A 72,089-nucleotide genomic window follows, 5' to 3' on the forward strand; every position below is an offset into this window, starting at 1 on the left:
ACTTAGGTTAGGATTTATTTTACAGGTAATTTTGTAATTATTTTAACTATTTTAGCTATTGTACCTGGTTAAAATAAATACAAAGTTACCTGTAAAATAAATATAAATCCTAAAATAGCTATAATATAAATATAATTTATATTGTAGCTATATTAGGATTTATTTTACAGGTAAGTATTTAGCTTTAAATAGGAATAATTTATTTAATAAGAGTTCATTTATTTTGTTAGATTTAAATTATATTTAATTTAGGGGGTTGTTAGTGTTAGGGTTAGACTTAGCTTTAGGGGTTAATACATTTATTAGAATAGCGGTGAGCTCCAGTCGGCAGATTAGGGGTTAATGTTTGAAGTTAGGTGTCGGCGATGTTAGGGAGGGCAGATTAGGGGTTAATACTATTTATTATAAGGTTAGTTAGGTGGGAGTGAGGCGGATTAGGGGTTAATAACTTTATTATAGTAGCGGTGCAGTCCGCTCGGCAGATTAGGGGTTAATAAGTGTAGGCAGGTGGAGGCGATGTTGAGGGGGGCAGATTAGGGGTTAATAAATATAATATAGGGGTCGGCGGTGTTAGGGGCAGCAGATTAGGGGTACATAAGTATAACGTAGGTGGCGGTCGGCAGATTAGGGGTTAATTATTGTAGGTAGCTGGCGGCGACATTGTGGGGGGCAGGTTAGGGGTTAATAAATATAATATAGGGGTCGGCGGTGTTAGGGGCAGCAGATTAGGGGTACATAAGTATAACGTAGGTGGTGGTCGGCAGATTAGGGGTTAAAAAAATTTAATCGAGTTGCGGCGATGTGGGGGGACCTCGGTTTAGGGGTACATAGGTAGTTTATGGGTGTTAGTGCACTTTAGAGCACAGTAGTTAAGAGCTTTATAAACCGGCGTTAGCTCAGAAAGCTCTTAACTACTGACTTTTTTCTGTGGCTGGAGTTTTGTCGTTAGATTTCTAACGCTCACTTCAGACACGACTCTAAATACCGGAGTTAGGAAGATCCCATTGAAAAGATAGGATACGCAATTGACGTAAGGGGATCTGCGGTATGGAAAAGTCGCGGCTGAAAAGTGAGCGTTAGACCCTTTCCTGACTGACTCCAAATACCGGCGGTAGCCTAAAACCAGCGTTAGGAGCCTCTAACGCTGGTTTTCACGGCTACCGCCAAACTCCAAATCTAGGCCTATGAATGTCTGGAACGCTCATTAATAGGATTAATTCTTAACTTCATTTTCTAGGAAGGTTTGGGCTTCTGCTGGTGAGTGACTTAAAAAACAAAAAAAATAGAACCAGACTTAATCCTCAACTTGGCCGGATATAAAAGGGAAAAAAAAAATCTATTTTCTGAAACCAGTTAGGACCATGTTTCCATGGAAAAATCTTAAAAAAGTAGAATCTTAGCCCCTTTAAACTGAAGTGGTTGCTGCTTTCCGAAGGCTTTTAAGCGTTTATTCTTTCCCTGGAAATTCAGGAGTTTTACAATTAATTGACGTGTTTTTTTAGATATTTGTGAGGCATCTGGTTCTCTTCCTAATCTGTGAACTCTTTATATGGTGAAAAGGTTATTATCCAAATGTATTCCTAATGAATCAGGAAGGATTTCTTCCATAAAGACTTTCAAATCTTGGAATCTAAGGTTTTCGAACGAGTAAATAGATAGGAGCGCCAAAAAATAGGCAGGGTCTTATGTGATTAATAATTGTAGTTTTGATGCTAGACCCTGGGTTAGGATAGCATATATTGGGTGTTTAGAAAAAATTCCTATGTGGAATCATGTGTTATAAGGATAGATTCAGAAATTAGGTATGATGTATTTAACAAAGAATATTTATTACAATTTGCACAAAATATCCAGGATAAAAGGGATCGATTCGACGAATACGAACCCCACACCCCAAGGGAAAGAAACAATGGATATGAACACAGACAACAAATCCATCACCAGCGGTGGAATACAGAAAAAAACAACCCCGTATACCATAATAGGGGTCAGTGGGTACAACATCGTCGCCCAAGAGGAACCAATTATAACAGAGACAATAGAAGTGAAAACTTCCATTACGACAGGGGGATGAACAACTACAACCCACACAACCAATACCAATATAAAGAGAACTATAACTCTCCAAGATGGAATACAAACGACAGATTCACTTATGGAAACAACCAATACCCACGATGGAGAAATAACGATAGAACCAACTATAGAAGAAACTATGCTCAACACAACGATAGGAGGGAACGGCATTTTGGGTATGAGGAAGAAACTTATACCCTGAATAGATTCAACAAACAACTGAATCAACAAAATCAGGAATATCACTCCTATAACTACTATGACAATAGGAGGGAATATCAGGAGTATAAGAACACACCAAGTACAAACAGAATGAGATCCACTGGCGAGACACAAAGTCGAGTGAACATACAATTAGACCCAAGACCGATGAACATAAGACCGGCCAATAAGACTTCTAATGGAAACACAAACGATGGTCAGAAAGCCTCCAATTCTGGACAATGTTTTTTAGAGGAACACCAATTAACAACCAAAGAGTTAGAAAGAACTTCCATGAAAAGGAAAAATTCCAACACAGAAGAGTTCCAGCACCCAATGGAAAAAAGAAAAACCATAAGGGAAAAAGAGGCGGAAGGAGAATAAATGGCAAACAAACACAGAACAAGAAAGAAACACCAAAGGAGGAAGCTACCTATAAAGGGATCTACAATCTCAGTAGCGTTACCCTAACGGACAAAGAGAATTTGATCCTTAATTATGGCCTTTCTTTCGCCCCCTCCAAGGGACTTAACAAATTTGACACGTTTGTCAAAGTTAAGCAATTTGTAAGGAAACTAACCTTAAAACGCCATTTTATGAAATCACCTATAGAATCCGACATGAGAATTCGGAGTACCAGACAGAGCACACAACAAAGTACGGATCCTTATCAACATTCTGACTTGAGACCCACTTCAACATTCTACCCTATAACAAGTAAAGGCAATGCTATAGAGACCTTCGAGACGATGGTGAGCAATGACCTGAGAAGCATCAATCAGAAACAACTAACAAGATATAAGCACAACCTATCGAAGACCCAGATGAAAACCATCAGAGAATTAGAAAACAATAGAGATATAGTAATAAAACCAGCAGATAAGGGAGGTGGAATTGTGGTTTTGAACAAAGAAGACTACAATATGGAATGTAAAAGAATTCTATCCGACAAAGAAACATACGAAGTTCTGAGAAATAACCCGGTAGGAGTATACAAGAAAGAATTAGACAGTATTTTAGGAGAGGCTCATAACAACAAGATTCTTAACCATAAGGAATATAGATATATGAGTATAGAACACCCAATCACTCTGGTCTTCTACTACCTCCCTAAAATACACAAGACACTCCATAACCCTCCGGGGAGACCCATCGTTTCCGGCATAGGATCATTATCCAGCAATCTGTCAGAGTACCTGGACAGAAACCTGCAAAAATACGTAACACGACTACCGTCCTATGTGAGAGACTCAACCCAGATCCTAAACATCCTGGATAACACAGACTGGAAGGAAGGCTACCTACTGGTCACATGTGACGTGACCTCCCTATATACCAGCATACCGCATGAGGGAGGTCGAGAGGCGGTTGAGTACTTCTTAAAGAAAGACCATACAGTGCCGGAGCTTCAGAAGGAATTCATTCTCGAAGGGATCAGTTACATCCTGACGCACAATTACTTTAACCACGATGGGAAATTCTACAGACAACTATGCGGAACAGCTATGGGTATCAGGTTCGCGCCGAGCTATGCCAACCTCTATATGGGCAGATGGGAACACATCTTCTGGGATTCCTGCCCAGCCGGCGCGGACCTGGTATCCTATCATAGGTATATAGATGACATCCTTATAATATGGAGAGGTTCTAAAGAGGATTTGGAACACACTCTAAGCGTCATGAATAAGAACATCAACAATCTCAGATTCACCTACGAGATTAGCAGTACCGAGATCACATTTCTGGACCTAAAGATAACGATCACCGATGGAAAAATCAAGACCTCCACACATTTTAAACCAGTGGACTGCAACAACTACATCCACAACGAGAGTTGTCATCACTCAAGATGGAAGGAGAATATACCGAAGGGACAGTTACTAAGATTAAAAAAGAACTGCTCAGATCAAGATCTATGGGAAACCCAGGCAGAAGTACTGAAAACACGATTCCTGGAAAGAGGATACGACGAAGAGAGACTGCCTAAAGATATAGAGGAGGTCAGAAGCAGAGACCGCAAAGAACTTCTAAAATATAAGGACAAGAGGGCGAAAATAGATGACAACACCAACCATATAGATGTCGCTTTCATCACTCAATACAGTGAAAATAGACGGGTAATAGAGAAAATCGTGCAGAAACATTGGCACCTGTTGAAGAATGACGACATCATAGGAGAAACCCTCATTGAGAAACCGAGATTCATCTATAGAAAATTGGACAACTTAAAGAACATACTATCCCCCAGCATCCCGCGTCTGGGAGAAACAAAGATAAAAGACATATCAGAAAAACACATCAAAGGATTCTACCCGTGCCCTAGCTGTAAAGCGTGCAAGAATGGGTTAAAGATCAAGAACTTCACCTCACACAATTCCAACATCGAGTACGAGATAAAAAGTCTGATAAGATGCAGCAACAAGGGGACGATCTACATAGTCCAATGTAGTTGTGGACTCCAATACGTTGGACAGACCTCAAGGTGCCTAAGGGACAGAATACGAGAGCATCTGCTACAGATTGAGCATGGCAACACCGATCCGGCCCTATACAGACATTTCGCCAATAAACATAGAGGAAACATCAAAGACCTCAGCTTCTATGGGATCCAAATAATAAAACCAAACTGGAGGGGAGGGAACTATGAAAAAAGGCTTCTAATTGCAGAGTCGAGATGGATCTTTGACCTTGATTGTCTCTATCCAAAAGGTCTAAACAACAAGGAAGACTTATCCCATCTCCTTAGCCTGAAGTGAACACATAACCATATCAAGGTGAAACAGACCACATGACAATAGAAAGAAAGAAGAAATCAGAAGAAGGACTCCCCCACCACAAAATATATAAGGGAATAAACGGAAGACAAAAACTCCACAAAATTCTGCATTTCAAAACAGACACAGAAGGATATAAAAATGTAGATACAAATACGAAGAACATGGACCCCAATATGGGTCACATAAAAGGATGAATACACACCCTTTCAGACAACTTTAGAATGTATTTGACACTAATCATAATTAACAGATCTCTTTAAAATGTAGAGATCGTACCTAACATGTAGATAGTGGGTACTGTCAAATTAACCACGTCTCCCTTCTAAGTTCTCCCTTCTAAATTCCGATTACCTTTCGTAATATCCCAGACCCCATCTGCCACATCACCATAAAGGAATGTATCCCATATGTTACATCCGAATACTCGTCAGCTGGCAGGTCTCCTCTTGCTCCAATGCCCTCACCTTTGGGTCACATAAACAAACTCCTCTACAAAATGTCCCGTATACCATTAGGACACCAATAAGGAGCGACCAATAACATCCCATTAATGGGAATCCTTTATTATTATTATTACTTTTATCATTATTTCTCATCCCTTATTTCTTTTTTAGTTTATCTACAATCCATCATCCCTTTGGGTTGTCCAAAGTACAAAAGACATATAATAATCCACCACACGGTCACCAATTGATTAAGCGTGGTTTGACTACTTTTTATTACTTTTTATTATATCTCAAAGATTGACAGATAAGTCTCTACTTCGTCCAAATAGCTTACACAATAGATCATGCAATACCTATAGAAATCAAGCAATACACACCGATAGTAAGACTCCCACTTAACCCAATTTTTTCTGCCTTTAACATAAAGCAGGTTAATATAGAGGAGTTCAAGAGAAATAATTCACCCCTTTTTTCTGGGGATGTACCGGTCCACGATATTGTAATTGGGGAAATGGAATACATTTAACTTTCTAAATGTTTTTGAAACTAAAGGAACATGTATTTATGTGTTATTTTCTATGTAAAATTAACAGGCACATATTGTAACAATTTAGAATGACACATACCGACTGACTGTGTACCAAACACAATCAAGTGGTATGTTTTGTATCTGACACATATAAGAACTATGGAATCATGTGTTATAGTCTTGACCAATTTATCTCTTACTACACTCACATGGGATAGATACCCAGGAGAAACCGAAATACGGCTCTCTATTTCCGGCCTTAGAAAAATGGACCGGAAGTGAATTGGCCCACAAATCTTCCATTTTTTATGTTTCTTTCGGAACTAAAATAGCCACCTCTGATAATTATAGAACATACCTAAGATAGATAACAAACATACAATGACAAAAACAAAGTGAGCAAAATGGATCATATCCATTTATTCGCTAAGCAAACATAATGCAATTATTACACGAACATTTAGAAGGAACCGGAAACTCTCTCCTCTCACACTTCCGGCCATAGAGAACCACACCGGAAGTCACATCGCTTTAAACACTTCCGGTTCTTAGAAACTACGGCATCAGACAAATATAGTGGAAGTAGAAATAGGGGATAAAGAAACACTAATGGGAGACATTGTGGAACAATCAATAATCACTGCCCCTAAATAATAAAAATGATACTAAACAAGATATAAAAAATCAATAAAAACGAAATAAACATTCGGTGAGATAAGTAATCACTTCCGGTTCACCACTTCCGGTTCGACGTTTTTTGGCGTGAAATTTTGGCGCCACCAACATAGAGTTGATTGGTCAAGTAAGGGTATATAAGTTCTAGCTCACCAACACCATTTATTAGTCTTGAGAAAGACCTCCTTGGCAGGCCGAAACGCGTTGACAGATATATGGTGAGTTTTATTCCTACTAATTCTGAAATACCTAAACAGTATTACACTATGTTAGTATTTTTTTATTTATAGGTCTTGAGAAATTTCCAGAGTATCCTTATCTTTTTTCACCATTTTTTACCATTTTTATTTTTTCTACACATCGATCACACTTTTACACATTTTGTATATTTTTATATTTTTACACCTTGGATCTTCAAACATTTTTTAGGACTTCTAATGCTTTTTTAGGATTACAAATAAAGGATCTCCAAAGGACCATTATACCAAACGGACTGAATTTCAGGAACCTCCACACCTCCAACAATGACTTTTTAATGACTTTCTAATCACAGCAACTAGTTTGATTACACACTTGTTGTTCACAAAAATTTTTTCAAAGTTTTTTTCATCATTTTTTCCAATATTCTTATGAAATAGCTTTTTTGCGATTTGTTTTGACATACACATATATGTTTTTGTAGATCACATCCTAATTTATTCACATGCTAACTATAACTGTTTTTGTAGATCTCATTTTTGGAGACTGTTTTTAAATACTTTTAAATACTTTTATATATATTTTTTGATCACAACGTTTACTTCTTCTCATTCAATTTTCTTGGTATACTGGCATTATTGCACTTTTTTCATCACAATTGTTGTGTTTACGATACTAGGGAGTTCACTCACCAGTACGACCTCACCATCATACTGTATATGTGAGACTCACAATACTTTATATTCAGACAGCCATATTCGTTTTTAAATCAGCTTTTAGGACACATTTATATGTAATAGGATTTTATTAACATGGATCCATGTACTTAATTGTTTTAACTATATAATATTCTGTAAATTGTACCCGGTTGTTTTAATTATACGATATTTTGTGCAAATTGTAATAAATATTCTTTGTTAAATACATCATACCTAATTTCTAAATCTATCCTTATAACACATGATTCCACATAGGAATTTTTTCTAAACACCCAATATATGCTATCCTAACCCAGGGTCTAGCATCAAAACTACAATTATTAATCACATAAGACCCTGCCTATTTTTTGGCGCTCCTATCTATTTACTCGTTCATATTCTATTAACTCTGTGGGCACTTGGGGGACCCACATTAGACAGGAGCAAGAGGTCACCAAACGCAGCGCTGTAGGATACCAATACTTCTAATCTAAGGTTTTCGGGCACACCAATTAGGCGAAGGTTATTACGCCTCGTTCTGTTTCCCATGTCCTCCATTTTGTTAGTTAGAATTACATTTTGTTTTAATAAAAATTCAACTTTAGACTGCATGAAAGTGTGAAGTTCTAATATCTTGGTAAATACATTTTACAGAAGTATTTTATGAAAGGATTTAAAGATTAGACAAATCTATAAGATCAGTCAAGCTGCTTAAAATTCCAAAGTATTAGTAAAAGCACCAGTCTTGACTGTTTTAATAAACAGCAATGTACAACCATACATCATGCATCATAGCTTAACAACACTGAAGATTTTCAATTACAGTTGACAAAAATCTTTATTTTACACAGTGGTAAATATACAGTATATACATCATGTTTGATGCCATGAGGTATAGGTCCTGTTGGAAAGTTTTTATTGCCAAGGATAATTTTTTGATGTCCAAATCCAAATTAGATTGTAATTATTGAGGATTAGCTTGTATTGCCTAAAGGCCCTCTCTGCCGCGGAGAGACACGTGAATCCCAGCTGTATCGGCTCAGCAGTACCTTGTGACTCGGGACCAGGAGGCATGGGAGGAGAGGGAGGCATGGGTGGGAATGAACACGTAGGAGACAACGGAACAGGAGGCTTCCGCAAGCTCTCCTTGAAAGAGGGCCTCTCTCTGAGTCTGATGTCAATTAGGATAAAAAAAGACACCAATGCCTCGAGATCCTCTGGTAAATCTTTAATCGCATCAGAGAGCTCATGAAAGAAGGCGGCAACAAGGGCTTCATTGTTCCAACCTACTTCTGCGGCAAGTGTACGGAACTCAATAGCATACTGAGCAACAGATCTTGTACCTTGCTGAATGGACATGAGTCATTTAGCAGCAGAGGAGGAGCGAGCTGGAACATCAAATACCCTTCGAAAGGAGGCCACAAATTCAGGGTAATTTGAAATCACAGGTTTATTAGTCTCCCACAAGGGATTAGCCCAGGCAAGAGCTGTGTCAGAGAGTAACGAGATGAGAAATCCCACCTTAGCTTTGTCAGAGGGAAACGCCTGAGTAATCTCAAAGTAAATGCCCACCTGGTTCAAAAACCCTCTGCACTGAATAGGATCACCTCCATATCACTGAGGTAGAGGTGCAGAACCGGACATGCTCCTGGTAGGCATAGGTGCAGCAGCGGAAACAGGATCAGCCATAACTTGCGGGACACTTTGGTCCAAATGTGCAGTGCCAGTCAGTAGGGTTTGCAGGGCTAGTGCAAATTGATCCAAGCGGTGATCCTGTTCATCCATCCTGGAAATGATGGCAGGTAAAGGTGGATTATTAGCACCATCAGGATTCATGGCCTTTGCATAATGTCAGGGTGCCAGGAATCAGACTGAGACGAGAAGTGCAAAAATAATCACACCTTTATTAATAGCAAAAAATAATAAAAAGTCCACAAGTCAAATAACAAGCCAGGAGTCAAAATCAGAGCTGGTAGTCCAACGAGCCGAGTCAGGAGCCAAAGCGAATAGTCAGACGAGGCGGAATCAGGAACAAGGAAAACAGCAGAGTCAGGAACAAGCCAGGGATCAGGAACCAGGAAGGACGTCAGGCAGCCAGGTAATACACAGGAACTCTCACAAACAGGTCTGAGACAACGCGAAGGCAAAGCATACTGAACAGAGGCCCTTTAAATAATAAGTGATGACATCACAATTCTGAGACTGGATCCTGTCTCACATGGATGATGCACACCAGTCTGGCCATAAAAGGAAGTGCAGGAAATGAGCAGCATCCCCCACAATGAACCATAGTCAGGAAGAGAGGTGAGTAAAATGGCTGCCAGCAGCACATGGCAAACACAACAAGGAAAAAACCCTGACACTCATTTACAGGCTAATTACTTCACATGCACCTTTTTCAATAGGCATAATATTGTCTAGCTCCTCTCAATAGGAACATTTAGGCTGTAAAAAACAGACACACAAACTTATATTCCTGCACCAAGTCAAGCAGTACCAACAGCAAACCACTCACGAACGTCCCATTATATCCCTACAGCACAGAAGCCCTGCTAAAAGGACTTGAGGAAGGGACTTAAAGTCCTTTGGGTACAATAACAAGACCTCTTTGCAACATAAACAAGATACCCCAGCTCAGGAGTTTATGGTAGAGCAGCAGGACAGCCTTTATTTCACGCTAAACATTTAATAAGGTACACAGCCTCATACTGCACTCCATTGAAGTACTGTTTATTTCATTATTGTATTTATAATTGGGACTACCAGTTAATTTGCTTACAGATTTGGCCAGACTCACTGCTTTACCACTGTTTTACTGAAATTTAAACCTGCTTGAGGGAGAAAACAATCCTGCAGTGCCCTCTAGTGGAGACCTACCTGTGCTACACCTGAACTCAACAATATTTCAGCAAGAGCCCAACAATTATATGAAGGTGGACAAATACTTTAAAGTTATACCCAGTACTCTGGAAGGTAAAATGACCTCTAGGGCCAAACAACAGAATAAGAAACACCTTGCAGAAGAGGTAAATGCTGTAAAACCATCCTCACCAATAAGAGTATAAACTGTGACTACAGACTCCTCTGCACTATTACAAGTTCTTAAAACCTTCTTCCTGCCCAAAATGGAGCTGCTGCAGGCTGGCATTTATACACTTACCAGTAAGGTGCGCCAATTCTCCACGAGGCTCACTCAAGCAGAGCAACGTATAGCAGACATTGAAGACAGAAAAACATCAGCCTCCACTTCAATCAGACAGCTCTTACGACAAAATCAAGCATTGCAAGATAAAGTGGACAACCTAGAAAACTGGAGCAGGCGCAACAATCTCCGTGTTATAGCGGCCCCTGAAGCAATCAAGAATAAATATTTATTCAAATTTACTGCACTTATGCTCCCAAGGTTGTTGAAAATGAATCCAGACAATCTTCCCTTGGATGTGGAGAGAGCCCACCGTACAGGACAAGATAAGGGACTTGAAACTACACAATCCAAACCACGGCAGGTTATTTTCAAATGCTTGAATTATCAAGAACAAATTGCTCTGTTACAGGCATATAGGGCCCACTCAGACAACCTTACTTTTGACGGGAAGAAACTCTTAATATTCCAGGACTTCTCGGCCGAAGTAACAAAACTGCGCAAGGACTTTGCTCCACTATCGCTCGGCTCTATGAAGAAGGAAGGCAAGCCGCATTGATATATCCTGCCAAACTCTCGGCTAGATTACGAGTTGTGCGTTAAGGTAAAAAAGCAGCGTTAAGAGGTCCTAACGCTGCTTTTTTACGCCCGCTGCTATTATGAGTCTTGCAGGTATAGGTGTACCGCACACTTCTTTGGCCTTACTGCAAAATCACTTACGTAAACTTCGTAAAGTCTTTTTTCTATGGGACTTCCATAGTGCCGGTATTACGAGTCTGTCCTGGGAGGCCAAAAAGTGAGCAGTACACCCTACCCTGTCAAGAGTCCTAAAGAATTTAAAAGTCAGTAGTTTAGAGATTTATGGTACAACGCCGTAACATAGAACTCATAACTAAAGTGCTAAAAAGTACACTAACACCCATAAACTACCTATTAACCCCTAAACCGAGGACCTCCCACATCGCAAACACTAAAATTAAATGTTTAACCCCTAATCTGCTGCTCCGGACACCGCCGCCACCTACATTATATTTATGAACCCCTAATCTGCTGCCCCCAACATCGCGCCACCTACATTATATTTATTAACCCCTAATCTTCCGCCCCCAATGTCGCTGCAACCTACCTACACTTATTAACCCTAATCTGCCACCCTCAACGTCGCCGCCACTATAAACATATTAACCCCTAAACCGCCGCACTCCTGCCTCTCAAACATTAGTTAAATATTATTAACCCCTAATCTGCCGCCCCCAACGTCGCCGCCACTATACTAAATGTATTAACCCCTAAACCTAAGTCTAACCCTAACACCCCCTAACTTAAATATAATTTAAATGAATCTAAATAAAATTACTATAATTAACTACATTATTCCTATTTAAAACTAAATACTTACCTATAAAATAAACCCTAAGCTAGCTACAATATAACTAATAGTTACATTGTAGCTAGCTTAGGGTTTATTTTTATTTTACAGGCAAGTTTGTATTTATTTTAACTAGGTAGAATAGTTATTAAATAGTTAATAACTATTTAATAACTACCTAGCTAAAATAAATACAAAAGTACCTGTAAAATAAAACCTAACCTAAGTTACAATAACACCTAACACTACATTATAATTAAATAAATTAACTAAATTAAATACAATTACCTAAATTAAATTCAATTAAATTAACTAAAGTACAAAACCCCCCCCAGTAAATTACAGAAAATAATAAACAAATTACAGATATTTAAACTAATTACACCTAATATAATAGCCCTATCAAAATTAAAAAGCCTCCTCAAAATAAAAAAAAACCCTAGCCTAAACTAAACTACCAATAGCCCTTAAAATGGCCTTTTGCAGGGCATTGCCCCAAAGTAATCAGCTCTTTTACCTGTAAAAAAAATACAAACACCCCCCCCCAACAGTAAATCCCACCACCCACACAAACAACCCCCCAAATAAAATACTATCTAAAAAAAACCTAAGCTCCCCATTGCCCTGAAAAGGTCATTTGGATGGTCATTGCCCTAAAAAGGGCAGTTAGCTCTTTTGCAAGCCCAAACCCTATTCTAAAAAATAAAACCCACCCAATACACCCTTAAAAAAACCTAACACTAACCCCCTGAAGATCGACTTACAGATCTGAAGACCGGACATCCATCCTCAAGGAAGTGGCAGAAGTCTTCATCCAACCAGGCCGAAGTCCTCAATGAAGCCGGGAGAAGTCTTCACCCAAGCTGGGCGAAGTGGTCCTCCAGACGGGCAGAAGTCTTCATCCAGACGGCATCTTCTATCTTCATCCATACGACGCGGAGCGGGTCCATCTTCAAGATATTCGTTGCGGAGCATCCTCTTTATCCAATGACTAAAGACGAAAGAACGTACCTTTAAGTGACGTCATCCAAGATGGCGTCCCTTAGATTCTGATTGGCTGATAGAATTCTATCAGCCAATTGGAATTAAGGTAGAAAAAATCCTATTGGCTGATGCAATCAGCCAATAGAATGCAAGCTCAATCCTATTGGCTGATTGGAACAGCCAATAGAATGCAAGCTCGATCCTATTGGCTGATTGCATCAGGCAATAGGATTTTTTCTACCTTAATGGGTAGATGGGTTTTACTGTTGGGGTTTTTTTTTTTTTACAGATAAAAGAGCTGATTACTTTGGGGCAATGCCCCGCAAAAGGCCATTTTAAGAGCTATTGGTAGTTTAGTTTAGGCTAGGGTTTTTTTTATTTTGGGGGGGCTTTTTTATTTTTATAGGGCTATTAGATAAGGTGTAATTAGTTTAAATATCTGTAATTTGTTTATTATTTTCTGTAATTTAGTGGGCTTTTTTGTACTTTAGCTAATTTAATTTAGGTAATGGTATTTAATTTAGTTAATTTATTTAATTATAGTGTAGTGTTAGGTGTTATTTTAACTAAGGTTAGGTTTTATTTTACAGGTACTTTTGTATTTATTTTAGCTAGGTAGTTATTAAATAGTTAATAACTATTTAATAACTATTCTACCTAGTTAAAATAAATACTTGCCTGTAAAATAGAAATAAACCCTAAGCTAGCTACAATGTAACTATTAGTTATATTGTAGCTAGCTTAGGGTTTATTTTATAGGTAAGTATTTAGTTTTAAATAGGAATAATGTAGTTAATTATAGCAATTTTATTTAGATGTATTTAAATTATATTTAAGTTAGGGGGTGTTAGGGTTAGGGTTAAACTTAGGTTTAGGGGTTAATACATTTAGTATAGTGGCGGTGACGTTGGGGGCGGCAGATTAGGGGTTAATAAGTGTAGGTAGGTGGCGGCGATGTTAGGGACGGCAGATTAGGGGTTAATAATATTTAACTAATGTTTGCGAGGCGGGAGTGCGGCGGTTTAGGGGTTAATATGTTTATTATAGTGGCGGCGACGTTGGGGATGGCAGATTAGGGGTTAATAAGTGTAGGTAGGTTGCGGCGACATTGGGGGCAGCAGATTAGGGGTTCATAAATATAATGAAGGTGGCGGCAAGGTTGGGGGCAGCAGATTAGGGGTTCATAAATATAATGTAGGTGGCGGTGGTGTCCGGAGCGGCAGATTAGGGGTTAAAAATTTAATTTTAGTGTTTGCGATGCGGGAGGTCCTCGGTTTAGGGGTTAATAGGTAGTTTATGGGTGTTAGTGTACTTTTTAGCACTTTAGTTATGAGTTTTATGTTATGCATTGTACCATAAAACTCTTAACTACTGACTTTTAAATGCGCTAGGACTCTTGACAGGGTAGGGTGTACTGCTCACTTTTTGGCCTCCCAGGACAGACTCGTAATACCGGCGCTATGGAAGTCCCATAGAAAAAAGACTTTACAAAGTTTACGTAAGTGATTTTGCGGTAAGGCCAAAGAAGTGTGCGGTACACCTATACCTGCAAGACTCGTAAAAAAGCAGCGTTAGGACCTCTTAACGCTGCTTTTTTACCTTAACGCACAACTCGTAATCTAGCCTAGAGTTTGGCAGGATATATCAATGCTGCTTGCCTTCCTTCTTCATACAGTGGAGCAAAGTCCTTGCGCAGTTTTGTTACTTTGGCCGAGAAGTCCTGGAATATTAAGAGTTTCTTCCCAACAAAAGTAAGGTTGTCTGAGTGGGCCCTATATGATTGTAACAGAGCAGTTTTTTCTTGATAATTCAAGCATTTGAAAATAACCTGCCGTGGTTTGGATTGCGTAGTTTTAAGTCCATTATCTTGTCATATACGGTGGGCTCTCTCCACATCCAAGGGAAGATTGTCTGGATTCATTTTCAACAACCTTGGGTGCAGTAAATTTGAATAAATCTTTTTTCTTGATTGTTTCAGGGACCGCTATAACACGGAGATTGTTGCGCCTCCGGTTTTCTAGGTTCTCCACTTTATCTTGCAATGCTTGATTTTGGCGTAAGAGCTGTCTGATTGAAGTGGAGGCTGATGTTTTTCTGTCTTCAATGTCTGCTATACGTTGCTCTGCTTGAGTGAGCCTCGTGGAGAATTGGCGCACCTTACTGGTAAGTGTATAAATGCCAGCCTGCAGCGACTCCATTTTGGGCAGGAAGAAGGTTTTAAGAACTTGTAACAGTGCAGAGGATTCTGTAGTCACAGTTTATACTCTTATTGGTGAGATAGTTGATAACTGTTTAATAACTATTCTACCTAGTTAAAATAAATACAAACTTGCCTGTAAAATAAAAATAAACCCTAAGCTAGCTATAACTATTAGTTATATTGTAGCTAGCTTAAGGTTTATTTTATAGGTAAGTATTTAGTTTTAAATTGGAATAATGTAGTTAATTATAGTAATTTTATTTAGATTTGTTTAAATTATATTTAAGTTAGGGGGTGTTATGGTTAGGGTTAGACTTAGGTTTAGCGGTTAATACATTTAGTATAGTGGCGGCGACATTGGGGGTGGCGGATTAGGGGTTAATAAGTTTAGGTAGGTGGCGGCTGCGTTAGTGAGCTTTACACTGCTTTCTTGCAGGTGTTAGACTTTTTCTCAGCCGGCTCTCCCTGTTGATTCCTATGGGGAAATCGTGCACAAGCACATATGGCCAGCTCACCGCTGACTTAAGTAGGGCTGATATTGGAGTGCGGTAATGAGCAAAATTGTGCTCAACGCTCACTTCTTGTCTTTTAATGACGGGTTTGTAAAAACCCGTAATACCAGTGCTGTAGGTAAATGAGCGGTGAGAAAAAACTGCTCGTTGGCACCGCATAGCCTCCAACATCATCAGGTGCAAAATTATTTCATACTCCCAAAGAACTTCAAGTCTACCTGGATACAGAACAGCAGAACAATGCAAGGTGATAAAAGCCTTTTCAGGACTTAAGTTGTAAAAATGCCTCAAGTACCTGTGTGTACCCAAAGCACCAACTTAGCGCAGTGTTGGCTTGCTCTAATGGGTTTTAAGGCACAGGGACTGCATTTGCTGAACAAGCATTTGATTTTTGATAAGTATATAAGTGCATTTTTTCTAGGTTCCTGCTGTTTACAAAAGGGGGCAGGAATAAAGATTCTAGTTATAGTTGTTTATGTAAATGTTTTTGCACTAACATGTTTCTACTTTAGTATTTCTATGGTTATCTACCTTGACAGTATTTATCTAAATATTAGAGGTGTAAGTTTTCTATACAAGCTAGATTATTCTTCAAGAGAGTCTAAATATAATCTTTATGTAACGCCATACTCTCATTATGCTCTTTTTCCCTCAGTAGAGCCAGCCGCGGTCATGTCCGGAGAGTGGGTTGCTTGGAGACAGAGATCTAACCGGACGATTTACTCAATTTATGGACCTATGCCGCTTCTGACGATAGTGAATTTCCTCAATCCCCCACTTTGTAGCCAATACATATGACACTCTGCATTCTTAATTACCTACCTGTCCCAGAAATCACCCCCTCCTCCTACAAGATACAAGATTTTAGGCCGCTTTTCTCACCCGCCTACCTATTCACATTACACTAAATTTTAAGGTAGTTTCCTGGAATGTAGGGGGTATATCCTTCAGAATATTACAGTATCTTAACACAATACATGCAGACATCACTCTTCTGCAAAAGACGGACCTCACTGCAGAGGAACACGAAAAGCTAATACGAAAAAAAATTACCTATCACACTCTCTAACACCCAAATTGATAAAAAAGGAAGTCACATACTCACCTCAATCCACCTTAACTCACACACATACCAGTTATGTAACATTTATGGATGAAACCACCCTGACCAGACTTTCTGGTTTTCCCTACAATCAATTCTCACCCAACATAGTGACTTAGTGACTTACCTATGGTAGCAGGAGGCAACTTCAATATGGCCCAGGCGTTTCCCCTAGAGAGATTCTTTGACCCCTCTCACCTAAACACAGCAAAATAGCCCCAAAATAAACATGTGAAAGAAACAAGATATATATATATTCAGAGAGGGCTTGGGACTGATTGATAGAGATCCCAACAACCAGACCAAAGAGATTACACAAGCGTATCCAAGACACATTATACATTTTCACGCATATACTTCCTCACCTCACCTCAAATAACCCGCAACATAATAAGTTCAACCATTCTGCCAATTGCCATATTGGACCATGCCCCCATTTGGTTAATCCTTCAGTCTCTCGAGGCAACTTCCCCAAAGAAGTGGAGATTCCCCTTTTATTTATACAACAACGCAGGCAACACTTAAAATCCTTCTGGCTGGAATATGCCTTTGATAACAAACACAGAACTAATGCAGACTTATTTTGGCATATCTCAAAAGCAGTCATCAGGGGAAGAATCACAGCATACACAACCCATCACAACAAATCCCAGAAGACCACCACATAACTCCTCCTATAATGAGTACTTAAATAACCCCTCTTTAATCAATAGACAGAAATATTATAATATGAAAAAGGAGAGAGACACATATTTACAAATTATCAACAACACATTTAACTTTCACAGACAGGGTAGATATTACCGTCATGGAAATAAAGCTGGAAAACTACTAGGTAACCTGGTTAGAATACATAAGCCAAAATCTATTATCACTGCGATTAAGACAGGAACGCAACTTAAGACTGACACTCATGACATAATGAAGGAATTCATTACTTATTATAAAACTCTATACACAAAATAACAAGTTAAAGACTCAGACAAACACATGTTTTGAAGTACCTCGGCTGACAGATGTCCAACGTAATAATCTCAATTCCCCCATTCATACTCAAGAAGTCCTCTGAGCCATCGGTAACTCTAAAATAGGGAAAGCCGCGGGTCCGGACTCCCTCCCCATTGAGTATTATAAAATCCTAAGCACGGACATAGCTCCAACACTAGCCCTCACTTACTCCAATTACCTGTCAGGACAGTCAACTCCAGATGCAAGATTCTCAGATACACACATCTGTATTCTTCTAAAACTGGATAGAGATCCTATGCTTACCTCTTCATATAGACCTATCTCGCTACTCAACAGCGATTACAAATTATTTGCAAAAATCCTGGCGGACAGACTGGCTGAAGTGTTTCCAGACTTAATACACCAGGACCAGAATGGATTCATAAAACACCGCTCCTCAGTAGTTAATATCAGAAAAACCCTAGCTGTCATTACTCATTATATCGACACGCAACACTCATACAATGAATCTCACACAGATGCTTGCCTTCTCTCAATAGACGCAGAGAAGGAGTTTGATAGAATAGAATGGAATCATCTATATACCTCCATGTCCACCTTTGGTATATCTTGAAATTTCTTAAATGCACTCCAACAACTATACAAATCACCCTCTCCCTCCTTAATTATTAATGGTCACACTTCTCCCTCATTCCTTTTAGAGCGGGGTACCAGACAGGGATGTCCCATGTCCCCATTACTTTTCAATTTGGCGATAGTCTTTAGCCTGCTATATCCGACAACATAGCGAAGGCTTAAAATTACATAAAAAAACTATACACATCTCTCTACGCAGATGACCTTCTCTTATATGTTCCCAACCCACATACAAACATACCAAACTCATAACCATAATGAACCACTTTAGCAGCATCTCAGTATACAAAATAAACATTGATAAGTCAGAGCTGACATGGCTACTTAACACCAAAACCTCTCAATTAAGCGACACTGATTTTTAAATAACCACCGGAACTTTGAAATACCTAGGGATTCATCTACACATAGACACCAATCAATTGTACCATTTGAATATTAGCAAGTCCATCACCAGCATTCAGAATCTGGTGAAAGGATGGAGAGGTTTCCCTCTCTTTCTCACTGGTAGAATCCATCTCCTTAAGATGATCATCCTCCCAAAACTATTGTACCCTCTCCAAATGCTGCCTATACTACTAACAAAAATAGACCTAAATGACCTGTCAACATTATTCGACACTTTCATTTGGCAACAAAAGAAACCAAAAATCAGCAAAAATCACTTAACAATGCCGAATAAAACTGGTGGACTTGGCCTTCCCAACTTGCAATGGTACAACTGGGCCTCCTTAGCTAAATTAGTAGTGGGGTGGTTAACACAATCAGACTATTTCTGCCCTCCTATAGAATGAGAACTGTTAGCACCTATACACCCTGCATATCTACTGCATACAACTTTATCATCACTTCCCCCCACATTAAACAAAATATTCTGTACAGAGATCCACTGCAAGCTTGGGCCAAAATCTGTAAATTATGGAAGATAAAATTCACCATTAGTAAATACCTGCCTCTCCAAGGTAACCCAAATTTTATACCTGGATATACCACAACTGCCTTTAGGCACTGGGAACATCAAGGCCTTTCATCAGTGGCTAAATTAATTAATCCCACCACATGCCAGATACCACCTTTTTTGGATCTCCAAACGCAATACACCCTTCCCACTACCCACCAATTTGCCTACTTTCAAAGCCATCATTATGTCCAATCCTTATTGTCTGAGAGCCTAACATCCCATGACACACCCAACATAGACATCTTATGTAACCTGGCTACACAGGGCTCACACTCCATATCACATCATTAATGTAAGTAAATTGGAAAGTTGGTTAAAATTGCATGCTCTATCTGAATAATTTAATAAAGTTTAATTTTGACTTGAGTGTCCCTTTAATAGACCCTAGGGCGCAGGGCAAATCAACTGATAGATCCAACTTATGTTTATTTTATTTTTGGAATAATAATGCCCTCTCCCCTAAAGAATTTTCTATGTTATAAGAATACCGGGTGTTGCATCTCAAGTAACATAATACCTCATTTTTGTTTGATTGTATTATATGTAATTTGTTATTGTTTTAGTTTAGTTTTGTTTAGATAGTGGAGAAATTTTCCCTCCAATTGTAAAAAAAAAAAAAAGGAAGCTCGACTGTATCACAGAATCAATACCTATAATAATGGACACACAAACTCAATTTTACTTGTCATAATATGATTGAATTGCCACATCGGTAATATGTGTAACAATGATGCCAATACTTTGTAATATTTGTGATGTTGTATGAGTATTTCTCAAAAAAAAAAAAGTAATACAAAAAATAAAATGTTTAAAAATAAAGTTTCCTTGTTTTAAAATATTTTATATATTTTCTATAATGCCCTTGAAGTTTGATCTAGTTGGGTAAAACATGTAGGCAAAGTAATGGACCTAATTTATAATGGTTAGTCCAACATGTGTTTATTAATTTAGATGCTTTGACTTGTCATACTTTGCAAAGAAAAAACATAGGTTCCCATTGGGTGCATTATGGACTAGCAAGGCCGCATCTGCCTGCATTTACTATTAACTTGTTCAGCCCCTCCCCCTGACGTAGAACAACCTATTAGCATGAGAGCAGGACTTATCAATCATTCCAGAAGACTCAGTCAGTAACTTAAATGGACATAAACCCCATATTTTTCTTTCATAAACATTCCAATATACTTATATGATCAAATTTGCTTCTTTCTTTTATATCCTTTATTGAAAGAGCAGCATTGCACTACTGGGCTGAACATATGGGTGAGTCAATAACAAGAGGTGCATATCTGCATCCACAAATCAGCAGCTAGCTTCCAGTAGTGTGTTGCTAAATAATAGTTAACTGAAAAGTTGTTAAAATTGCATTCTCTCTCTGAATCAAGTTTAATTTTGACTTTACTGTACCTTTAAAAAACAGCATGAAGTGCATGTTTAGGTACAATTGATATCTGGTTATTTATTGCTTACTGGCTGATAGAGACAGTTCAACCACTACAGAAAAAAATGGTCTAGTCAACCTGAAGCATCAGTTTTTCAAAAACCGAAAGAACACTATAATACATTTCTTTCATGTAATTGGCAAGAGTCCATGAGCTAGTGACGTATGGAATATACAATCCTACCAGGAGGGGCAAGGTTTCCCAAACCTGAAATTGCCTATAAATACACTCCTCACCACACCCACAATTCAGTTTTACAAACTTTGCCTCCTATTTTTTTCTTTTACATTTTGCAAGATGTCTCAATCTGATCCTGCCTCAGAAGTATCTGTTGGAACTTTGCTGTCTGACATCGGTTCTACCAAAGCTAAGTGCATTTGTTGTAAAATTGTGGAGATTATATCTCCTAATGTCATTTGTATTAGTTGTCATGATAAATGTTTACATGCAGATAGTGTGTCCATCAGTAATAGTACATTGCCGGTTGCAGTTCCTTCAACTTCTAATGTACATGATATACCTTTGAATTTTAAATAATTTGTTACTGATTATATTCAGAAGGCTTTGTCTGCATTTCCACCTTCTAATAAGCGTAAGAGGTCTTTTAAAACTTCTCATAAAGTTGATGAAATTTCAAATGACCGACAACAATAGGAATTATCCACCTCTGATGAGGATCTATCTGATTCAGAAGATCCTTCCTCAGAGATTGACACTGACAAATCTAGTTATTTATTTAAAATTGAGTATATGCGTTCTTTGTTAAAAGAAGTGTTAATTACTTTGGATATTGAGGAAGCTAGCCCTCTTGATATTAAAACCAGTTAACATTTAAATTCTGTTTTTAAACCTCCTGTGGTTACTCCAGAGGTTTTTCCTATTCCTGATGCTATTTCTGATATGATTTCTAAGGAATGGAATAAGCCAGGTACTCCTTTTAATCCTTCTGCAAGGTTTAAAAAATTGTATCCTTTACCAGTAATTTCAATAGAGTTTTGGGAAAAGATCCCCAACGTTGATGGCACTATTTCTACTCTTGCTAAACGAACCATTATTCCTATGAAATATAGTACTTCCTTTAAAGATCCTTTAGATAGGAAGCTTGAATCTTATCTAAGGAAAGCCTATTTATATTCAGGTCATCTTCTTAGGCCTGCAATTTCTTTGGCTGATGTTGCAGCTGCTACAACTTTTTGGTTGGAGAATTTAGCGCAACAAGAATTGGATTCTGACTTATATAGCATTGTTCGTTTACTGCAACATGCTAATCATTTTATTTGTGATGCTATTTTTGATATTATCAAAATTGATGTTAGATCCATGTCTTTAGCTATTTTAGCTAGAAGAGCTTTGTGGCTTAAATCTTGGAATGCTGATATGACATCTAAGTCTAGATTACTATCAGGGAGTTTTTTTTACCTCAAGATAAAAAACCTAAGGGTAAATCTAAGGCTTCTAATCGTTTTCGTTCCTTTCATCAAAATAAGGAACAAAAACCTAATCCTTCCCCCAAGGAATCTGTTTCCAATTGGAAGCCTTCCTCAAATTGGAATAAATCCAAGCCTTTTAAGAAACAAAGTCAGCCCCTAAGTCCGCATGAAGGTGTGGCCCTCATTCCAGCTCAGCTGGTAGGGGGAAGATTAAGGTTTTTCAAGGATGTTTGGGCAAATTCTGTCCAAAATCAATGGATTCAGAGCATTGTCTCTCAGGGGTACTGAACAGGATTCCGGTTCCTTTTCAGGAACAAGGTCTGGGGTTTTATTCAAATCTATTCATTGTCCCAAAGAAAGAAAATTCATTCAGACCAGTTCTGGATCTGAAAATTTTGAATCGTTATGTAAGAGTACCAACTTTCAAGATGGTGACAATAAGGACTATTCTGCCTTTTGTTCAGCAAGGACATTATATGTCTACAATAGACTTGCAGGATGCATACCTTCATATTCCGATTCATCCAGAACATTATCAGTTTCTGAGATTCTCTTTTCTAGACAAGCATTTTTAATTTGTTGCTCTTCCATTTGGCCTAGCAACAGCTCCAAGAATCTTTTCAAAGGTTCTAGGTGCCCTATTCTCTGTGATCAGAGAACAGGGTATTGCGGTGTTTCCTTATTTGTATGATATCTTGGTACTAGCTCAGTCTTTACGTTCTGCAAAATCTCACACAAATCAACTAGTGTTGTTTCTTCGAAAACATGGTTGGAGAATCCATTTATCAAAAAGTTTTTTGATTCCTCAGACAAGGGTCACCTTTTTTAGGTTTCCAGATAGATTCAGTGTACATGACTCTGTCTCTAACAGACAAGAGACATTTTAAATTGGTTGCAGCATGTTGGCACCTTCAGTCTCAGTCATTCCCTTCAGTGGCTTTGTGCAGGGAAGTTTTAGGCCTCATGACTGCAGCATCGGACGCGATTCCTTTTGTTCATTTTCACATGAGACCTATCCAGCTTTGCATGCTGAATCAATGGTGCCGGGATTGTACAAATATATCACAATTAATATCCTTAAATCCCAATGTTTGACACTCTCTGACGTGGTGGTTAAATCACCAGTGTTTAGTTCAAAGGGCCTCTTTTATTCGGACAACCTTGACTGTGATCACAACAAATTCAAGTCTTTCAGGTTGGGGAGCTGTCTGGGGATCTCTAACAGCACAAGGGGTGTGGAAATCTCAAGAGGCGAGATTAACAATCAATATTTTAAAACTCTGTGCAATTCTCAGAGTTCTTCAGTTTTGGCCTCTGTTGAAGAGAGAACCGTTCATTTGTTTTCAGACAGAAAATATCACAATGGTGGCATATGTCCATCATCAGGGTGGGGCTCACAGTCCCCAAGCTATGAAAGAAGTATCTTGGATACTTGTTTGGGCGGAATCCAGCTCTTGACTAATTTCTGCGGTTCATATCCCAGGTGTAGACAATTGGGAGGCGGATTATCTCAGCCGTCAGACTTTACATCCAGGGGAGTGGTCTCTCCATCCAGATGTGTTTTCTCAGATTATTCAGATGTGGGGTCTTCCATAAATAGATCTGATGGCTTCTCATCTAAACAAGAAACTTCCCAGATACCAGGGATTATCAGGCAAAAGGTAAGTTTTTCCATCAGGATCTCAATTCATTAAATTTGAAGGTATGGAAATTGAACGCTTAGTACTAAGTCATATAGGTTTCTCTGACTCAGTAATTAATACTATGTTACAAGCTCGTAAATCTGTCTCTAGGAAGATTTATTATCGAGTTTGGAAGACTTACATTTCATGGTGTTCTTCTCATAAATTCTCTTGGCATTCTTTTAGAATTCCTAGAATTTTACAGTTTCTCCAGGATGGTTTGGATAGGGGTTTGTCTGCAAGTTCCTTGAAGGGACAAATCTCTGCTCTTTCTGTTTTATTTCACAGAAAGATTGCTAATCTTCCTGATATTCACTGTTTTGTATAGGCTTTAGTTCGTATTAAGCCTCCTCCTTGGAGTCTTAATTTGGTTTTGAAGGCATTACAGGCTCCTCCTTTTGAGCCTATGCATTCTTTGGATATTAAACTACTTTCTTGGAAAGTGTTGTTCCTTTTGGCTATCTCTTTTGCTAGAAGAGTTTCTGAGCTATCTGCTCTTTCTTGTGAATCTCCTTTTCTGATTTTTCATCAGGATAAGGCGGTTTTGCGGACTTCATTTGAATTTTTACCTAAGGTTGTGAATTCTAACAACATTAGTAGAGAAATTGTTGTCCCTTCCTTGTGTCCTAATCCTAAGAATCCTTTGGGAAGATCTTTACATTCTTTGGATGTGGTGAGAGCTTTGAAATATTATGTTGAAACTACTAAAGATTTCAGGAAGACTTCTAGTCTATTTGTTATATTTTCTGGTCCTAGGAAAGGTCAGAAGGCCTCTGCTATTTCCCTGGCCTCTTGGTTAAAGCTTTTGATTCATCAAGCTTATTTGGAGTCAGGTCAAGCTCCGCCTCAGAGAATTACAGCTCATTCTACCAGATTAGTCTCCACTTTGTGGGCTTTTAAGAATGAAGCTTTAGTTGATCAGATTTGCAAAGCAGCGACTTGGTCCTCTCTGCATACATTTACTAAATTCTACCATTTTGATGTATTTGCTTCTTCTGAAGCAGTTTTTGGTAGAAAAGTTCTTCAGGCAGCTGTTTCAGTTTGATTCTTCTGCTGATGTTTTAAGTTTTTCTTTTCTTTATAAGAATATCTTATATTTTGGGTTGTGGATTATTTTTTTCAGCATTTGGCTGTTGTTTATTTTTATCCCTCCCTCTCTAGTGACTCTTGCGTGGAGTTCCACATCTTGGGTATTGATATCCCATACGTCACTAGCTCATTGACTCTTGCCAATTACGTGAAAGAAAACATAATTTATGTAAGAACTTACCTGATGAATTAATTTCCTTCATATTGGCAAGAGTCCATGAGGCCCACCCTTTTTATGGTGGTTTTGATTTTTTTGTATAAAGCACAATTATTTCCAAATTCCTTTGTTGATGCTTTTTACTCCTTTCTTTACCACCCCACTACTTGGCTATTTGTTAAACTGAATTGTGGGTGTGGTGAGGGGTGTATTTATAGGCATTTTGAGGTTTGGGAAACTTTGCCCCTCCTGGTAGGATTGTATATCCCATACGTCACTAGCTCATGGACTCTTGCCAATATAAAAGAAATTAATTTATCAGGTAAGTTCTTACATAAATTATGTTTTTGTAATATTCTCTGGAACAGATTTTTGTAAGCATTATTTTGGGGCATACATGTAGACAATTTAAATGTATAACATATGTATATAGGCATGGTTAAGAACTGTTATTTAAAAAATCTACAGATCCCAAGGAGGGGTGGATCTGATAATAAAAATATAAAAATAAATGCACGGAATGAAATATTTAGACCCAAATATATAATGATGATATTAGAATTGATATATGAACGAAAAAACAAGCAATGTATGAATAACGTGAACAAAAAAATGAAAAATTATTAAATCATTTGGAATAAAAAATACGCTATGGAACAAGTGCTTGATGATAAAGACAGAACAAAGTAAATCCCAAAATGTTCATAGATAGATGGCTTGTTTGTTACCAAATCGGATAGAAAGTTAGTCTGGCAGTAGTGAATGTCTAAAAATCCTCTTAGGCAATGACTGTAATCATAGCGGGCAGCTCCTCTTGACCCGGTGCAAGGCGATTTTAAAAGAATAAAACAAGAAGAGGGCACCTCATAGTGTAGTATGACCTTTGTAATAAGGTAAAAAAGCGGAGCTTTTTTAAATTACCTGATGAAACGACCAGTCTGTGGTCGAGAAACGCGTTGTTTGTAAATAAAGCATTTACTTTTTAATATTACTGAAGTTGTCAGCCTGTTTGCTGTTTTCGGTGTTGTCCGGTTTCAAAATCAGAGACGCTGCACCAGACGGAACCCGCTCCAGATAGGAATCTCTGGGATTTAGTGTGCTAGCCGCTGAAAGTGCTAGTCTGCCTGATAGCACTGGTTACAGTACAGTGCCACTACCTTTGGTAAGCCTCCTTTTTTCCACCACATATTACCTTATTACAAAGAACTGTTATTTGCTTATTGAAAAATGTGTGTGGCTGGACATTCTTTATATTTGGTATGCATTGATGGGAGGTAGGTTTGCATATTGCATATCAAGGACAGAACAAAATTTCCACCAAGTCTAGAAACAGTGATGACAATGGAAGATTGTATTTAAAGGACTGCAGATATTAAGACCAGTAGTTATACAGTACAGCAGTATGGAATTCACTGTCTACCTTTATGACACAATTAAGAGTGGATATTAGATACTTAAAGGGACACTGTACCCAATTTTTTTCTTTCATGATTCAGATAGAGCATGAAATTTTAAGCAACTTTCTAATTTACTCCTATTATCAAATTTTCTTTATTCTCTTGGTATCTTTATTTGAAATGCAAGAATGTAAGTTTAGATGCCGGCCCATTTTTGATGAACAACCTTGGTTGTCCTTGCTGATTGGTGGATAAATTCATCCACCAATAAAAAACTGCCGTCCAGAGTTCTGAACCAAGAAAAAAGCTTAGATGTCTTCTTTTTTAAATAAAGATTGCAAGAGAATGAAGAAAAATTGATAACAGGAGTAAATTAGAAAGTTGCTTAAAATTGCATGCTCTATCTAAATCACAAAAGAAAAAATTTGGGTTTAGTGTCCCTTTAATGATGCAATCTTTGGATGTAAGGTTTTCACTCCAAGAGAAAACAGTAGCACCACATCTCTTATACCAGCCCATGTGTTTTGGCACAGCTTACTAACGTATTCAATATATAGGTTTTTGTAGTAGGTAAAGGAAAAATAACTTCTTAGTGTGGTGAATTTAGGGCTCCATGTACTAACAGGCGGGCGGACAGCTTCTAAACTCGCGAAGCTGTCCGCCCACCATTGCTACACATGGGCCAATCAGTGATGGCTCCCAGGTAACTTCACGTGCACAAGCACAGTGTTATCTATATGAAAAACATGAACTAACACCCTCTAGTGGTGAAAAACCTGTTAAAATGCATTCTTAAGAGGCGGCCTTCAAGATCTAAGAAATTAGCATATGAACCTCCTAAGTTAAGCTTTCAACTAAGAATACCAAGAGAACAAAGACAAATTGGTGATAAAAGTAAATTGGAAATTTTTTTAAAATTAAATGCCCAATCTGAATCATGAAACTTTTTTTTGGACTAGACTGTCCCTTTAATTATTTATTTAGAGTTATCAACCATTCCCTGCAGAGGCTTAACTAGAAACCACAGGGCCCAGGTGCAAGAATCTAAGAATGGACCCCCCACCACCCCTCCCCCCTCCAAAAAAAGGTGAATTTAATACATTTTTTTTTTTACATTTAACACAGAAAAAAATGTGAATCAGATTACATGTCTGCAAAAGGAGGTACCCTGACTCCACAGTCTGTGAGATGGTCTGACCCCCTATTACTGTATATAGTGACACTGTTTAACCCCTCAGTACTGTATATATTAAGTTAGTGACACAGTCTGTAATCTGCCGGTGAAATGGCTGGCCTGACCCTACCCGCCAAGTACTTTATAAAGTGACCACAGTAGTCAGTGACATGGCCCACCCCCCATACTGTATATAGTGGTACTGTATAGTGACGCTGTTTACCCCCTGCCCCCCATGCTGTAGTAACAAGGTCTGTAATTTGCTGGTTCGACAAACTTACACAAACACACATACATGCATAAATACACACACAGTCACATACATATACACACATACACACACACATAAACACCAATGGGTAAAACAGAAACACTAATCCCTGTAGTCATGTCACACTCACATGATATCAGTGCAGGCAGTGGTAGGTTAACGTTTTTTATTAAAAAAAAAATGATAAAAAAAAAATATATATATTTTTTTAAGCTGGGCCCCCACCCTCAGGGGCCCAGTCGCACCTGCGACCTCTGCACCCCCTGTAGTGTCACCCCTGATTCCCTGGTCTTTCAGGTCAACTTGTGGTGAATAAGATTGGCTCTTTTTTCGATAACTTCTGGTTGTTAAATGGCTATATACAAGATGATAACATGATAAATGGGAAGCTTTTTGAGTTTGTGTTCCTGTTCATTTGTCTGGAGTTGGAAAATATCTAATTTGACTACTGCTTCTTTAGCGGGAAATTAGTTTACTGTATTAAAGATTTTTTTTTTTTTTAATCATTTTCATCTTAAAACAGAAACCTATTTGTATCATACTGGATTTTTTTTCAATATAGAATTTTTACAAAACCTATCTCTACCATATTATTAAGTGATAAAGAAACTGCAGCTTGCCCATATTACCCCTAATGTTAGTTCCACAAACAAATAAATACCATCTTGTTTTTGCATACATGAAATGTCCAATACAAGGAATAATTGTACAATAAAGTAAAATTTATTAAATTTAACATATTCATTAATCAAATTTTTCCATTTATAAATAACGTCTATCAAGCATGTGAAACACTGGTAAATGAAAATAATTTTCTTTCCTTCTTTCTTTCTTTCTTTCTTTCTTTCTTTCTTTCTTTCTTTCTTTCTTTCTTTCTTTCTTTCTTTCTTTCTTTCTTTCTTTCTTTCTTTCTTCGATTGAGCATGGCCACAATACTGCCAGCTCTGCACAGGATACCTACATTTCACTGTGTGCCATCCAGCCTTGAATAATATAACCATAGACAGAATAGAAATAGCTGTTTTGGAGGAAATCTTTATATCTGAACCACAAGCATGTTTGGTCTTGACCATTGAGAACTTTGAAGACCCTGCATGGGAAAGGCCCCCAGGAAACCTGGTTAGAGAGTGAGCATAGTTGGTCTTACTTTTTCTATCAAATAATTAGCACTGTTTTGATATTGAGCTATGGATTCTGTGAAATATATTGTAACTGAACATTACCTTGTCTCCTGCCCCAGAGAAGAAGTCTGGTGGACCCTCACCTTTCCGGTTTCAGCCTGATAAGTGCAGACAAGAAGTCCTGGGACAAGCTAGACCTCAGTGCCTTTGTGGGACTAGACTCTGTCTTGCCAACTGGTAGTGGAGAAAAGGAAGAATGCTGGAACACCTCCACTCTTACATTAATAAGTTTATAGCATTTTCAGCGCTGAGACAACTCTGTTCGCATGTAACTACTGTCTTTTTTGGCCTTTGAACTTTTTATTGTTGCAGTCTCTCACACAGAGGCATTTATTAACCATGTTTCTGTGGAATTAATTGTTGTTGCTCTTAAATCTATTACCTAAATCATACTATGTATATTTCCTCTTTCTGACATATTTATCATTACAGTGCTTCTAGTACTTTATTAGGAGAATTCTAGATAACCCTTTACAAAATTACTTAAAGGGACAGTCAACACCAACATTTTTGTTGTTTAAAAAGATAGATAATCCCTTTATTACCCATTCCCCAGTTTTGCAAAACCAACACTGTTATATTAATACACTTTTTATTTCTGTGACTAACTTGTATCTAAGCATCTTCTGACCGCCCCTAATCACATGACTTTTAGTTATTATCTATTGACTTGCATTTTAGCCAATTAGTGCAGTGTCTGCCACTAGCCACGGGCTCAATCACAATGCTATCTATATGGCCTACAGGAGCTTGCTCTCCCCTGCTGTGAAAAGTAAATAAAATAGAGGCAGTCTTCAAGGGCTTAGAAATTATCATATGCACCTTCCTAGGTTTGCTTTGAACTAAAATTCCAAGAGAACAAAACAAAATTGTTGATAAAAGTAAATTGGAAAGTTGTTTAAAATTACATGCCATATTTGAAAAATTAAAGGTTTTTTTGGACTTGACTGTCCCTTTAACTGTCTTATATGTAGGTTAAGGGGTTAATCTCATTGCCAACAGCATATAACCGTAATAGCCCTTAGACTATGGGCCTGATGACATAAAACTCTCAGCTCAGACGATGTCAGTTCTTTTGACAGACTTGCATTTTAGCCAATCAGTGCCTTCTCATAAGTAACTCCATGGGCGTGAGCACAATGTTATCTATATGGCACACAATTAATGCCATCTAGCTGTGAAAAGCTGTCAAAAACTGCATTCAGGTAACATCTTCTCTTTATAGACTTAAATGATTTATATAGACTTAAATGACTTTATAGACTTAAATGAAGCTTGCAAACATCTATTGCTTGCACATTAACGCAACACCGTGTTCAACCTATAGTGCTAACCCGATGGTAGTTCTGAATATTTTACATTCCAATGTACTGTTTATTTTTAAATAGATATTTCTATATATATATCTATGTATATTTTGTAAAATATATATCTATACCTACAGAGATATATAGAAATACATAGAACATTTTCCCATATGTGAAGAACATTGGAATGTAAAATATTTACAGTACATACACAGTAAATCACATTATTAAATATTACAATGAAATAAAAATGATTGTTCATGTTTTCAGGTATTTGAGTGGAAATGGCTTAAAGTATATATATACGTTACATGTGTATTTTGAATTAAAACTTTTAAAATGTGCTACATATGTTACAAGTTTAATAAATGCTTAACATTATCAAATAAATAATTAAATCAATAAATAAGATTTCAAAGATTCAAAATATTGTTACTTGGATATTATGTGTAGTGATGAGGGAAGGTTTTAGCATATTTGTGAAAGTAAGAAATGTTGGGCACATTCATTCTAAAATTAATAATGCTTGCTGAACAATTGACATTTGTTTTTATTGCAGATATAAATGTTGATTTTTCACTTTATAAATGTAACATCTGGTTATCAAATCTGAATGTTGTCTCATGATCTTCAGTGTAAGCCTATGGGAATCAATATTTAAATCTAGTTTTAAAATTTGAATATTCAAATGTCATCACTATACATAAAAGTTTTATCATAGTTCTATATTAATATTCAAATATCAGAACAAATATTAATGGGAACATTAATTCTACAGTTTGAATATCATATTTTAATTTTGCCCATCCTAGCTTTAAATAAAAATATAATTTCATGTTTTTTTCCCAGTGACATTTTGCTTAAAGGGATATGAAACCTATTTTTTTTTCTTTCATGATTTAGAACGAGCACATAATTGTAAACAACGTTCCAATTTACTTATATTATCTATTTTGTTTCATTCTCTTGATATCCTTTGTTGAAGAGTATATCTAAATATGCTTGTAGCTGCTGATTGGTGGCTACACACAGATGCCTTGTGGGATTGGCTCATCCATTCTGAAGAATGAAGCAAATTAAATAATAGAATCAAATTGGAATGTTTAAAAACTGTATATCTGAATCATGAAATACATTTTTTGGGTTACATGTCCCTTTAAATATAATGTTATCCTTTCGGAAAACAAACAATTTTATTATGATGACATTACATTTAGGCAATTGTCTCAGTAAAGAAAGGAATATAAATACTAATGTGATGAGCAACAGCACAAAGAGTTAATAGGCACAATTATGAGTTTTCTTGGAAACGTGTTGAAGGAGCCTCAGGTAATCTCAAAGTGCTATGAGCAGAATATTGTCCATGTTTGAGATTTTGACAACAGTTACCTTCTTGCATGACAAGGTCTCTCAGTGAAAGGTGAGCACGTCTGTCAATGTAGGAACTTATTAAGGTCAATATCTTTGAAGTCTTCATGTCATGTCTGTTCTTTTTACATTCATTATTCACATATCATTTGACATTGTTCAATTTTCCCACAACACAAAAGTTTCAAGGAAATACAGGGTTTGTGGATGACATGGGTATTTTAACACCTGATTCAGAAGATTATAGGAACTAATTGTAATTGAAAACTTTGCAGTTTCTTAATGGTTCTCAGCATTTTAAAGGCACAGGCATTTATAGCACTCTGGGGGGGGGGGGGGGGGGGGAAACCCATCAGAACTGTTTAGTAACATGACAAAATTATTAAAGTGATATGAAACACTTAGCTTATACTGGGAAATTCCTAATTAGTAAAACATTTTGCAGTATACACTCATTACTTATTTTTCTCGCTCTTGAAGAAATACTACAGGTTTTTGTGTAAATAATGTACTTGTGTTGCACTCCCTAGAGAGGTGAAAAAGAAAATTCTGTAACCAAGGTTTCCCTCAAAATGCTGCAAATTGCCTGAATCAGCTACATACTAGACATCAATTGCTTAGAGTAATGGAAACAATCCATTTATAGCTACCCCAAATTAACTGGTCACAACTGGAGATAAACATACTCAGTAGCAGATTTTGCAAACCATTATTAAATAGAACATTTTAAATTAGTCTTACATATTTATTTTATAGCTTTTCTGAAGTTCAACACTTAAATTATGAGCTAAACATGAAATCCAAAAATAACATGCTGGTGAAACTTTCCTGACTGATTAATGCCCTGAACTTGACACTATTCGGCTGAATAAGGAAAATGGTGCAGTTACACAGGGACTGGACAGCTCCGGGTCCCTTTTATGCCGATACAAGGTCTGAGTGAGTACCTATTTTTAATTATTATTCCCTGTAGCCCGTAGAGGCAATTTATACAGTAAAGGTGAAGTAAATTATTTGGGAGATATACAGTTGCAACCCTTGTAAAATTTGTGAACACTTTGCAATAACGCTTTACCACTTTCTGTTGGGTACTACAAGGCTCTGTCCTTGGTCCCCATCTCAATCTATACAGCTTCCTTAGGTTCCTTAATAAACCCCACAGGTTCCAATACCATTTTTATGCTGATGACTCCCAAATCTACCTCTCTACAAAATCCAAAATCTCTACCCCCCATCTTTCTATAATAACATAATTACCCCAACCCTGCATGCCCAATGTCTCAGCGTCACAATTGACACAGATCTGTTTTTCACTCCTCACGTCCAGACTTTGGGCAGTTCCTGCTGTTTCCAACTTAAAAAAATCTCCAAAATGTGCCACTTCCTCACGCAAGACACACAACTAAGATTTTAATTCACTCTCTCATCATTTCCTGCCTTGACTATTGCAACTATTAAGAGCCTGGTGTGGCTTGAAACATTGTAACTGTCTGTTTGGGACCCTATGTGAAATAAAGGTCTTTTAAGAAAACTTGGTGGCTGGAATACTCTTTGAATCTGGATTGACTATTGCAACTCCATCCTCTCTGGTCCCTAGCTGCCATCTATCTCCTTTACAATCCATAATGAAGGCATCTGCTAGGCTGATCTTCCTTAGATGTTGCTCCTCATCTGCTGCATCTCTCTGCAAAACCTTTTACTGGCTTTCTCTAGCCCCTAGAATAAAACACAAAATCCTGGCTCTGATTCAAGACCCTTAATAACACTGCTCCAACCTATAACTCAGAACTCAACTCCAGATACTCTCTCTCCCATCCCCTTCGCTCTTCTCACAACCCCTTTCTCTTCTCCTTTCTTGTTACCTCCTCAGATTCCTGCCTATAGGACTTCTCTAGAATGGCCCCTATTTTGTGGAACTCTCTGCCTCGCTCCACAAGACTGTCACCTAATTTTCATAGTTTCAAGTGCTCCTTAAAGACCCTACTGTTCAGGCAAGCATACAATATATGCTAACTTTTCTTTCCTCAGTTCCTCTCCTCCTTTCTGAACCCCTTGGCATGTAAGTCTACGAGCCCAGCTGTTGATTTACAATGGTAGACCAAGAAAACAAACCACAGGGGAGCTGTTAAAACTTCACATTTATTGATTATTTAATTTAAAATCCATACATTCTCCAAATGGTAATTATATGGGCCAAAAAATGTATTATTAACAATAATTATGAGTCTGCCGACTTTTGGATTTTATCATCTGTACAATAATGATTGTTAATTTACACTTTAACGGGAATCTCATATGTAAAGATTTATCTTATATATAAATAAACATTTATACATAATAGTTTCATGCAATGTTGTGTCAAATAGTTTCCATAACGGACTGCCGGGTTCCCATTTGTCTCTAAACCCTTAACATTATTACAACATTAATGTTTCCTTCAAAAAAAACTGTTATCAAGTATTTCAAATGCAAAATGTCAATTTCAGAGAGAAGACAAAAATCCTATGATGAATTCCTCTAACGATATTTGCCACATTATTGCCAGAAGTTGACCAAATCAAATTCTGAATTCAGTTCTTTTGGCACCCTGGTTTGCAATTTAAAAATCCCAAATACTTCCCTATTGGCAAGAATTTAGTAAAGATCTCCTCCCCTCTCTGAAGTCCTAACCCTTTGGATTATAGTCCACTTTAGGATATGGGACCTAATCAGATGTTTCCTAGCAAAATGTTGTATTAAGGCATTGTCAAATTTCCTGCCTTTATATTGGTTAAATGTTCACAAATCCTGGTCCTCACTTATTGTGTCATGAGTCCTACATACTGAACATGGCACTCTATGCAAGTCAACAAGTAGATGTGTCAAATAGTTTCCATAACGGACTACCGGGTTCCCATTTGTCTCTAAACCCTTAACATTATTACAACATTAATGTTTCCTTCAAAAAAACTGTTATCAAGTATTTCAAATGCAAAATGTCAATTTCAGAGAGAAGACAAAAATCCTATGATGAATTCCTCTAACGATATTTGCCACATTATTGCCAGAAGTTGACCAAATCAAATTCTGAATTCAGTTCTTTTGGCACCCTGGTTTGCAATTTAAAAATCCCAAATACTACCCTATTGGCAAGAATGTAGTAAAGATCTCCTCCCCTCTCTGAAGACCTAACCCTTTGGATTATAGTCCACTTTAGGATATGGGACCTAATCAGATGTTTCCTAGCAAAATGTTGTATTAAGGCATTGTCAAATTTCCTGCCTTTATATTGGTTAAATGTTCACAAATCCTGGTCCTCACTTATTGTGTCATGAGTCCTACATACTGAACATGGTACTCTATGCAAGTCAACAAGTAGATGTGTCAAATAGTTTCCATAACGGACTGCCGGGTTCCCATTTGTCTCTAAACCCTTAACATTATTACAACATTAATGTTTCCTTCAAAAAAACTGTTATCAAGTATTTCAAATGCAAAATGTCAATTTCAGAGAGAAGACAAAAATCCTATGATTAATTCCTCTAACGATATTTGCCACATTATTGCCAGAAGTTGACCAAATCAAATTCTGAATTCGGTTCTTTTGGCACCCTGGTTTGCAATTTAAAAATCCCAAATACTTCCCTATTGTCAAGAATGTAGTAAAGATCTCCTCCCCTCTCTGAAGACCTAACCCTTTGGATTATAGTCCACTTTAGGATATGGGACCTAATCAGATGTTTCCTAGCAAAATGTTGTATTAAGGCATTGTCAAATTTCCTGCCTTTATATTGGTTAAATGTTCACAAATCCTGGTCCTCACTTATTGTGTCATGAGTCCTACATACTGAACATGGCACTCTATGCAAGTCAACAAGTAGATCACATTAGTAAATCTACAATTGAGACATTCTCTATGTTCGAAACCTCTCTCTGTAGCTTCCCTCTTGAATTGACTACCCAGAGCAAGCATTTCAAAAGCGTTACATGTATGATTACTGCTTCTGTAAACTCCCTTGCATGTTAACCAAGAATTTCTTATTATGGATGGACTAAATGTTTTAAAATGCAAGATTCAAGATGATTATTATCATTATAGCAACAAATACAATGTAATTGTTGTGCAACATCATTAAGTTTTTAGCCCAATCATTTGTTTTTGTGTTTTAAGAGTTAGCTCCAGCAGGTCATTTAGCTATGACTACGGCTATAGGCCGAAACACGTCAGCTGACCTGTGACATCACTGGCACTTTTCAGGTGTCATCATCACTAAAGTTTGATGTTTGCAATACTGTTCGTATGTATTTAAATGAAATCATCAATAAATGTGAAGTTTTAACAGCTCCCCGGTGGTTTGTTTTCTTGTCCTTCTGAAGTTTTCTGCCTGTTACCGGGGAGCAAGGATATCTGTCAGCACTTGGGATCAGCAGCATTTTGATGTGCCACAATGGAAATACTGAGTGTCAAGTTGGAAACTCCGAGGAGGGGAGGTGAGAGTGTCTGGGTATTGTATTCATATATACATTATATTGTCCTTCACAAAGGGCTATAGCCCTTTTCACTCCCTCCCCATGGACCAGAGTTTGCCTTTCTTAAACAAGTATTAATGTTTTTCATAATAAGTACCTATAAGCTTTTGTATTGTGAAGAGAGAGTGAGAGCCTTTCCCAAGGGTATCATATACAATAATTTGACTGTTTTACAGAATATATATTAATTAGTCTTCTTTTATAACTTTGGGGACTCTTTGTTATGGTGATACGTCCCCAAATGTAGTTTATTAATTAGAGACTGAGAAATTACTTGGATAACGGAACAGAAGGAAATGTGTCTTTGGTAAATTCGTTTTATTCCTTAAACACGGGCAGTGAAAAGGATAATAATATTTAAAAATTGGATATAATTTTTTCTATGAACAAGTCACAACTAACTTTTTGGTCAATTGTTTGAAGAAATGGAAATATTATATTAAAAATATTAATCATTTATATTAATATTTATATTAATAAAAGAAAAGAAAGTAAATTGGGACATTTGGATCCTCGAAAAATATCACATGTTTGGAATGATTCCAAGGGGTTTAAGAATTTACAAGTTTCCTACATTCAGTATAAAACTTGTTAGCTAACATCAAATTGCAAATTAATTTAATACAACAAGAATTAAACAAACATAGTAAAAAAAATATTCAAAATTTGATTAAATACTACATAATTCAGTGGCTGAAGCTAAAGAACTTCTAATGCAGGTCAAGCACAGGACATATATTCGAGATCAGTCAGATTATGATATTAGTACCTTATATATTTGGAATAGGAGACAAATATATCAGTTCAGACACTTTGGCATTCAGGGAGATTTGGTCACACACCACAGGGGTGGTAAAATGAGAACCAGAAGTAGATCACACAATAGAGATAAAGTGGCAACCATTTCAGAAAGAAATACAGGGCTCCAATAGTGTGTGATGACCCACAAACAGAAAAAACCCTTAGGAGGCACTCTCTATATAACAAAATTAAGAAAAGGAAATTAATATAAATAAAAATGAAAATAACTGATAATGTCCAGAAAAAAAGTCCACAGGGCAAATCCTCCAGGGATCAATAAGGCTCAGGCTGCTCTTTGTCGTAAGAGTGGTTAACTCCTCTTAAAATGATGCTTTGAAACACAACAACCCCTTAAACAATCAGATATGTGTATGTGAAATAAAGCAACTCACAAGAGAATGGCACCTCATAGGTGCTTGATGCGCAGGCTGGAACTTCTCAGTTGTCCAGCTAACTGACACTGGCAGATGTGGGAACTTGGATGTCGAAAGCCCCTCCACTCCTTAAAGGGAAAGACGCAAACAAACATAGCCCAGCACAGCAATAATTCAGTATATAGGTAATTAAGGGTCAAAACACTTACAAAACAACTGCACCTGAAAAGGTGCTGACAATAGCAGGCCGGAACTTTGCAGCCGCCCAGCATACCGTTCACTCTGGTGAATACAGGAACTCAGTACTGGCCTCTACACTCTGCAGAACCCGGAAGTCCTCCTCTATAGACACCTTTTCAGAAAGTGAGGCAGAATACTTTTGGGTGGATTCAGCATCAGGTGGAGATGAGGATACAACAGTACAACATAATTTGCTAGAAACTCCTACTTTGAGCAGTTTGGAGGGAGTTAGACCCAAACAAGGGGCCTTTCATATAGTCCCTATATTGAAACAGTCAGGGAAACAAGGAGTGAGCAGAAGATACACCATAGAACCATGTGAAGGGTTAATATCTTTTGATATAGTCTCAGATGAAAAGGACCTGCAACAGGTTTTTCCCTTACCACAAAGAAGACCCAGGGGAGGAAGAGGAGATGGAACAAGAGGGGGGGGGAGGAAATATTCATACAGAAACAACCTATGTATGATCCCATATCAAGACAGATATCAGCTGCACAGGGGCAAAACCTACTCCTGAACATAAGTGTAATAAATATTTCCCAATATAATTTAACAGAAATTGAGTATAAAGTTTTGTCACTGGGTCTAAGTTTTGCTCCCTCTACTACCTTTACTAGTTTCAAACATTGATTGATGTGAATAGATTAATCCGTAATTGAACCCCTAAGAAACAGGGAAGGGATGCGACTTTATCCCTTTCAATAGATTCCCTTATGTCAAAGACACAAAACATGAGGACAGTTGAATCCATTTCTTTCAATGAAACATTTGATTTAACCACCTTGAAACGTTTGTTGTATGAAGGAACAACAATAGAGTCTAATAGGGATATTGGGACAGGTGACTTTCCGCAGTTAAAGTGTCCCTCCAGGTTTTATACTATAAAAGATAGGGGGATCAATCTTTATGACCTTTCATAGAAATGGATCTTACAGAACTGTTATATATCACCAAATGTAACCAAAGGGGAAACCTATAATGGAGAAACAGGCCCACCATCACCATTAGGGCAGCCAACAAGGGGGGGGGGGGGGGTCTGTATTGGTGATGGATCGGGCATGGTTTATGAATGAAGCATGGAGGCAACTTGAAGATACCTCTCAATCACCTAGATTATGAGTTTTGCGCTATACCGGGTTCGTAAGCAACGCAATAAAATGAGCGGTCCCGCCCTTTCCATAGTGTTCCCATTAAGAGTTACTGAAAAACCTCCTTGTGCTGTGCGGTATGGTGCGATAACCTCTATACCGCACAAAAGCTAAGAGCTGAGTTTACGTGCTCGTCGTCAATGGGAAGAGAGTACCTGCAATCGCGGAATGGCAAATCGCCATAATGCAACCCTATTGTTGTCTATGGGGAAAAAAAGTTACGTTTAAACCTAACACCCTAATATAAACACCTAGTCTTAACACCCCTAGCCTGCTGCTACCTGACATCGCCAACGCAATCGCCAACGCAAAATAAAGTTATTAACCCCTAATCCACCGCTCCCCGATATTGCCAAAACTAATAAAAGTTATTAACCCCTAATCCGCAGCCCCCTGACATCGCCGACACCTAAATAAAGTTATTAACCCCTAATCCTCCGCTCCCCGACATCGCCGACACTAAATAAACCTATTTACCCCTAAACTGCCGGCCACCCACATTGCAACTAATAAATAAAACTATTAACCCCTAAACTGCCGGAACCCCTAACCTTCAATGAATGCAAGGTACCCGTTTAAAAAAAAGAGCTACTAAAATCCTATTGGCTGATATAAACAGCCATTAGGATTTGGGTAGCTCTCATTCTATAGGCTGTTCAAATCAGCCAATAGAATTTCAGTAGTTCTCATCCTATTGGCTGATTTGAATTTGAAGAATTTTTAAACGGGTACCTTGCATTCAACTTCAGTATACAGCGGTGATCGTATGAAAAGGATGTTCAGCGCAGGATGTCATCGCCGGTCCTGGATAGCTGCGCTCCGCACCACTGGGATGAAGATAGAAGATGCCCCCGCGATGGATGAAGATGTCACCACCTGGATGAAGACTTCTCGCTGCCTGGATTGAAATCGATGTCTGGACTTCAGGAACTGTGAGTAGATTTTATGGGGATAGTGTTAGTTTTTTTAAAAAATAAAATAAAAATTGGTGTTTTTTTTAGATTAGGGCTTTTTGGGCACTGCAAAAGAGCTGAATGACCTTTTAAGGGCAGTAAAAGAGCTGAATGCCCTTTTAAGGGCAATGCCCACACAAATGCCCCTTTAGGGGCAATGGGTAGCTTAGGTTTTATTTAGACAGGTTTTTTATTTTGTTTTTGTTTTTTTGGGTGGGGGGTTTTACTGTTGGGGGAACTTTGTATTTTTTTTTCTTGGTAAAAGAGCTGTTTAACTTAGGGCAATGTTTAAGGGCGATTGGTAGTTTATTGTAGGTTAGGGTTTTTTTTTTATTTTGGGGGTGCTTTTTATTTTTATAGGGCTATTAGATTAGGTGTAATTGTTTTTTTTTTATAATTTCATTTATTATTTTTTGTAAGTTTAGATTTTTTTATTTTACGTAATTTTAGTGTTTTTTATTTTTTGTATTGTTAGATTTCTTTCATAGTGTTGGTTTTTTTTTAAATTGTAATTTAGGAATTTTAATTGGTAGTTTTTTTATTTTATTTGAATAATAATGTTAGTTTAATTTATAGTTTAATTTATAGTTTAATGTTAGTTTTTTTTATTTCACAGGTACGGTTTTATTTATTTTAAGATAGTTATATTGTAACTTTTAATTTAAAGTTAGGGGTTAATAGGTTTATTTAGTGTCCGCGATGTCAAGGAACGGCAGATTAGGGGTTAATAGATTTATACAGTGTTCGCAATGTGGGTGGGTGGTGGATTAGGGGTTATTAGGTTTATTTAATAGTCGCAATGTGGGTTGGTAGCAGATTACGGGTTAATAGGTGTAATATAGTATTTGTGATGCGGGAGGGTGGCGGTTTATGGGGTTAATAGTTAGTTTATGGGTATTAGTGTAGTTTGTAACATTTTTGTTTGGCAAAATCCATTACTACTAGTCTCAGATGGCGGAATGGATCATGTCGGTATAGGCTGTAATGCAAGCATTTTAGCCGGACCGCATAACCTGTAATACAGCGCTTTGGAAAATCTCGCATTCAAACGTCATTTTGTTTGAGTGCCTAATGGACGTTGCATTAGAGGCTAAAATGCTTGCAATATAGATATACGTCCACGACTCGTAATATGCGTTACCGGCCATTCCAGCGCAATGGCCAATTTTTCAGCTGTAATAGCCGTACTGCACTATAACACAAAACTCGTAATCGAGGCCAATATGGGGTGTTGCTTGGTGATCCCACAGGTAATTTTCAACTGGGAAGGTGCTGTTGAAATGCTTCAAAGATTCATGAGAACTATCCACAATAATAATTTAAATATCAAACTTACCTATGAATACAGTAACACACATATTCATTTTTTGGACTTAAAAATAATGAAAGAACCCAATGGGTCAGTATCCATGAACATTTATAGGAAAGAAACTGCCACTAATATCTTACCATATTACTCAAGTGCCCATGCACTGAACACTTTAAAGGCTATCCCAAAAGTAGAGTTCATCCGCCTGAGAAGCAATTGTTCAGATCTTCATAAATTTAAACAGGAATCTATTCATCTTACTAACAGACTTCTAGAATGTGGTTACAGTAATAGATCCATAAAAAGAGCATGAACATATGCATTATTATTATTATTATTTATTTATAAAGTGGCAACAGATTCTGCAGCGCTGCCTATGGGTAATGGAGAAACAATATGATAAAAGAAAACATTTTACAGACAAATACAGGGGGGATTGAGGGCCCTATTCCCATGGGAACTTACAATCTAGATTGGTAGGAGGATGGGAAACAGGAGGTGGGGACTGCACAGGTGAGAATGATATTAGTGAGGAGATAGAGGGCCACTGTTAGTTAAGTGAAGTTAGTTTGTTAATAAGTCGGGTGATAAGCTTCCCTGAACAGAAAGGTCTTTAGGGAACGTTTAAAGGAGGAGAGGTTAGGGGAAAGTCTGACAGCTCAAGGAAGTGCTTTCCAGAGGGTTGTTGCCGCACGAGAGAAGTCCTGTAGTATAGAATGAGAGGAGGTGATGGTAGAGGACGCAAGAAGCAGGTCATTGTTGGATCTTAGGAACCCTACATGCTAGCTAATCCAGCATATTAGTAAGATACAGTCCTAGCTTAAGTTGCTACTAGATTTTTACAAGATTTAGCATATATTTTCATATTAGCGACTTAGTATATAATGTGGCTTTAAGCTTAGAGACGTTACTTATTTAATATCATTATGATCTAATGTTCATTTCTGTTTGCGGTCATGCTCTAACTCTCTATATGACAACATAAGGGGAATGGAATGTAAGAGTTCATTATCTTTGATTACATAGATATAAACACAAAACATGATTTTATAGATATTCTCATCTGTATATTTTATCTGGATGCTCTTATACTGTATGATAATGTCTGTACATATTGACATATACTTTATTCAAGTCTAAGTTGTAATCTAGGTAATTGTTCAACATCAAAAATATTGTTTAACAGAGCTCTGTATATATAACTTTCATATATATATATTTTTCAATTGTTCTGTTGTTGTTATGTGGAGAGTTGGAGTATATATATATTTAATTTCATTTCTTTTCTTTCCTTATGTATATACATGTTAAGTAGTATTGGTCATTCCAAAGTATCCTCTTTATAACATTTGTATCTGTGAAAGGTCTGTAACAAATGAGTAGGCATATTCTTTGTTGTTCTTAATTTGAATATTTATCAACCAATGATATTTTAACATGTAATATATAAGACAAGGGTAACACCCTACACCTATGGCTATGACTACGGCTAACGCCGAAACGCGTAAGCCAGCTTAGGTGATATACCTACTCTGTCTATACCTGCTTGTTCCAGCATTTTAACGCTATTGCATAATAAAGTTTTTTGATTTTACATACGGACTGTCCGCACCTTCTGTATCACAAAAGAAAACATTTTACAGACAAATACAGGGGGGATTGAGAGCCCTATTCCCATGGGAACTTACAATCTAGATTGGTAGGAGGATGGGAAACAGGAGGTGGGGACTGCACAGGTGAGAATGATATTAGTGAGGAGATAGATAGAGGGCCACTGTTAGTTAAGTGAAGTTAGTTTGTTAATAAGTCGGGTGATAAGCTTCCCTGAACAGAAAGGTCTTTAGGGAACGTTTAAAGGAGGAGAGGTTAGGGGAAAGTCTGACAGCTCAAGGAAGTGCGTTCCAGAGGGTTGGTGCCGCACGAGAGAAGTCCTGTAGTATAGCATGAGATAAGGTGATGGTAGAGGACGCAAGAAGCAGGTCATTGTTGGATCTTAGGGGGCGGGTAGGAGTATATTTGTTGATGAGTGAGGACAGGTAGGTGGGGCAGAGTTTTGCATTAAAAACAGAACGCCAAACTCTCCTACAAAATAAACCCAAACAGGGTGACAACACTTTCAGACTGATCACAACATACAATCCTCAATTGGCATATCTTACAGAATGATCCCCTTCTATCTACCCAAATCGGTATGAGAGTATCTGTGGGCTATAAAAGACCTATAAACTTATGTGACATGCTAGTCCAAAGTTATTATGTCCACATACCTAAAAAAGAAGCACAAACTAAAGGGATGTTACTTGTGGAACATGTAGCGCTTGTACGAATGTCTGGAAACTGAAATTTATCAGGGACAAATATGACCAGATTCATAGTATACCCACTTGCTTCTCATGCTCAACAACGGGTGTAATATATGTACTCAAATGCCCATGCAATTTGTTATATGTTAGCATGACGACCAGACAGGTCAGAACATGGGTGCTTGAACATTGCAGAAACATCCGAAATGCTAAAATAGAATCAGAAAAGGGAAAAACTATCGCCAGTATAGCGAAACATTTTCTACATGGACATGCTGGCAAGCTTCAATTTGCAGTAATCCAACAGGCCAACCTAGGAATAAGAGGTGGTGATATAGAAAAAACTTTGTTACGCATGGAGTGTAGATGGATCCATCTCTTAAACTGCGTTAGACCACATGGAATGAATAAGAATAATAATTTTTCTGTTTATATATACAGGTGGCCCTAGTTTTACAACGGTTCAATTTACACCGTTTCAGAATAACAACCTTTTTTCCAGTCATGTGACTGCTACTGAAAAGCATTGAGAAGCAGTGCATTTATTAAAATAGCCAGTAGGTGGAGCTGTCCGCTTGTGTTGCAGCAAAGCCAAGCAAGCGGAAATTAATCAGTTTAACCAGACCTGAGCTATCGAGCAGATTTCAAAAGAACAAGATCTTCCTGTCTATAAATCAGTCCAGATTGGAATGCATAAAAAGAACTGTTTGCAGAAAAATGCAAGTGAAGTCTGTGTTGTGTGATTATTTTATTAGGTTTATAATGCTGTTTAAAGTCTTCATTTCAAAGCTTTAAAAATAAATGCATTAGGTGTTACTTATGACAATTTTGAGAGGGGCCTGGAACCTATCTCCCTCACTTCCTATTGACTTACATTATAAACTGGATTTCAATTTACAATGGTTTCGATTTACAACCATTCCGTCTGGAACCTAACCCCGGCGTAAACTGAGGGCTACCTGTAAACCCTTTCAGTGTCCCTCATCATAATATTTTCACTATGTCTCTCATAGCCTCAATAGGCTTTCATGGCTCCAAGAAATTGATACTTAAATGATCATTTAACACATCTCATTTTTTTATATTTTATATATTTTTTATTTTTTGAAGTAATTCTAATACTTTAAATCACAATGTCAATCTTTATTTTTCTTTTTCATTCTTTATCAACTCTAATGTTGTTATCCATCAGGTTTTATGAACTAACACATTATTTGTTTAATTATCACATTCACGTCTCTTTTTTATCACTTTCATTTATATCACTTTTTTCACAAACCCTTCCTTTTAGTGCACATCACTTTTTTCATGCTTTTACTATTTTCTTCATAGGCAAATGCATAATGCTAAGGTACTAATTGTTAGCCCTTGGATTCCATTTAGAAATATGTTTTATATTCTGCTATACTAAGTTAATTATATTATCACTACACTATGTGTATCTTTATTCATTTTTTATTATTTTTTATTTAATTTCTTTTATTCTTTATCAATTCAAATTTTTGCTTTTTGCTCTATGGGTGTGGTGTTTATGTAATAAAGTTTTGATTTATGCCTATGCACAACTATTTGTCTTAGACCATAAAACTTTTATTGACAAGGCTAACAATAAATAGCTTATTTAGAAATGTTCTGAATTTCAGCCAACACTTTGGTTGAATATACTTATTTTTAATTAGTCAATCTAGGTTTCTGTGGCACACTAAATAAACTATCTACTATCATGAGTCTTCAAAGTGACTTATTAGCAACACAGCAAAAACGACTAGTGGAATTCAATCAACTTTTTAATCCCTCCACTGATACTCCTGTAAATATAGGAGAAGACCAAATTAACAATCTATTATGCCAATTACACAAAACCATGTTTAAACATTCTAAAAGATGGTGGAATCTTCACTTTTTCCAAAAATACCAACAAGATAAAATCATCCCTAGGGGACTTAAAATTAAAATGTTCACCGCATATGATTTAAAAAAATAAGAGCATATTGATCGATGGGATAAAGCACTGACCACCTGTTCCTTAATTTTAATACAAATCTTATTTGAGTCAGATGAGGATGAAATAACATAATTACAAGCACAAATAGAATCTCAGACTAAGAACTTACAAACTTTGGAACACATGGAGAAATTCAATATCATGTACAAATAGTACCAAACAGAATTAGACAAATTGGAAAATGAATTAATTAAAACTAAAAAACAAAAATTCCAACAAGCTCAAGATGACTATTTTAACAAAAGAGTCTACCGCTGGTATCACAGATATAGAAACCATGATACATCTAACAATACTCAAAGATCCAGTCACTGACAGTGAATCTGAATTATCAGATATTGAAAGTTAATTTAGCCATATCTCTTCTGATAACACACCCACACCAAGAGCCTATACTAGGTCACAAATCTTGGCAGTAAGCGATAATGAAAACCAAACAGTGGCTACAGTATCTACTTCTTTTTTAGGCCAGGCTCTAGGCTTAACGGGGACAACCAATACAATCCCTTCACAGTCCAGACAAAACAAAAGAAAGGACACAATGCCTCCTTCATGATAAACAAGAAGGAGAACCCCAAGACCCTTCTCCAAATTCAGGATGGGAACCTAAAAGTAATACATTTTACATCCCATAACTTGAATATTGAACACATTAAAGTACTTTCTAGAGGGCTTAGTTTCTGTCCTATGAACTGCCTCAATAAGTTTGAAATAATCAAAGATGTTAACTTATTTATGCGAAAACTGCTGTTAAAGAAACTCTACCTCAATAAAGAATATGGGGAGGATTAGACTGTATCAGATCAGACAGCATATAATGACTTGCAAGAATTACTCCAAGAAACAGAACCTGAAACATCTAATCAGGAAAATTGGAGAGTTAATTTAAAGATTAAATCCAAATATATTCCCCCTAACCACCTATCACCAGAAATTGCTGTGTTCAACCAAGTAGTATGCCAGCAGATAGAAAAAATCCCAAAAGAGTGATCTAATTTCAATCTGAGCTAAAAAAGGAAAAAAGGCACTAAAAGAAATTCAAACATGGAATGATGCTATCATTAAACAGTCGGATAAGGGGGGCAATGTGGTCCTGTGGCAAAAAGATATGTATTTGGAAGAAATAACAAATCAGTTAAGCAATACTAAATGTTACAAAAAAATGCTAGGTAATCCCACAGAGAATTTTTCAGAATTATATAACAAGATTATCACCAATGCTTACACAGACCATATAATCAGTGGAACTGAAAAAAAGTTTTTAACACAACCTCATCCAAAAGTACCAACTTTATATCTTATTCCAAAAATTCATAAAAACATCAAAAAACTACCAGGCAGACCAATAGTGTCAGGCAATGAAGGTCTAACCGAAAAATCAAGTCAATATGTTGATTTTCGTCTGAGGGAATATTTATATACTTTGCCCTCTTATGTGAAAAGCACTATGGAGGTACTTAAAAAATTGGAAAAATCTGTCTTTAACCCAAAATGCACTTTTAGTCACAGCCGACGTAGAATAACTGTCTACAAGCATACAACACAATTTAGGAGAAGAAGCAATATCCTATTTTTTTATCTACTAATCAGTTTGACAGTAAAGAACATGATGCTTTCATGAAGTTGTTAAATTTTGTGCTTCATTTAAATTTTTTCACATACAAAGATCAGTTCTTCCTACCAATCCAAGGGACAGCCATGGGCACTGCATGTGCCCCCACCTACGCCAATTTATTCCTTGGGTGGTGGGAAGGCAAAAAGGTATTCACTAGTGATAACGACAAGTATATTCAATATACCCCGTTATAAATAAGATACATCAACGATGTACTATTTATATGGGAAGGTTATGTTTTAATGCTTCAAATATTCATGACAACTATCAACAATAACGATTTAAATATCAAACTTACCTATGAACACAGTAACACCCATATTCATATTTTGGACTTAAAAATAATGAAAGAACCAAATGGGTCAGTGTCCATGAACATTTATAGGAAAGAAACTGCCACTAATACATTACCACATCACTCAAGTGCCCATGCACTGAACACTTTAAAGGCTATCCCAAAAGGAGAGTTCATCCGCCTGAGACACAATTGTTCAGATTTTCATAAATTTAATCAGGAATCTATTCATCTTACTAATAGACTTCTAGAATGTGTTTACAGTAATAGATCCATAAAAAGAGCATGAACATATGCATTAAAAACAGAATGCCAAACTCTCCTACAAACTAAACCCAATTAGGGTGACAACACTTTAAGACTGATCACAACATACAATCCTCAAATGCAAAAAATAATTGATATTGTAAACTGTAATTGGTATATCTTACAGAATGATCCCCTTCTATCTACCCAAATTAGTACGAGAGTATCTGTGGTCTTTAAAAGACCTAAAAACTTACGTGACATGCTAGTCCAAAGTCATTATGTCCACATACCTAAAAAAGAAGCAAAAACTAAAGGGATGTTCCCTTGTGGAACATGTAGAGCTTGTACCATATTCATAGTATACCCACTTACTTCTCATGCTCAACAATGGGTGTAATATATGTACTCAAATGCCCATGCAATTTGTTATATGTTTGCATGATGGCCAGACAGGTCAGAACACGAGTGCTTAAACATTGCAGAAACATCCAAAATGCTAAAAGAGAATCAGAAAAGGGAAACGACATCACCAGTATAGCAAAACATTTTCTACATAGACATGATGCCAATGACTCGGGGCTACAATTTGCAGTAATCCAACAGGTCAACCTAGGAATAAGAGGTGGCGATATAGAAAAAACTTTGTTACGCATGGAGTGTAGATGGATCCATCTCTTAAACTGCGTTAGACCGCATGGAGTGAATGAGAATAATAATTTTTCTGTTTATATATAAACCCTTTCAGTGTCATTCATCATAACGTTTTCACTATGTCTCTCATAGCCTCAATAGGCTTTCACGACTCCAAGAAATTGATACTTAAATGACCAGTTGACACATCTCATTTTTTATATTTTATATATTATTTATTTTTTGAAGTAATTCTAATACTTCAAATCACAATGTCACTCTTTATTTTTATTTTTACTTTCATTCTATTTCGACTCTAATGTTGTTATCCATCACATTTTATGAACTAACACATTATTTGTTCAATTATCACATTCACATTCACTATCACTTTCATTTATACCACTTTTTCACAAACCCTTCCTTTTTTCATGATTTTACTATTTTCTTCATATGCCAATGCATAATGCTAAGGTACTAATTGTTAGCCCTCGGATTCAATTTAGCAATATGTTTTATATTCTGCTATACTAAGTTTATTATATTACCACTACACTATGTGCATCTTTATTCATTTTTTATTATTTTTAATTTATTTTCTTTTATTCTTTATCAATTCAAATTTAGCTTTTTGTCACATTTAAAATAAACATCTTTATGATTAAGTCTGAATACTTTAAAAAATGTTTCCTTTACGTCTCTCCACTTAGAATATGTATGATCACCATAACAACATATTACCAGAACTTAAATAAGCCCAATTAGTGACCGTATATTGGTAGTAAGGATCGCTCTTACATGATCACCCTTATTTTTAATTAAAAGTATATAAGAGTAACATAATATGCAAAACACTTCCAAATTGATTAGATACTTGTAATTGTTACACTGAATAATCAAATTTGAATCAGTGAAAAAAATGTTCTATATATTTCCTCCATGCAGTACATGTATAATCACTATAAAAACACATCAACAAACCTAGCATTGGTCAAATCTTCGATTACATGCTAATACCTAGGATCGCTTCTAACCAATACTTACAGTTGTCACGTACTAGTTAACTAGCTATCAGAGCTCAGGGAAGGAACCTTTAATTCGGTAAAAACGTTTCACTGTCAGCTCCGCATACTCCTCTAAGGAAGCGACAGTGAAACGCGACCGCGTTAGGGGATACTTGCTATGTTTTAATTAACTCCTTACTGGTTCTCGTTGATATCACTTTATAATTACGGACTTCAGTATAAATTACTTTTGGTATTGGCCTTGTGCCAGTAGTGCATAGCGCTTTTAGACTTTAGTTAATGGTATGCAAAATGTGCTATCTATCCAGCTGACTAACTTAATTTATTTATATTCTATCAGTCTATTTAGGGATAAGTCCATAATGCTCTTTATATTTTTCTCAAGGTATGCAAATGGTGCTACCTATCTAACAGATCAGTTATACAGTATTTGTTACTGTAAGCTTACAGTGGAATAATTCTAGTTAGCCATGCACACAGTACCCATCAGATTATATCCTTCAGCCATAGCAGTTAATAACGGTTACTAGTTTATAATCTGAAACTTGTGAGTGTACCTACTTGTCATTTATTTAATTTATAGGGGATATTTATCAAGCTGTCAACCGCAAATACGCTGGAATTCCGCAGCATAATTGTGACGAGCTTGATCCGACCTAGTTATCAAAGCCGTACCTGCAAAAGTTGAAATCTGTGATGAAACATACGATCCGCCAATCTCAATACGACACAGATCAATGCTTACGTCATTACAGATGTTCCGAATACAGATTAGGCACTATTTTACACTTTTTAAAAGTTATTAAATAGTTAACAGGTACACTCATGGATATTCTGGCCCAGCGTACATAGTTTTCAATTCACCACCCTGGAGGCCGCGGATGCCATAGGAATCAATTGGAGTCTGAAAGCAGTGAAAGCTTATGTTCGATGCTGCCAGATATCCCATTGATTTCTATGGTAGAAAACCAGTAACGTTTACACCTAACACCCTAACATAAGCCCAGAGTCTAAACACCCCTAATCTTCTGCCCCCGACATCGCCACCACCTAAATAAAAGTTATTAACCCCTAACCCACCACTCCCCAACCCCGCCGCAACTAAATAAATGTATTAACCCCTATCCCGCCACTCCCGGACCCCGCTGCCACTAAATAAACATATTAACCCCTAAACCGCCAGCCCCCCACATTGCCATAAACTAAATTAAGCTATTAACCCCTAAACCTAACAACCCACTAACTTTACATTAAAATTACAACATCCCTATCTTAAAATAAATTTAAACTTACCTGTAGAATTGAAAGAAACTAATTCTAAACTATTAATTAACCTAACCTATTATACTAAAATTACATTAAACTACCAATTAAATTAACTATATTACATATTAAAAAACGCTACCCCTACTCAAATTATTTAATCTACTATTAAAAATGACTAAATTACAAAAAAAATAAACGCTAAGTTACAAAAAATAAAAAACACTAAATTACGGCAACCCCCCCCCCCCCACAGTAGAAAAAATAAAAACGAATTACACCTAATCTAATAGCCCTATCAAAATAAAAAAGCCGCCCCAAAATAAAAAAAAAACCTAACCTACAATAAACTACCAACGGCTCTTAAAAGGACCTTTTGCGAGGCATTGCCCCAAAGAAATCAGCTCTTTCACCTGTAAAAAAATACAAACCCCATTTAGCTATTTTACCTGCCCAGACCCTACTCTAAAAATAAAACCCACCCAAAAAACCCTTAAATAAACCTAACACTAACCCTTGACGATCCACTTACAGTTTTTGAAGTTCCGCTTGAAGGATCCATCCAGCCATCAAGAAGTCTTCATCCGGGCAGCCTCTTCCATCTTCATCCATCTGGCGAAGTCTTCATCCATGCGGCCTCTCCTATCTTCATCCATCCGGCGCGGAGCGGGTCCATCCTGAAGACATCAGGAAATGGAGCTCCTCTTCAATACGGTTGCCGCCGTAAACTGGAACTTGAATGCAAGTGACATCATCCAAGATGGCGTCCCTTGCATTCCTATTGGCTGAAAGGTTTCAATCAGCCAATAGGATTGAGCTCTCATCCTATTGGCTGATTGGAATAGCCAATAGGATTTTTGCAGGATTACTATTGGCTGATTGGAACATTTCAGCCAATAGGAATGCAAGGGACGCCATCTTAGATGATGTCACTTGCATGCAAGTTCCAGTTTACGGCGGCAACCATATTGAAGAGGAGCTCCGCGCCGGATGTCTTCAGGATGGACCCGCTCCACGCCGGATGGATGAAGATATTAGAGGCCGCATGGATGAAGACTTCGCCGGATGGATAAAGATGGAAGAAGCCGCCCGGATGAAGACTTCTTGCCGTCCGGATGAAGACTTCTTGCCGGCTGGATGGATCCTTCAAGCGGAACTTCAAAAACTGTAAGTGGATCGTCGGGGGTTATTGTTAGGTTTATTTAAGGGTTTTTTGGGTGGGTTTTATTTTTAGAGTAGGGTCTAGGCAGGTAAAAGAGCTAAATGCCCTTTTTAAGGGCAATGCCCATACAAATGCCCTTTTCAGGGCAATGGGGAGCTTAGGTTCTTTAGATAGGCATTTTATTTAGGGGGGTTGGTTGGTTGGGTGGTGGGTTTTACTGTTGGGGGTGTTTGTATTTTTTTTTTACAGGTGAAAGAGCTGATTTCTTTGGGGCAATGCCCTGCAAAAGGCCCTTTTAAGGGTAGCTTAATTAATAATTTAGAATTAGTTTCTTTTAATTCTACAGGTAAGTTTAAATTTATTTTAAGATAGAGATGTTGAAATTTTAATTTAAAGTTAGCGGGTTGTTAGGTTTATTGGTTAATAGCTTAATTTAGTTTATGGCGATGTTGGGGGCTGGCCGTTTAGGGGTTTATAGGTTTAGTTAATGGTAGTGATGTGAGAGGCCAGAGGTTTAGGGGTTAATACATATATTTAGTGGCGGTGGGGTGCGGGAGCTGCGGGATAGGGGTTAATACATTTTATTTAGGTTGCAGCAGTGTCAGGGAGTGGCGGGGCAGGAGTTAAAAACTTTATTAAAGTTGCGGTGGGGTCCGGGAGTGGCAGGATAGGGTTTAAACATTTTAGTATAGTTGCGGCGTTTAGTGACAGGGCATAAATAAAGTTGGTAAAAAGCCGAATAGCAGTGAGATCGATGACTGTTAGTTAACAACAAACCGATGCTCATCACCCCGTACTTGGTGCGCGGCTTTTTGCTGGCTTTTTTTATTTATAAATATGTAGATCGTATTCAGGTCCATGGCCGCGATGTTAGGCGATCGTATTGGTGCCGGCGAATGCAGCATAGTTGAGGCTTTGAAAAACATCCCCCAGAGATGCTGCATATCTTAAACATACAGTGGAATGCTAATTTCAAACCGACCAATTGAAGGGTAGTTATTAACGCCCTTCTTTGTTCTAGGTATGCAAATTGTGTTACCTATTCACTTATATTTACCATATGTGCATATCCTAGCTCTTATAGTGGACAAAGTTTTTTCTAAACAAACACATAGTACCTCCCTGATTATATCCTCCATCCTATTCCACACAGCCTAAACACACAAAGCGTTACTCAACCCTTACCTAGATCTCACTTGTGGGCAACTTTAGATGCAGCGTGCCCCTGAACAATATTTTTGAAGCTTCTGTGGCATTTAGAATATGTTTTTGTTTAAATCCTGCCATCGTACCTAATACTCGTACCTAATACTCATAGTTTTATCCCTTAAGCAGGTCTTAAAATATCATTACTGCTGTTGTAATATCGAAGCATATCTTTTACATCCCATATAGGGTTCTTTGGCTCTTTCACTTAAACTCTTTTGCCTATTCTTGCAATACATCCAGTCAAGCAGATGCATTTATATCACACAATCCTACCACAGTTCAGCTAAGCAATACACATTTTGATATAGCGCTATTTCACTCTGCTGTCATTTTACTGAAGCTATTTCAGTTTACCTTCTTTTACCAGTATTGAAGTGTTTATAATTGTGTGGGGCATCCAACAGTGAATCTGTTTTTGCAGTTTGCTGTCATTTTATTTGCAACATTAAAAGTTACATTTTATTATTGACTCATTTTTTATTTTGCTCCTAATACTTTGTGCTTAGAGGCATTCTTTTCTCAATTCACCCTGCTATATGGGTGTGGTGTTCATGTAATAGAGTTAATTTTCAACACCTAGTAGATGAAGGTGTGGATTTAGGCATTATTAGGCAAGCCACAGCTGATTTTCTCCTGGTGGATCACCCTGTTATACCCATATTCAACCAATTACTGAAGGTACTCAAATTTCTGCTAAATCGGCTCCCTTATGGAACCTCTTCTCAAGAGATGGATGAATTTCGGCATCCCCTGGTAGAAAACTTGTCTAGCTACCTACGTGATACAAAATAATGATTCATTCTATTGTCTGATATGAAATGGGAAAATAATTTTAGTTGGCTTACAACTGATGTGAATGCTCTTTACTCTTCTATTCATCATGAAATGGGATTGAAATCAATAAAATTCTTCCTGAAAAAGTAACACAATTGGAGCTCAATTTCTGTGAGTACATTTTGAAGGTGACACATTTTTTTATTGACACACAATTACTTCATGTTTGAGTGTAAGTTCTATCTCCAGAGATGTGGAACGGCCATGGAGGCAAAATGTGTTCCCTCATACACCAACCTATTTTTGGGTTGGTGGTGGCTGTCCCACATCTATGGAGATGGGAATTCCTATAAACCGAATGTTGTGTTCAATAGGCCTTACATAGATGACCATTTTTTTGGTTCAGTAGGAGAGGAAGATCTAGCCCACTCCTTTGTGAATCACTTAAATAACACCAAAAGGGATCGGTTTCACCTTTGAATTTGCTAAGAACAATATAGACTACTTGGATGTAAGACTTTCTGGTCTGAACACAGGTGAAAATCAAGTTTATAGAAAAGTCATCTCAGGAAGCTCCTTATTACAAGCTCCTTATTAGTTGTCATCCTAAGAGAGTATTTAGTGCTGTGGCCAACGGTCAATTTGTACGGTTAAAGAGAAACTGCACACATCTGGAGGACTATAGAATACATGCAAATGATTTAATCAATTGCATAGTCTCTAAAGGGTACAATAGATCTATGATTGACAGAGTAAAAACTCAGGTTCAAAAGCTTACTGGAGATGATTTGTTAAAGGGCTCTAAGAAATCTTTTGAACCCAAACACAATCCCTCTAATTATAGTGACCAGTAATAGTTAGTGTGTAATTAGTGTGTAAAATTATTCAAAATAATTTACCACTTTGAGGGCAGACAATGATTTGGTTGAGATAGTGACCGAAGGATGCAGATTTTCACTAAGAAAAGCTAGAACAGTAGGGAACATGGTTTCCCCAACTACCCCCCCCCAATAGTACATCAACAAATTATTGGTTATCATGCAGTGGGGTTTACAGATGCAGTAATCATACATGTAAAGCTTGTGAAATGCTTGCTCCGGGTAGTCAATTCAAGAGTGAAGCTACAGGGAGAGGTTTAGAACATAGAAAATATCTCAATTGTAGATCCACTAATGTGATCTACTTGTTGACTTACCTAGAGTACCATGTTCAGTATGTAGGACTCACGACACAAGAAGTGAGAAACAGGATTTGTGAACATTTAACCAATATAAAGGCAGGGAATTTCACAACACCATTAATACAACATTTTTCTAGGAAACATCTGAATAGGTCTCATACTCTAAGGTGGACTATAATTCAATGAGTTAGAACTTCAGAGAGGGGAGGACATTTTGACTACATTCTTGCCAAGATAGAAGTACTTGATTTTTAAATTACAAACCAGGGTGCCAAAAGGACTGAATTCAGAAATTGATTTGGTCAACTTTGGCAATAATGTGGCCAATTCATCAGGGTATTTTTGTCTTCTCTCTGATATTGACAGTTTACATTTGAAATACTTGATAAAAGTTTTTTGAAGGAGCAAGTAACGTTGTAATAATTATAAGGGTTTAGAGACTAATGGGAACCCAGCAGTGCATTATGGAAACTATTTGGCACAGCATTGCATAAAACTATTATGCATATTTGTTTATTTATATATAAGATACATTTTTAGATGTAAGATTCCAGTTAAAGCGTAAATTAACCATCATTATTGTACCGAGTGTAAAGTTGGCACACTCATAATTATTGTTAATAATACATTTTTTGGGCCCATATTAGTACCATTTGGAGAATGTATTACATTATGTTATAGGTTGAAGGCAACCCTTTATTCTGTTCCATCATTTATAGTGAATGTATTTTCCGTTGAACAGTTTGATTATACCGCACATAGAGATGAATTGTATCTTTCACAATAGCCCATTGTGATGATACGAATAATATAGATTAACTAAATGTTTTGAAATGCAAGATTATTATAAGTATCGTTATGACAACGAATACAATGTAATTGTTGTGCAATGTCATTTTGTTTTTAGCCCAATCATTTGAGTTTTTGTGTTTTAAGAGTGAGCACTAGCTATGGGCAGGTCATTCAGCTATGACTGCGGCTATTGGCCGAAACAAATCAGCTGACCTGTGATGTCACCGGCATTGTTCAGGTGCCATCATTGTATGGATTTTAAATGAAATCATCAATAAATGTGAAGTTTTAACAGCTCCCCAGTGGTTTGTTTTCTTGGTCTTCTGAAGTTTTCTGCTTTTTACTGGGTGAAGTGCGAGGATATCTGTCAGCACTTGGGATTGGCAGCATTATAATGTGCCACAATGGAAATACTCAGAGTGAAGTTGGAAACTCAGAGGAGGGGATATAAGAGTGTCTGGGTATTGTATTTATATATACATTATATTGTCTTTCACAAGGTTCAGAGACTGATAATGCTATAGCCCTTTTCGCTCCCTCCCCATGAACCAGAGTTGCCTTTCTTAAACAAGCACCTATAAGCTTTGTGGTGTGAAGAGAGAGTGAAAGCTTTTTCCAAGAGTATCAAATTATTATTATTATCATTTATTTGTATAGCGCCGCCAAATTCCGTAGCGCTGGGTACAATGATATGGGTATACAATGACAAAGATTTGTGATAAAATACAAAACATAACAAAACTAAACAAATCTAGCACAGGAGGAAGAGGGCCCTGCTCCACAGAGCTCACAGTCTATAGGTTTAGGGTGCAGAGACATAAGGTTGGGGTAGCTTGGTACATCGGTTGTACTTGCAGCTGTGAGTCAGGCAGTTCATGTACATGTATTAGTTTGGTTCGGATGCGGGATGGAGGAGAGATGATAAGCCTCTCTGAATAGGTGGGTTTTCAAGGATCATTTGAAGCTATACAAGGTTGGAGACAGTCTAATGGAGCGGGGTAGAGAGTTCCAGAGGACAGGAGCAGCACGTGCAAAGTCTTGGAGGCGGGAGTGGGATGTAGAGATAACAGGAGTGTAGAGACGTAGGTCAGAGGTTGATCGAAGAGGACGAGATGGGGAATATTTCACGATGAGAGAGGAAATATAGTTGGGAGTTAGACTGTTGAGGGTTTTGTAGGTTAGGGCTATTACTTTAAATTGTATTCTGGAGTGTATGGGGAGCCAGTGTAGAGACTGGCAGAGCGGAGCAGCTGATGTAGATCATCAACTTAGGTGGATGAGTCTAGCAGAAGCATTAATAATAGATTGGAGGGAGGAGAGGCAGTGTTTTGGAAGGCCATTTAAGAGTAGATTGTAATAATCAATGCATGACAGGATGAGGGAATGAATAAGTATTTTTGTAGTTTTTTGAGTAAGGAAGGGACGAATTCTGGAAATGTTGCGTAGGTGTGAACGGCAGGATTTGGTAAGCGTTTGTATATGTGGGTTGAATGTGAGTTCTGAGTCTAGTGTGACCCCAAGGCAGCGGACCTGGGGTGAGGTATTGAGAATAGAGTCTCCAACATTCAGGTGTCAGATGTCTTGAAGAGGGGGGATAAGAAGCAGCTCAGTTTTGGACAGATTGAGTTGGAGGTAGTGTGAAGACATCCAAGAGAAAATTGCAGAGAGGCAGTCAGAAATCTGGTTGAGTAAAGATGGAGAGATATCAGGAGAGGAAAGATAGATTTGGCTATCATCAGCATATAGGTGTTACTGGAATCCAAAGGAGGCTATAAGTTTTCCAAGGCAGGAAGTATAAAGAGAGAAAAGCAAGGGACCCAAGACAGAGCCTTGCGGTACTCCAACTGAGAGAGGCAGATATGTTGTTAAAGGAAACTGAAAACGAGCGGTTTGAAAGATATGACGCAAACCAGGAGAGGGCTGTGTCTCGGATGCCAAATGAATGTAGTATTTTTAGGAGGAGAGGATGGTCAACTGTGTCAAAAGCTGCGGACAGGTCAAGAAGAATTAGTAAGGAGTAATGGCCTTTTGCTTTAGCTGATAACAGGTCATTTGTTACTTTAGCAAGAGCGGTTTCTGTTGAGTGTTTAGGGCGGAATCCAGATTGTAGTGGATCAAGTAAGGAGTTAGTTGTGAGATATTGAGTTAACCGATTATAGACTAGTCGTTCCAATAATTTTGAAGCAAAGGGAAGTATGGAGACCGGTCGATAGTTAGAAGGCGTGGAGGGGTCAAGCGAGGGCTTTTTTAGGATTGATATGATTGACCCATGCTTGAATGTGTCAGGAAATGTGCCAGCAGTGAGAGATTGGTTAAAGAGATGAGTTAGTGTAGGGGTTAGTGAAGCAGAGAGAGAGAGAGGGAATAAGTCGTGAAGGAATAGGGTCAAGTGGGCAGGTTGTGAGATGAGCCAAGGATAGGAGTGCAGAGACATCTTCCTATGTTACAGGAGGGAAGTAGCATAGATTTTTGTTAATAGAAGGGGTGGGTAGGATTGCTGGGTTTGCGGGGTGCGAGGTGCAGATCTCTTTTCTAATGGTGTCAATTTTATTTTTGAAGTGATCAGCAATAATTTGAGCAGTGAGGTTGGTAGTGGGCGGGGGGACAGACGGACGTAGAAGGGAGTTAAAGGTTGAGAACAGTTTTCTGGGGTTGGAAGCGTGAGATGACACAAGGGAGGAGAAATAGACTTGTTTGGCTAGGCTGAGCGCAGCGTTGTAGGACTTAAGGGTGAATTTATAATGTTGGAAATCAGCAAAGGTGCGTGATTTCCTCCACTGCCGTTCAGCAGCCCGTGAGCATCACTGAAGATATCTGGTCTGTTTAGTGTGCCACGGTTGCTGTCGAGTGATTGATGTACATCAAACAGTGGAGGGTGCAGTTTTGTCAAGTGTTGATTTTAGTGCCGAATTATACTGTAGAGTCACGAGGTTTGGACAAGAGAGGGATGAAATGTCAGAGAGCAGAGGACTCAGTTGAGGGGAAAAGTCTGTGAGATCCAAGTCATTTAATTTCCTGTGAGGGAGCAGTTTTTTGGGGGCTTGCAAAAATGTAGCAGGTAGAGTAAGAGAGAAAGTTAATAGATGGTGGTCAGAGAGAGGAAAGGGGAAGTTAAGGGAGTTGGAAACAGCACAGAGATTTGTGAAGACCAGGTCTATGGAGTTGCCTTCACAGTGTGTTGGAGATGTTGTCCACTGGGACAGGCCTAAAGAGGTGGTAAGGGATAGAGGTTTAGAGGCAGCAGGTGTGTTAGGCTTATCAAGGGGTATGTTGAATTCCCCTAAGATGAGAGAAGGGACATTAGAAGAGAGAAAATGTGGAATCCAGGCTTCAAAGTGGTCCAGAAATTGTGATGCTGGGCCAGGGGGCCGATAGATAACTGCAACACGAAGAGCTATAGGGGAGAAGAGGCGGATAGCGTGAACTTCAAAAGATGAGAAGGAAAGAGAGGGGGGTGAAGGAATGCAGTGAAAGGTACTGTGTGGAGACAGGAGAATTCCTATTCCTATTCCAAGTGCAGGCCGCCATGGGACAGAGAGGCTACAGCAGTTGTGTTAGAGGAGGAAAGCCAAATAAAACAATTTGACTGTTTTACAGCCTATATATTTATTAGTCTTCTATTAAAACTGTGGGGACTCGATGGTATGATGAGATTGTGATTTACAACAATGCAAAACTTGGCAGGGCTCTCTATGCATTTGTATCCTATAAATGCTACCTTTGTATATTATTACTATGTTTATAACGCTGTGGAAATTTTTGTTTCTCTACAAATAAATAATAATAATAAAGTCACAATTATAGACAAGCATAGTGTAAACTAATAACACATACACAGATAATTTATGAGCTATCAATGCAGAAATCCAGGTATTTCCAAAGGGTTTACAAACTTTTTTTGCAACTGTATTAAAGGGACATTAAACCCAATTTTTTTCTTTCATGATTCAGATAGAGAATACCATTTTAAACAACTTTCTAATTTACTTCTATTATCTAATTTGCTTCATTTTCTTGATATTCTTTCCTGAAAAGCATATCTAGATAGTCTCAGTAGATTCTGATTGGTGGCTGCACATAGATGCCTCATGTGATTGGCTCACCCATATGCATTGCTATTTATTTAACAAAGGATATCTAAAGATTGCAGCAAACTAGATAATAGAAGTAAATTGGAATGTTGTTTAAAATTGTATTTTCTATTTGACTCATGAATGAAAAATTTGAGGTTTAGTGGCCCTTTAAGAACTTTCTGTCATTTGGTTCAACTCTATCAGCATTAGTAGAAATTATTTATTTATTTATTACAGTTTGTATTCAGCTTAATCTAGCAGGTTTGAAAGATATGTATTCAGATATATATAGGAAAAATACAAAGAACATATTCTACTATGTGAAGAACGTTGGCATGTAAAATATTAGAGTACATACACAGTAAAACACATTATAAAATATTAAAATTCAATAAATACATTTTTTTTTTAAGTATTAAGGTATTTGAGTAATAAGGGCTTCAAACTGTATATATGTGTATTTAGTATGTATATACATATATACTTACAGGATATAAATACATAAATACACATATATATGCAAATATATTCACACACACACACATATTTAGATGTACATGTAAGTACAATATATCCCTTTCCATTCAAATATCTTGTCATGTATCATATACATTTTAACCCTTAATTATTAATATTTATATGAATATTTTTTATCAGATAGTGTATATATGTGTGTAACAGTTTATTTTAATGTATTCATGTTTTGTTTAATGCACATTTTTTTAGTTAAATTCTTTTTATTAACGTCAAATCTGTTCACAACTTACAACATCCACATACAATATGTAAACATAATAACAGTTACAATTTCTCGTAAAGGGGCACAGATCCAAACGTTTTTATAATACAGGTAAAAAAGAAAACTAGGTATTTTTGTAAAATGTTATTATACAAAAAAAAAGGAGAATAGCAGAATAACAGGAAGGGGTGGGGGTTTGTCCAGTCTTGGGGTAATATTTGTAGTGGCATAAAAAGAAAAAAAATAAGGGAAAAATTTACAATTATAGTCTAAATAAATTTCTAGTCAGCTATACTTGCCCTGAAGAAGCCTCTGGTGATCTGATATATTCGTCCCAAATTGCTTGTATCGATATAAAACTATCTGTGTTCCCTTTCTAATATGTGGAGTACTCTTCCAACTCCAACAGTTCGGATACCTTAGCTCTCCACAGTCCCAAGGTGGGGACATCCTTTGCCTTCCAGTATCTAGCTATAAGCATTTTTGCACTATTTGTGAATATTCGACATAGGGGGAGGAGGGATTTGAGCAGCAGTTTGACAAACTTATTTAGTAACCATATTAGGGGATCTGGTGGTAAGTTCATGTGTAGTATTTTCCCAACCTCGTCTATGACCTCATACCAAAAATGGTTTATTTGCGAACACCACCACCACATGTGGCCCATGCCACTCCCCACATGGCCACATCTCCAGCATTTATTGGTGGTGTTAGGGTATAGCCGGTGCAGCTTATGTGGAGTTAGGTACCAGCAATGTAAGATTTTGTAGTTAGTTTCTAGAATGGATGCTGATGTGGAGGATTTTTTGGTGTTGAGAAATATGTTGGTAGCAGTTTGAGGAAGAATAATTATACCTAGTTCTCTCTCCCACATCTCTATAGAGTATGGCAAGTTGCCTGGCAGGGGTTGGAGTAGAATTTTGTATATGACGGAGAGAGAGTGTTTTATTGGTGAGTTTGTAAGATATAGTTTCTCGATGTTGGTGGGGGGGGGGGGGGTCATGTTGTTTTTATGCTTATGTGTGTTTATCTAGTTATGCAGCCTTCTATAAGAAAACCAGTTATGTGCCCAGTCATGTCCCCTGTCTATTAGTTGGTCTTGAGGGCATAAGGATTCATTAGTGATGACGTTATATATGAGTATATCTACATCAGTCGGGGTATGGGGCTGTGGTGTCGTCCTTAGGCTTAAGGAGAAGTCGGAATTATGAAGTAGGGAGGTTAGGGGACCGGTACTAGAGGATAGACAAGGGTGATGACGAGAGGCCATGTCCCACAGGGCAAAGGTCTCTTTTGTGATTGGGTTGGGGAGCATTTTAATTTTCTTGTGAAAGTTAGGGCACCAACATAGAGTGGCTAGTGGGAAGTCTGGATTTATTCGTTCTTTGAGTCGGACCCATCTCCTCTGCCCCCCAGCCACCCTCCAATCTAGGATTCTTTGCAGGAATATTGATTGTCTATATCTCTCTAAATCGGGCAGTCCCAGACCGCTGTGTTCACGTGATAGTGACATGGTATTTTTGTTTATTCTCGGTGGTTTTTTTTTCCACACGAAAGTACTGATTAAACTCTGTACTTGGGATAGGTATTTGGGAGGCAGAGGTATCAGCACTGCCCCCATTATATATAACAGTCTCAGGAATATATTCATTTTTATGGTGTTGATCCTACCCCACCATGAGAGTTTCTTTGAACCCCAGGATGAGAGGTCACACATTATTGCAGTTTTGATAGGTATATAGTTATCCTGAAATAAGTTGTCTACGGATCTAGAGAGAAAGATGCCTAGGTACTTAAGTGCTCCTGAACACCATTTTAGGGGGCAGTTGCTTTTAATTAACCTTTTGGAGTGCTCAGGGAGGCCGAGGGCAAGGATTTCAGATTTATTCTGGTTAACCAGAAAGTCTGTGAGTTTGTTGAAGGTAGAGAGCTCCAACAATAGCAATCTGTTGAGATAAATGTGGTAGGGATTTTTTCGTTTGTTACATGCCAGATTAGATGTATGTTACGCACCGTATTGTCTCTCGCTTCACGTCCCGGAACGAAACCAACCTGATCATTATGTATAAGGATGGGAAGGAGACGGTTGAGGCGGTTCATTATGATTTTATCGTAAATCTTTAGGTCAGTGTTAATAAGAGAGATTGGGCGGTAATTAGTAATTAGGTCTGGGGATTTGTTAGGTTTTGGGATAACGGTGATATGAGCTTGGAGTGAAGACGGCGAGAAGGCTCCTGTTTCGTCAAAGCTTTGGTAATATCTAAGTAGGTATGGGGATAGTATTTCCTTAAATTGTGAGTAGTAGGAGTTACCGAAACCATCTGGGCCAGGAGCTTTACCCGAGGGGAGAGAGGAAATAGCGTCAATTACTTCCTCTTCAGAGTATGGAGCATCTAACTCGTCCCTCTGATCAGGGTTAATGCACATTTTTTTAACACTTTAACCTTTATGCAAGATCTTCATTTGCGATAACCTCACAAGCGCAAATTTCTCAAGTGAACGCATTTCCTTTAAACTTGTAAGACCCGGGCAAGTTACCTCAGTCACGATATTGCTTATTGCAATTCAGGCAAAAAAAGAATGCCACTTGTAATCTGGCTCATATTATTTCAGATTTATGCTCATTCAATTTAAAACCTGAAATGCTAACAGTTTCATAAATGTATCTGATCTAGACAAATAAAAAATGGTTATCTCTGTACCTTAATAAATTCAGTTGATTTTTTCCTAATTTTGTTCTTTCAAAAGTGTTCTTCAAGATAATGGTCAGTGGTTCTGCTAAATTGAATAGCACTGGTAAAACAAACTTGCACCCTTATCACATTTCCCCAAAGTAAAGATGTCTGATATTTTCCATTTCCATTTATGCTGTTGTCCTGTAACAATACATTACAGGACAATGTATTGTGCAATTTTAAATGCGGGCAGCAGGGCTGGGCAGGTAAGGACCATGACAGTCAACCTTGTTCACTTGCTGTTTGGTAAAATAATATGCTCTTCAATAACAGATGTTTAACAGATCTCATACTGTGAATTTTAAAAGCACTAAGTTAAGAGGTTTACTGCATTGAAATAATGTAGCCACTAAAATCTTGCCAAAAGTTTAAATTTTCAACTGCCTTTAGTTAATGAAGTTAATAAGTGAAAAATGGTGCCAAAAATCTGTTGTCAAGAAAATGGATTGTGATCAACTTAAACAAAACTGTCACGAGTTAGGTATTGGACCTTTTATTGTCTATTCAATGTGTTTTGAGTTCCAATAAGCAGTAGTATAACAGTGATTGTGATTGCCTCAAACTTTAAAAGTGCTTATTGCACAATAGGGGCGCGATCCGATATCGATCGCAGTTTGCGGCGCAAGCGAGGGAACCGGCGTCGCCCGCAGTTTCAGCTCGCAACTCGAGCCATCCCATATAGGTCGCCGTCAGATGCTAACGTGCCGTAAGTCTGACAAACCAGCGATGTCCAGAAATCTGCGTAAGTACAAATTTCTGGCGTCGCCAGTGACTTGCGCCACGTTAGAATCTGCCGGCGCCTATAAAACCTGACTAAAGTTTAAAACACCCGCACTGTCTAACACGCCTCCCTAACATAGCCCGCACTGTCTAACACGCCTCCCTAACATAGCCCGCACTGTCTAACACGCCTCCCTAACATAGCCCGCACTGTCTAACCCTCTATCCGCTATCCCCCCTCACTAGCCTAACAATAAAAATGCTATTAACCCCTAAACCGCCGCTCCCGTACCCCGCCGCAACCTAATAAAGTTATTAACCCCTAAACCGCCGCTCCCGTACCCCGCCGCCAGCTATATTATATCTATAACCCCCTAAAGTGAGCCCCTAACACCGCCGCCATCTATATTAAAATTATTAACCCCTAATGTAAGCCCCTTACACCGCCGCCATCTCTATTAAAATGATTAACCCCTAATTTAATCTACCTACCCCGCCGCCAGCTATATTATCTATATTAACCCTAATTATATTAGGGTTAATATAGTTAATATAGTTACTATAGTATTTATATTAACTATATTAACTCTAACCCTAACACCCCTAACTAAATTTATATTAAATTAATCTAATTAATTTATAAACTAAAATATTCCTATTTAAATCTAAATACTTACCTATAAAATAAACCCTAAGATAGCTACAATATAATTAATAATTACATTATAGCTATGTTAGGGTTAATATTTATTTTACAGGTAAATAGTTAATTATTTTAACTAGGTATAATAGATATTAAATAGTTATTAACTATTTAATATCTACCTAGTTAAAATAATTACCCAATTACCTGTAAAATAAATCCTAACCTAAGTTACAAATACACCTACACTATCAATAAATTTAATAAACTACAAACATCTATCTAAAAATACAATTAAATTAACTAAACTAAATTACAAAAAAAAACAAACACTAAATTACAAAAAATAAAAAAAAGATTACAAGATTTTTAAGCTAATTACACCTATTCTAAGCCCCCTAATAAAATAATAAACCCCCAAAATAACAAAAATTCCCTGCCCTATTCTAAATTAAACAAATTTCAAAGCTCTTTACCTTACCAGCCCTTAAAAGGGCCTTTTGTGGGGCATGCCCCAAAGAATTCAGCTCTTTTGCATTCAACAAATACAATCCCCACCCCCATTACAACCCACCACCCACATACCCCTATTCTAAACCCACCCAAACCCCCCTTAAAAAATCCTAACACTACCCCCCTGAAGATCTCCCTACCTTGTCTTCACCACACCGGGCCGAACTCCTGATCCGATCCGGGCGATGTCGTCCTCCAAGCGGCAAAGAAGAAATCTTCCTCCGGCGATGTCATCCTCCAAGCGGCAAAGAAGAATTCTTCCTCCGGCGACGTCTTCCTCCAAGCGGCAGCAAAGTCTTCATTCTTCCGGCGGCATCTTCAATCTTCTTTCTTCGCTCCGCCGCCGCGGAGCATCCATCCCGGCCGACTGCTAAACTTGGAATGAGGTACCTTTAAATGACGTCATCCAAGATGGCGTCCGCCGAATTCCGATTGGCTGATAGGATTCTATCAGCCAATCGGAATTAAGTTAAAAAAATCTGATTGGCTGATTGAATCAGCCAATCAGATTCAAGTTCAATCCGATTGGCTGATCCAATCAGCCAATCAGATTGAGCTCGCATTCTATTGGCTGATCGGAACAGCCAATAGAATGCGAGCTCAATCTGATTGGCTGATTGGATCAGCCAATCGGATTGAACTTGAATCTGATTGGCTGATTCAATCAGCCAATCAGATTTTTTTAACTTAATTCCGATTGGCTGATAGAATCCTATCAGCCAATCGGAATTCGGGGGACGCCATCTTGGATGACGTCATTTAAAGGTACCTCATTCCAAGTTTAGCTTCTTACGGCTGCTTTTTGTGGCGAGGTGAAAATGGAGTAAGTTTTCTCCATTTTCGCCACGTAAGTCCTTACGCTGCATATTGGATACCAAACTGCGCGGGTTTGGTATACCTGCCTATGGGCCAAAAAACTGCGGGCGACGGCAGAAATATACGCGCGTAACTTCTAGCTTACGCCGTATATAGGATACCAAATCCGCGCAATTATTGGCGTCGCCGGCTTTTGCGGGCGACGATTTTTATCGGATCGACTCCCTGATTGGAAGTGACCTCTACGTGTTCCTAATTGATTCTATAAAATGCCTTATCTGCATCCTCTGTTAGAATACATACTCTTCAAGTGCTCTTCAGATACTGGATTTTCTATGAAAATGATAAAAGGTAAGTGATAATGCAACCACAATGCCAAAAAAGTTGGGACAGCATGAAAATGCAAAACAAACAAAAAGAGTAATTTGGAAATTCAATTGATGTTTTACTTTGTGAATTTAATGTGTTTTTGAAAATATACACTCATTTCAAATCTAATGACTGAAATTACGTTTCAAAAAAGAAGTGACATGGTCAATCTAGGACTAATAGCGATGTGACAAGTTGAAACAGGAAGGTGATGTGAAACAGGTGAGGCAATTGTGTAATCATAATATATAAGGAGCCTCCAAAAAAGTCCTAGTTCTTCAAGAGAAAGGATGGGTCGAGGCTTGCCAATCTGCCAACACATGTGTCAACGAATAATCCAACACTTTGAGAACAACATTCCCCAAAGACAAATCCGTAGGTTTCAGTGCACAATATAATTAAAAGATTTAAGGAATCTGGTCAAATCTTGGTGCGTAAAGGGCAAGGTTGAAATACCATTTCTGAATGCATGTGATCTCCGATCCCTCAGATGGCACTGTCTCAAAAACCGTCATGAGTCTGTAATATCCTGACATGGGCTCGGAATACATTGGTAAACCTTTGTCAGTCAAGACCATTCACTGCTGCACCCACAGATGCAAGTTAAGGCTTTACTATGCGAAGCAGAAGCCATACATCAACATTGTCCAGAAGCACAGCCGACTTTTCTGGGATTGGTCTCATGTTTTGTGGTCCGACGAGTCAACATTTCAAATAGTTTTTTGAAAAAACAGCCGTCGTGTTCTCTGGGCCAAAGAGGAAAAGGACCATCCAAGCTGTTATCAGCGTCAGGTCCAAAAGCCAGCGTCTATCATGGTATGGGGGTGTGTCAGTGCCCATGGCATGGGTTACTTGCACATCTGTGGGGGCACCATTAATGCAGATAGATATATATACATTTTGGAGCAACATATGCTGCCATACAGACGTCATCTTTTCCAGAGAATTCCCTGCATTTTCCAGCAGGCCAACGCTAAACCACATTTTGCCCGGATTACAAGCAGATGGTTGCGTAAGCAGAGAATGCGGTTGCTAGCATGGCCTACCTGCAGTCCTGACCCTTCTCCAATTTAGAATGTGTGGCACAGTATGAAGCACAAATTAAGGTGCTTACTAAACTTAACCAACTGGTGTCTTCAGTGCCCAAATGATTAATAAGTGTTATTAAAAAAAAAGGTGATGTTACACAGTGGTAAACAGTCGACTGTCCCACATTTTTGGAGTGTGTTGCAGTCATCAGATTTTAAATATTTTCAAAAATACATTAAAGGTAAAACATCAAATAATGTGTTAATAATGTGTTTTTAATGTAGTACAGGGTGAATTGAATTTTCAAATGACTTTTTTGGAATTTGGGTTGTAAAATCTTAATGATATATAATATTGACGTCCTGTTCTTAATGAAGGCTGTCTGTTCTTTATGAATAAAGAGAGATATAACTTTAAACACAGCTTTCAAAGTGAACTATTCTATTCTGTTTCCATCTAGTTTACTAGTGGGGCAGCCAGTCATTGATTCCTGCTAGGAGTTAAAGAATATAATTCCACCTGATGCCGGTATATTCTATGGGGGGTAGTTATCAAGCCGTCAACCTCAAATACGCTGGAATTCCGCAGCGTATCTGTGGCGAGGCTGATTCGCCTTAGTTATCAAGCCCTAGACCCCGGCAAAAGTAGAATTTTGTGACGTAAGCTTCGATCCGCCGGACTCAGTCCGACACAGATCGATTCTTACGTCACTACAGATGTTCCGCACACAAGTGCGGCACAATCTGACTACTTTTGCTAGTTATCAAAAAACTAGCAGGTACGCTCGGCACTTTTCCGGCAAAGCGTACCTGGTTTTCAATCCGCCGCCCTGGAGGCGGCGGATCCCATAGGAATCAATGGGAGTCTGACCATAGCGAAAGTTCATGTTCGCTGCTGCCAGACATCCCTTTGATTCCTATGGGAGATGTCTACACCTAACACCCTAACATGTACCCCGAGTCTAAACACCCCTAATCTGTCCCCCCTACACCGCCGCAACTAAATAAAGTGTTTACCCCCTAAACCGCCACTCCCGGAGCCCACCACCACTATAATAAACATGTTAACCCCTAAACCGCAGCTCCCGGACCCCACAGCAACTATAATATATGTATTAACCCCTAAACCGCCGCTCCCAGACCCCGCCGCCACCTACATGATACCTATTAACCCCTATCCTGCCCCCCTATCCCGTCGCCACCTATAATAAAGTTATTAACCCCTATCCTGCCGATCCCGGACCTCGCCACAACTAAATAAATAGTTTAACCCCTAAACCGCCGCTCCCGGACACCGCCGCAACCTATATTAAACTTATTAACCCCTATCCTGCCCCCCCTACACCGTCACCACTGTAATAAAATTATTAACCCCTAAACCTTAGTCTAATCCTAACCCTAACACCCCCCTAACTTAAATATTAATTAAATAAATCTAAATAATATTTCTCTTATTAACTAAATTAATCCTATTTAAAACTAAATGCTTACCTTTAAAATAAACCCTAATATAGCTACAATATAAATAATAATTATATTGCAGCTATTTTAGTATTTATTTTTATTTTACAGGCAAATTTCAATATATTTTAACTAGGTACAATAGCTATTAAATAGTTATTAACTATTTAATAGCTACCTAGCTAACATAAAGAGAAATTTACCTGTAAAATAAAAACTAACCTAAGTTACAATTACACCTAACACTACACTATACTTTAATAAATTATTCCTATTTAAAACTAAATACTTACCTGTAAAATAAACCCTAAGATAGCTACAATGTAATTAATAATTACTATAATAATTAATAATTAATACAGCTATTTTAGGATTTATATTTATTTTACAGGTAACTTTGTATTTATTTTAGCTAGTTAGAATAGTTATTAAATAGTTATTAACTATTTAATAACTACCTAGCTAAAAGAAATACAAAATTACCTGTAAAATAAATCCTAACCTAAGTTACAATTAAACCTAACACTACACTATCATTCAATTAATTAAATAAATTACCTACAAATAACTACAATTAAATACAATTACATAAACTAACTAAAGTACAAAAATAAAAAAAATAAGTTACAAACATTTAAAAAATATTACAACAATTTTAAGCTAATTACACCTAATCTAAGCCCCCTAATAAAATAACAAAGCCCCCCAAAATAAAAAAAATGCCCTACCCTATTCTAAATTTAAAAAGTTCAAAGCTCTTTTACCTTACCAGCCCTTCGAAGGGCCTTTTGCGGGGCATGCCGCAAAGAAAACTGCTCTTTTGCCTGTAAAAGAAAAATACAACCCCCCAACATTAAAACCCACCACCCACACCTTTAGCCGTCTTCAGCCAGCCGACCCACCGATGGAACCGAAGAGGAGATCCGGAGCGGCAGAAGTGATCCTCCAAGAGGCGCTGAAGAAGTCTTCCATCCGATGAAGTCATCATCCAGGCGGCGCTGAAGAAGTCTTCCATCCGGGCGATGTCATCTTCCAAGTGGGGTCTTCAATCTTCTTTCTTCAGGATCCATCTTCATCCCGCTGACGCGGAACATCTTTCTTCCCCGACGGACTAATGACGAATAAAGGCTCCATTAAGGGACGTCATCCAAGATGGCGTCCCTTCAATTCCGATTGGCTGATAGGATTCTATCAGTCAATCGGAATTAAGGTATGAAAAATCTGATTGGCTGATTGAATCAGCCAATCAGATTGAAGTTCAATCCGATTGACTGATCCAATCAGCCAATCAGATTGAGATTGCATTCTATTGGCTGTTCCAAGATGGCGTCCCTTCAATTCCGATTGGCTGATAGGATTCTATCAGTCAATCGGAATTAAGGTATGAAAAATCTGATTGGCTGATTGAATCAGCCAATCAGATTGAAGTTCAATCCGATTGACTGATTCAATCAGCCAATCAGATTTTTCCTACCTTAATTCCGATTGGCTGATAGAATCCTATCAGCCAATCGGAATTGAAGGGACGCCATCTTGGATGACGTCCCTTAAAGGAGCCTTCATTCGGGAAGAAGGATGTTCCGCATCGGCAGGATGAAGATGGATCCTGTAGAAAGAAGATTGAAGACCCCGCTTGGAAGATGACATCGCCCGGATGGAAGACTTCTTCAGCGAAGAAGGATGATCTTCAGGGAGGTAGTGTTAGGTTTATTAAAGGGGGGTTTGGGTTAGATTAGGGGTATGTGGGTGGTGGGTTTTAATGTTGGGGGGGTTATATTTTTCTTTTACAGGCAAAAGAGCAGTTTTCTTTGGGGCATGCCCCGCAAAAGGCCCTTCGAAGGGCTGGTAAGGTAAAAGAGCTTTGAACTTTTTAAATTTAGAATAGGGTAGGGAATTTTTTTTATTTTGGGGGGCTTTGTTATTTTATTAGGGGGCTTAGATTAGGTGTAATTAGCTTAAAATTGTTGTAATATTTTTTAAATGTTTGTAACTTATTTTTTTTAATTTTTTGTAACTTAGCTTTTTTTATTTTTTGTACTTTAGTTAGTTTATATAATTGTATTTAATTGTAGTTATTTGCAGGTAATTTATTTAATTAATTTAATGATAGTGTAGTGTTAGGTTTAATTGTAACTTAGGTTAGGATTTATTTTACAGGTAATTTTGTATTTCTTTTAGCTATGTAGTTATTAAATAGTTAATAACTATTTAATAACTATTCTAACTAGCTAAAATAAATACAAAGTTACCTGTAAAATAAATATAAATCCTAAAATAGCTACAATGTAATTATTAATTACATTGTAGCTAACTTACGGCTAGATTTGGAGTTTTGCCGGCTTTTTTCTGGCCGCACCATAAAAATAACTCTGGTATTGAGAGTCCACAGAATCGCTGCGTTAGGCTCCAAAAAAGGAGCGTAGAGCATTTTTAACGCAACTTCAACTCTCGATACCAGAGTTGCTTACGGACGCGGCCAGCCTCAAAAACGTGCTCGTGCACGATTCCCCCATAGAAAACAATGGGGCTGTTTGAGCTGTAAAAAAACCTAACACCTGCAAAAAAGCCGCGTTCAGCTCTTAACGCAGCCCCATTGTTTGCTATGCGGAAACACCTCCTACGTCTGCACCTAACACTCTAACATGTACCCCGAGTCTAAACACCCCTAACCTTACACTTATTAACCCCTAATCTGCCGCCCCCGCTATCGCTGACACCTGCATTTTATTTTTAACCCCTAATCTGCCGCTCCGTAAACCGCCGCTACTTACATTATCCCTATGTACCCCTAATCTGCTGCCACTAACACCGCCGACCCCTATATTATATTTATTCCTATATTATATTTATTAACCCCTAATCTACCCCCCACAACGTCGCCTCCACCTGCCTACACTTATTAACCCCTAATCTGCCGAGCGGACCGCACCGCTACTATAATAAAGTTATTAACCCCTAATCCGCCTCACTAACCCTATAATAAATAGTATTAACCCCTAATCTGCCCTCCCTAACATCGCCGACACCTAACTTCAATTATTAACCCCTAATCTGCCGAATGGAGCTCACCGCTATTCTAATAAATGTATTAACCCCTAAAGCTAAGTCTAACCCTAACACTAACATCCCCCTAAATTAAATATAATTTTAATCTAACAAAATTAATTAACTCTTATTAAATA

The sequence above is a fragment of the Bombina bombina genome, chromosome 2 (genome assembly GCF_027579735.1).
Source record: "Bombina bombina isolate aBomBom1 chromosome 2, aBomBom1.pri, whole genome shotgun sequence".
In the NCBI taxonomy this organism is placed as follows: domain Eukaryota; kingdom Metazoa; phylum Chordata; class Amphibia; order Anura; family Bombinatoridae; genus Bombina; species Bombina bombina.